Source organism: Patella vulgata, chromosome 3, assembly GCF_932274485.2.
Source record: "Patella vulgata chromosome 3, xgPatVulg1.2, whole genome shotgun sequence".
Taxonomy (NCBI): domain Eukaryota; kingdom Metazoa; phylum Mollusca; class Gastropoda; family Patellidae; genus Patella; species Patella vulgata.
This window is the reverse complement of record NC_065881.2, coordinates 59,324,046-59,377,625: the sequence shown is the minus strand read 5'-3', so window position 1 is coordinate 59,377,625 and position 53,580 is coordinate 59,324,046. Positions and strand designations below refer to the sequence as shown.

At 34.3% G+C, this 53,580-nt stretch overlaps 2 protein-coding genes across 7 annotated transcripts; one reads left to right on the top strand and one right to left on the bottom strand.

The window, feature by feature from the left end:
- The first annotated feature begins 3,954 nt into the window (after positions 1-3,954).
- Positions 3,955-26,794, top strand: LOC126816532 (zinc finger protein 208). Of its 2 annotated transcripts, XM_050543164.2 has the most exons (4): positions 3,955-4,097; positions 15,537-21,437; positions 22,384-22,410; positions 24,522-26,794. In XM_050543164.2, exons 2-4 carry the CDS (start codon positions 15,591-15,593, stop codon positions 24,642-24,644), a joined length of 5,997 nt encoding a protein of 1,998 aa, XP_050399121.2. In that variant the 5' UTR covers positions 3,955-4,097; positions 15,537-15,590; the 3' UTR covers positions 24,645-26,794. The 2 variants fall into 2 exon arrangements, with proteins under 2 accessions (XP_050399121.2, XP_050399122.2); XM_050543165.2 differs by lacking the exon at positions 22,384-22,410.
- Positions 26,795-28,719: 1,925 nt separating this feature from the next.
- Positions 28,720-50,313, bottom strand: LOC126816585 (ras-related protein Rab-35). 5 transcript variants are annotated; one of them, XM_050543272.2, is made up of 4 exons: positions 42,310-42,370; positions 40,994-41,174; positions 36,657-36,843; positions 28,720-31,742 (listed from the first exon to the last, which is right to left on the bottom strand). In XM_050543272.2, exons 3-4 carry the CDS (start codon positions 36,831-36,833, stop codon positions 31,299-31,301), a joined length of 621 nt encoding a protein of 206 aa, XP_050399229.1. In that variant the 5' UTR covers positions 36,834-36,843; positions 40,994-41,174; positions 42,310-42,370; the 3' UTR covers positions 28,720-31,298. The 5 variants fall into 5 exon arrangements, with proteins under 5 accessions (XP_050399229.1, XP_050399226.1, XP_050399228.1 ...); XM_050543269.2 differs by lacking the exons at positions 40,994-41,174; positions 42,310-42,370 and adding an exon at positions 49,689-50,313; XM_050543271.2 differs by lacking the exons at positions 40,994-41,174; positions 42,310-42,370 and adding an exon at positions 48,251-48,404.
- Positions 50,314-53,580: the final 3,267 nt, after the last annotated feature.

The following is a 53,580-nucleotide window of genomic DNA, read 5'->3' as shown; positions in this document are numbered from 1 at the left end:
AATTGACGTAATTTGTTGGTCCATAAACCTAATGTTTATCTAATTCGAGAGATTAAATTATGTTGTAGCCAAGTTTGTAACACTTCAACGAGATGTTTTTAATTATTAAATTATGACATTAATTAACTCCAAGCTATAGAGATGGGCTGTGGACAAACCTATCCAGATTAAAGTTATTTTAAACAAGCACCGCCACCACCACTGACGGTGTTGCTGATTTCAGCTTTATTGGGGTCGTTTATATATACTCTTCAAAAAAGTAAGGGATATTGACATTCAAATACCTATGCAGGTTGTGATATGATAAATAGTCATGGACACTTAACATGCTTTGAGAGTATGCTCACAGATGAAGAACTTATCGCACCAACAGAACCACCGAGCTGCATGTGCGACACGCAATAGCGCCATACACGTGGGAGAGGTTCATTGTCAAATTTGACACTTCAAGGAAGGGTTGATGAAAACTGCCGTTTGCTGGTTTATCCTATCCGTGTTTGCTTTCCTATCGGTTCTTGCATAAGATTTACTGTTTAGCGTATCTTTGCTTTAGTGTGTTACGTTTAATTTGATCGGGAGACGTGTTCGTCGACGTCAACATCAACCGACAACACTGCAAGAGGAGTGGGTCAGATTGCCCCAAATCGTGATTGGACGGTTGATTAGGAGCATGCCACGATGCATGGGCGCAGATCCCGGTGGGGACACTGGGACGCGTCCCCACCAATAATGTGTTATAATGTATGAACAATACGTTAAAATCCATTCCATTCTGTATAATTTTACCAAAATGGCGGGAAGTGAGAATATTGTAAACAGGCATAAAATATGTGCGCAAACCGTGAACTCACAGCTTAAATTTATACCTATCTATACATATCCATAATATATAGGGTTTGGCTAAATTGCAGATTTTCATATATTACGATTCCATTGATAATATAGGCTGTATACGGATACCGCATTATGGTACATTGATATATGTATCAATGTAAAGAAAATTGATATAGTGAAGTATACAGTCTTCACAATCTCGTTTCTATACACTTATCGTCTGCTATATTTCTGCTTATCGTCTGCTTTATTGTTAGTTTGATTTTTTCACCATCACGCAGTGTTAGATTTGTTCGATAGTGAAGTTGGTAGGTTAGCAGGCTTCGTTTTGTTTTGATATTAACCCGATTACCTCTTTCAAAATATTTATTATTTTCGAATTTAAAAAAAAGAATAATAATGTGAGATAATCAACGTTCTATGGCATTACAAGTCTGTTCGGAAATAGGAAATCCGCGTTAGTCATATTAAAAACCGTATATCTCTAATCTTTGGAACCTTAAAATATAGGCGAAAATGGGCCTAACAGTAATATGGGTGTATATAAATGGTTTAAATTCAATTTTTATTGTAACTTCTAATCAATTATGTTCAGTGAAATACACGAAGAATGCAAACTGAACGACAATTGGTTGAGTTTGTTTAGTACATTCTAGGATCACATATTTTACAGTAAGATAACAAGATCAATATTGATCAAAATGGACCAATATTTAATTCTAATTCATGTTTTTAATTTCGAATATTATGGATTATATCGAGCTAGTCCCGAAATGACCTCTTGTGAAGACGTGTTTCTCAGTTTTGCTGGAGTCTTTGGATTGTCGCCATTCCGCCGTCGTCAATATTCGTCATTCGATAATTTAAAAGTCAATTAAAGTGTTACCGCAATGTTAATGTGTGATAAAGTTTACAGCCTATTCATAGATCCTGGTTGTAGGCTAAATATGTATATAGACCTTATGCTACTTATCTGATTAGGCGTATTAAGTTGATAGAAAAGTAGTCCGTTAAAAACACCATTTCATTTATTAACCCTTGCGCATATACAAGGGGCATTTCTGGACCCCACGACCATATCCTTAACATTTGTGAGGAACTCGTTCATAATTGTCTAGTGAGAACGTTATAATATTGCAAATAGAACGGACGTGAGGCAGTGCCAACATTCACTGTTTGACAAGAAACTAAGAGTATTATCGGAAACAAGGGGGCTTGTGCCCCCACCCCCTCCTTTAAACATTTTGCTGGTTACAAGTGTGTAATCTGTTCTGCGCTTGGCGCTAGCTTTGTATTTGGAATCTTTCTTACTGATGATATTGTGTTCGTCATTCTAGTAATCTAGACCTGAAAGCAAATCTAGATACTCTGCCAACCCCATTAAGTTATTCGAATTATATATAGATTTGTATGGTTTCAAAAATATCTTATAATTCATGTCGTCACTGTTAAGGTCAGTTTAGAGGAGTAGAAAAAATATGATGATTAAAGTCTCTGAACTTCATTTGAGGGAAGGGGGTGGATGGCCGGATGGTTAGTGGGTGCGCGTTGTATCATAAGGCCTGTCATTGAGTCAACTGGCTTGGTTTCGATTCCCCGGTTGTACGTGACAAGGAGCAGGGTCGCCTGTCCAACCTTGTGCAGTGTTTTCTCCGAGTCCTTCGGTTTCCTCCCACTGCTAAAGATCCCTACGCACAAGCTAATTATTGAAATAAAATTGAACCATATGTTAGTCCCGAAATGACCTGGTTTGTGTCGAGTGGACGTTACCTCTCTCTCTCACTCTCTCTCTCTCTCTCATTTGGGAAGGGGGGGGGGGTGATACATCTCATCACAATGTTGCGAAATTGATCTCTGAAAGCACTACTAGTCAAAATAATGTTTAAATTCCGTTCAGTATTTACAAACATGATTCATGAATTAAAAATTTGTCAACATTCGGAAATAACAATAGGATACCCTAACGGTACCTAATCTTTGTCAAAATCTTTTGATGAGCCTCTTTTTAATCCGACTGAATCTAAGCATGGATTAATTAATCCGTGGCAATTGTAAGATTTTCTGAAAATGTTTTGATACAGATGATAGACAGCAGAGGTACCGCACAACACAATACAAACAAAAGAAATGATACCAAGCAGAACACGCCCAATATTATTTATGTTTAATATTCCACAGATCGAGATTTAATCTACCAGAGCAGGGCCTATGCCTACAAGGAACTCCGAAAAATTACCCATAAAATTGAACCATATGTTAGTCCCGAAATGACCTGGTTTGTGTCGAGTGGACGTTACCTCTCTCTCTCACTCTCTCTCTCTCTCTCTCATTTGGGAAGGGGGGGGGGGGGTGATACATCTCATCACAATGTTGCGAAATTGATCTCTGAAAGCATTACTAGTCAAAATAATGTTTAAATTCCGTTCAGTATTTACAAACATGATTCATGAATTAAAAATTTGTCAACATTCGGAAATAACAATAGGATACCCTAACGGTACCTAATCTTTGTCAAAATCTTTTGATGAGCCTCTTTTTAATCCGACTGAATCTAAGCGTGGATTAATTAATCCGTGGCAATTGTAAGATTTTCTGAAAATGTTTTGATACAGATGATAGACAGCAGAGGTACCGCACAACACAATACAAACAAAAGAAATGATACCATGCAGAACACGCCCAATATTATTTATGTTTAATATTCCACAGATCGAGATTTAATCTACCAGAGCAGGGCCTATGCCTACAAGGAACTCCGAAAAATTACCCATATAGGATTATTTTAAAAAAAAAAAAAAATTATTAATAGCCCGTAGGCCTAGACCTTAAATTTCATGTTCGAATTATAAAAAAAAAATTCTATCAATCAGAAATTTGTTAAAGGATATAATTTTAGTGAAAAAATATTAAAAAGAGAAATATTACATCCGTATAGTCGGTATAGCGGGTCTTATATGTACAATTAACTTCCGAAAGCTCAAAATGACATCAACCCTTTAAAAGAGAAGACGGCTTAGCTTTAAAAAAGGCCATCTGGCATTTGATCTTCAGTGATAAATCCATTCTAGTGTGTCACAGCTCACACGATACAGTGAAGGCCTCCTCGCTGATTGTTGGCTGCTCATGAATATGCAACGTTCAGCCGTAATGACCTCGTTATCTGCCAAGCGAAGAAAGACCTTGTCTGGAAGAGTGGTCGATGATGAAACCAGCCTAATTTCTCTCTTAATAGAGTATTTCAACTAATTTTAATGGAATGAGAGGTTAGTATGTAATCTCGTCTTTAAATCGGTGTACTTTAGGTAGATGTTAGAGCGTACCTTTCGAGACAAACAACAAGAAACTTGACGGTGGGCAACTGCGTGTTCTCGCCGACTGAGACAAATATGGCCACCATTGATGACTGAACAGCCAACTATTGCTTCCTCGTTCTTTGTCCCTGATGTGTATAGCAATCCCTACTTGTTTTTTCTTTATTAGTGGTGCCGATATATTGGCAGACATTTAGCGTGTTTAGGACATGAAAGCTATTTGTAGTGATTCATTGCACGAAGACGAAAGCAGTCGATACCTTGACAAAAACCAAGTCATCATACGACTTCAGCAAGGTGATCTATTAATAGTACAACCATTATCAATGACGGACGCCAAGTGGATAGTGGTTAAGAGTTAGGTATACATACAGCGTGTAGTTTATTTAGCTTATATGTGTAGCCTTGATATATATTGCACATTGTAGACAAACTGAAATTGATTAGATTGGATAGGATGCCAAATAGTTTTATATTATAGAATCTATGAACAGTTTGTCAGAAAAAAAATTAGGTTTGCCATTTACTCTATTCCTACTCTATGTAGGCTATGGAAAAAAAGTGTAAAGAGTTCCCTTTTCAGAAACTAGGACCAACTATAATTAAATTAAGTGACCAAAAACTAAAGATAATACCGTAGGCTATTATTCATTTTGATCAATGAAATTAAAGCAAATGAAATAGGGTTTAACGTCCTACTTTTCTACACCAACCAGGCTAATACAGACAGGTGTTGGCTATGCCATGCAGTGTGCTAGAAGTAGAAGTGACATTTTGCCTGGTCACCATCGTTACGGCCTACCGGATGGCTACTCGTATTTCAAATTCCAACTGTAGGCCTACATGAGACCTAAGTTTTTCATCCCATCCAAATAACTAAATGCTGTTTCTTGCTCCCACCATACGGCACAAAATGGGTATGCACGCTTGGTAATCCTGGGGAATTTTCTCTGTCAACCGTGAAGCATAACGGGAACATTGAAAACCCCAGACCATAGCCCTCACTCGCAATGATAATGTTTGTAAAAAAATGTGAATCTGGATCGTCGCAATATAAGAAAGTTTGGACTTTTTTAACAACTAGTTAGGCTACTGGTAGGGCCTACTGGTATTTGACCATTATGCCTCGACGTCTTCAGAATTCATTAAATTGAATGAAAATATAATAGGGCATATATGGGGTAAAATATTAAGACAATGGGGTGCTATATGATACAAATGTTTATCTCCAAGAAAAACCTGTGGTGAGTATTGGATCACTTAGAAAATCAATTTTTCTTCGTTTTTAGTTATTCTCATATCATTACAGAATGAATATTGCAGTATATTGACCTTAAGTAAAAATGATGCCTTTTGTCTAAAAAATATTCTTTGAAAACTACATCTGTCAAACTCAGAAAATACATATTTAGTGCATAAATATCTGTGATTAATAAACTCCATATCTTGTTAAACCCTTTTACTGTCAGACGTTCCATATGGCACGTTGCAGGAGGCTATTTTTCAGGTCATGAGCTATAAATGAAAATGACAAAAAATGTTAAATATTTTATACCAAATAGAGAAATTGAAGATCTTTCCAAAAACATATACATTTGTATGATTTATTCTTATATTTAAAGAGTTACAGGATATATTCTTAACTATGTGCTTTTCCTAGTGGAAACCCCAAAACAATCCGACGGATAAAGGATTGTTTAATATATTCTTTAATTAAAGTCACTGATCATCTATTAAGAGATCTTGAATCCCTTGCCGACTACAAGTAAAATCATTCCAAAAATTTTGGTAATTTGAAAGATATGATCAATTAAAGATTTAGTAACTACTAACATACTGCAGATAATATAAAAAAAAGATACAGGCACCTATAAGTGTTTGATGGACCTCTTTACTCCGATTGAAGCTGGGAGATTGTCTGCCACTGATATTTTGGTATTGAATTACTGTCATCAATTTGAGTACATTTCAACGTGGATGTTAGGTCAAGAAAAATTAGATATTGTTTGAAAAAAAATGCAAATGCAAACCCTCCTAAATTCTTTACTTCAGCGATTTTTTCATTCATGTACCAGGCATTCGTTTTCGTAATTAATTTTGTTTTATGTCAATCATGCCATGAGTTTTAATCATTTATCTGTTTATAGCTAAATATTTTACATTAGTGCAATTTTTATTCAGCATTTCGTTAAGAGTTGGAAATGGGAAAACAAGAATATTTTCTAACAACATATCAATAATAACCGCAAAGCTGGCTCTGAATATTAAAGTATTTACTGATAGATGATTCAGAGATAATACATGTATTGAGTATTGTCTGAGACTAACTGCGAGATCACTACATGTGTATATTGATTAATCAGGTTTTTTTGTGTCTGTACATGACAGAGTTATAAAATTCCATTGTAAAACTGTGTAAGTCCAGTATAAGTTACAATCTTCTATCTTCCATGAATTACCGGTATATAAAATCCCATTGTAAAAATAAGACGGTATAATTCCAAACGTGCTTCATAGAGTAAGCCGCAGGCTCACTAACCAAGAGATCTCTGGCAAAGCTCACTGTTTACGCCTACCTTTATTAGCCCGGTTTATGCAGAAAAGTAGTACTTTAAATCCCATTTCATTCCCATTCGCTCCTTAAACCCAAAAAGGATGCTTCAACAAATAGCTTGGGAAACGGTTTTAAAATCGCAAGTTATTGTTCATCTTGATCATAAAGAAAATACCTTTGTCTTCAATATTTCTTGTTTTTCTATATTAATAACATTGATATATCAAAGGTACATCAAAGTATTTGTAAGTCTAGCTCATTTTATCATCGATAGTACAACCACATGGATCTCTACTGTGCATGTCCAACATCACATATAATCAAATTTGGAAACAATGTAAAGTACATCTTTCACATATTAAACTTGAAAGAACTTTTGGGAAAAAAATGAAGATTAAACAAATTTTGTTCTATAAAAGCTATGAATGAAGCATTGACTTTAATATTGTTTTAACAAAAACTGTCAGTTTAACTGTTAATCAGTGAATAGTAAATAAAGTGTCTTGATTAGATGCGAGGTCTGTTGAATAAATTAGATGTAGAGTACACTAAACAGCCGTCTTGACACAGTTATCTAAAATATATTCTCACTTGATGGTAGAGCTATTTGTCTAATAACAGATATTAATCTGATACCGCAAGGCATAAGCATACAATGTCGAAGAATTATTCTTATTCTGGTTAAATTCACAAAAATTTCAGAAATCAGGGATTGAATACATCATGGCCCTGTTCAAATTAAAAGGACATATTAGATATTAGAATTGGCTAAACAGATATTCAGAATGTAATTTTGTCATAGAGATCTTCACTACATAGTTGATTCATACAATGTACAGATTCCGGAAGTGCCGCAAAAACATTAAGTCATTTGTTGTTACTGACTGAAGTAGAGAGCTGTAAGAGCTCCACAGGCGGTTTTCATTTGTCTGTAAATTCCTTAAAAATAAAGAGTTGTTATATGAGACTGTGTGACTTTTTTTGACAGTAACTTTATTACTACTATGCTACTACAGTCTCTGTAACATGGATTACAAATATAATGTACAAAACTGGACAGAAAAACAATATCGGGCCAAATACTTGTTCTGGAATAGTATGGCCTATTTAATTGATGTATTTTGATCAGCCATGAAGGCCATAGATCTATTATTATAATTGATTTACTTTTTCCACGAGACATGTATCAGCTTGTTCTTACTGATGTGTTATTATAAAGTCCTGTGAAATACAATGCTACAGTACAAACTGTAAGAATTCTACTCTAAAACTATTTAAGCCAGTCCCTGAAATAATGATTTTGATTGTGTCTGTCAGAATGTCAGGCACTACTGAATAAATTCCTGACATTTATATGTATTAAAAATATCAATAAAAAGACTGAAAAAAAGACAAATGTGGTCCAGACAAGATGACAGGCTCTTTGGGGATTGTGCCCGACAAAGCCATAATTTGTGCCTGACATTGTTTGTGACAAGTCGCTTATTACCAGGTTTGCTGTATAAGCACAACCTGTATTGATCAGATATGGTAGTTATATACATTTCCCATGTACTGAAATATTATTGCAAAGCTGGTAGTGTTCAGAGCAAAAGTTTCCTGATCTTAATCTCATTTGTCAAAGGGGTATTTCAAGGAAATTGTTGCTATGCCTGATGAGTATGTAGTAAATCTGGTTTCTGAAATTATTGTCTGGCTATTATAGTGATCTTTTTTTTTTTTTTTGATCTCCTAACATTCACTTTCAAAGCGATATTCTCATAGTCTTAACAACTCTGTCTTTAGATGAATGATCAGTCAGCTGAAAATGATCTGTGTAGTTTTTGCTGCTCTTGATTTCAGTCAGTAACAACAACTGATTTCACATTTATGAGTCACTTCCATTTAAAGTAGCTAAGTCTCTAACTCAATATCATCCAAAATCTTCAACATTGAAAACACGATTTATTTGTCAAATGAAATCAACATTCATATTGTGATCTTACCGGAAAAAGATGGGCTTTTGATATCCAATATTTAAGACAAAATAAACATTTTACCATTGGTACACGAATCGTGTACCATAATGCGCTTCAGCCCCAGTTGTATCAAGAGACTCGAGGGACGAGGCTAGACACATTGCACCAAATCAAAGGGCGTATGTAGACTGGAATAACCAGACGCTAGAAATTTGCACTCGCTTGAGACTGCTGGCTTATTTCGCCGAACATAACTGATTTTGAAATTGGAGTAAAAACGGAAACCATTGAATGTAAATCAGTTTATATACATTCATATAACAGTATTATACGCGTTGCGACCCCCTTTTGTCAATTTCTATGTCCCAAATGTTAGCGATTTAGCTCCTTTAAGAATAGAAGAAACTTTATTTGAAATGTTTACAGGAGCTAAATCTCTATTCTTTGTTGTTGCCTGTCCAACCTTGTGGGTTTTCTCCGGGTCCTCCGCTTTCCTCCCACTGCTAAAGACACCTATGCGCAAGCGAATTATTGAAATAAAATTAAACCATATGTTAGTCCCGAAATGACCTAGTTTGTGTCGAGTGGACTTAAACCCCATATCTCTCTCTCTCTCTCTCTCTCTCTCTCTCTTCTTTGTCAAGGGTAAGATAACAACATCATTGTTGATTTAAATTGACCAATAAGTCGTGTTCGAAATATTGAAGACAGTGATATTGAGTTAGCGATTTGTCTCCTTTAACCATGTCTATATGTAAAATCTGTGAACACTGATGTTGTCTGTTAACAAATGTGACCCCCCACAGCATACTGACTGAGTCACAATGAGGAAATTTTGAAAATTGAGTTATTGTTATTTTTTACATTCTCCAACTCATTACCTTCAATTTGATGTATAGTTTGTTTGAATTGGGCAAAAATTGACTGAGGTGTGTCCATTAGAAGCTACCCAACTCACAAAAGTAAGTTTTGAGAAAAAGCAAGTCAAAGATTTGGTATGTTCCAAAACAAAATCCCATAGCAACCAGGCCATTTATCTGCTGTTTTGTTGTTGAATTTATCTTTCCATGGGTTTTCAGGGGTGCTGAAGACGAAAATCCTAGTAAAAATTTGATCCGACTATTTCCGCAATTTATTTGCTATATTTTGTCGTTTAATATGTTTTTTATTTAGGATTTCAAGGGTGCTGACGACGAAAATCGTAATAATGCACTCCTTTCGTAACGAAACATCCACAACACATACGGCATAATATTCACATGATACTGTTATACTGAAGAACAATCTATACATTGGTAGTCTGTTGTGTATAATATAACTTTAGTGAGATTAACTCAGTTAATCTCATCAATTAATTAGCACCTTAGTGCCAGCTAGTGGTCAGGAGATTAAGATTGTTGATTGGATAATCATCAAAGAAGCCGCCACAGCTGTACGCGTGTTCATTGACATGTGATTGTGAATATAAATAAGATTTTGCGTGTATGATTGGTCTATTATTATTTTCAGGTACCGTGACGTTATCAAAATATGAGTCCCTATAGAAATGTCAATTTCATAGTCAAGAAATGCTTACGTTCATTTTCGTGCATTTTGGCTTTGATGTAAATATCAACATTATTCAGAGGATACTCAATGGCAGACTGGAGAATCGTCGCATTTCGGCTCGTTGGTCGTTCTCATTTTTTAGACGCATTGTGATAGAGAATTTTAAACAATAATATCCCAGATGCATTCCTTACTTTGCATGCCGTATGAAGAAGTGACGGTACACGGAATTCAGCTATCAAAAAAATTCTCTTCGAAAAGAAAATTATTGGCCATTTTGTTTATTTCCATTTAAGGCCTATAGATTATTTTTTTAAAGATGATATGAGTTATCAAATAATCACCACTTGGATTAATTATTCGGAGTAAATAATGAGTTGTTGACGGCTTTATCATTGACCCGTGACAGTTGATTAGTAATAGTATTACTCAATGACACACGCCCGCTTGTCGATTAATTTACATAATCAGCCACATGGTTTCGATTAACACTTATCAGAGTGAATCGCATGTAGGTACCCAAAAACATTATCGCCAAAACCAAATATTTATCGATAATGTCTTGCACGCGGTGTCTGGGCCAATCCGCAAAGGAGTTGTGTGGACAGCATGGCAACAGGCGAAGTTTATTTATATTTTTGGAGGGTTTTAAAACTAGATTGTATCCGTTCAAAATCAATTCATCGACAATATTTTGATCATATTTATAAACTAGAGATGCTCCGCTTTACAACGATGCCAATTGTTATGCAAGAGGAATGACCGGTCGTCCCGCTGCGAGCGAAGAAAAATAACTAATTTCGCAGAGATTTTTAAGAAATAGGACAGATTTAAGAATACGGTACTCGTACAAAACGTTCAAATACAGGTGTTTTAAAATGTTTTATTGCTATTTTGATCTTCTGTGTCGATAGATAGTATATTTATAGACTCATTTTTGTGAAAATCTCAATTTTGTTCAAAATCAATATTTTCACTTATTTTGTCTTTATCTCATTATTGATTCTCGCGCATTCCAACTCATTTAGCTGCGGCCGGTCACAAATTTTAATTTTGGGAAGGTATGCCTGGTATGCCTGGATGTACAGCCCATAATTTCATTCCATTTTGAACCATTCACCTTCAAACAGCAATATCGACCTATGTGTCCCTTGCCATTTGAAGAAAGCAATAAGCAATTTGATTGGTCGAGACCTTAGAGCTCGATGACTTTGATTCTAATTGTGGGAGAGTGGTGAGACTTTGTGTATAGTTTCATTACATCAATAACTTGACTAAGTTCGATGATGAGCATTTTCTGCTTAGGCTAAGTAGATACTTCAGTCTAATTGGTTGAGATTCTCAAACACAATAACTCTCCTAATTGAGGTATATTGTTCAAACTTGGTGTTGGTGTTTATTGGGTGAATGCCTTGACAATGTTCAATCATGGACATTTTCAACTAAGGCTAAGCAGAGAGATGAGCAATTTGATTGGTTGAGGCTTTGGAACACGACAACTTTGGGTCTACATGCAATACTCTGAATATATTCATTATATCATTGCCTTGACTAACTTCGATGATGAGAATTTTCTGCTTAGGCTAAGGAGCGATAAGCAATTTGATTGGTCAAGACTTTGGAACATAACAACTCTGCTTTTAATTAAGGTAGAATGTTTAAACTTGATGTAGATGTTCATTAGGTGAATGTCTTGACTGAGTTCAAGTGATTAACATTTTCTGCTAAGCAGAGCTAAGAAATTTCATTGGTCGATGCTTTGGGACAAGATAAATTTGATTCTATCTGATATAGAGTGATGAAATTTAGTGTATAGTTGATAATCAGTTTGATTGCTTGATACTTTTGAAAAAAGTAAATGTGCGATTAATTAATATGGGTCATCTATTTATTTTGGGATTTCGGCGGGGAAATCAGCCTCACTGTTGGCTTGTTTGAATCTGGTATATACATGTAGATTAGGTATTGCCTGTGTGCTGGCATTGAATGCTGATGAATTAATAAATTATACCTTCGTAAATGTATGTCAACAACAGCACTATAGATCAGTGGCGGACTTTTGTAACATTATTACGATATACACATTGATACTTATTCATCAACATAATTTGTAATAAATTTGTTTCACTGAAAGTTGATAAGTTAATATAAACTGAACAATAGGCCATCAACTTTGCATTAGGGCACAATTCCCAAAATTTTTATCAACATTTTTAGATATTCAACAGGGCACATCTTTATGATGTGGAGCCGTGGTGGCTCAGTGAGTAAGATGCTAGCTCACTAACCGACAGGTCCAACGGTCAATCCTGGTGTTGACTAAGAAAGTTCTGTAGGATTTCTGGGCATGGTTTCCCCCTTATCAGGACCTGACAAGGACAGCTGTCTAGACATTCGGATGAGATGAAATACTGAGGTCCCGTGTACACATTGGCGTGCACGTAAAAGATCCCTTGACAGTTGTAATTTGATATAAGAGTAGGCCGTAATGCCGCTGTCCGGGCAAAATTTCCCTCATAGCACACTGTATGGCGTATGCCCATCTTCATTAACCCAGTTCGGAGCAAAACAGTAGGACGTTAAACCCCATTTCATTTCATTTCATTACTACTTCATTTCATTCCCCTTCACAAAGCTGCTGGTAGACAGATGCTAAAGTTATCAACCGATTGATTTAATGACATGAAGAAACCTATTGATTTCATAAATTTTGATAATTAATGCCAGACTTATGGCCCTTGATCACTTTTTAGTAATTTTGTGGACAGTCTAAAGCAGGTGTGTCAAACATGCAGCCTAGCTTGTGAAACAAATTTCAACAAACTGACATGTTGATAATTCTTAGAAATAATTTATTATTGTTTTCCAGTTTCAGTAAAACTCTGATTTGTAGTACTGTATGTCATAGATATCCAGGTTGTATGTAATACAAGAGAACGTTGTGTTCAATATTATATTTTAGCAAATTGGAAACCAGTCTAAAAAATTACCGTGTCAAGGATGTTTAGCTTTGTTTTTAGAATTCAGTCAAGTTAAAGGACGTTTGGCTTTGTTTTTAGGATTTTTGTATATCTCCGGCCCACTTGATGTAAAATTTTATTTCATGTTGCCCTAGGGTGACCACCTTTGCTTGATCATATTGTGGGACATTTTTAGAAAAATGTAAATTATGCCGATTTTCTGCGGATCCGTGGGCAGCAAAACCACTCTCCCTGAGCACCAGAAACGTCATACCCAGCAATCTGAGACAAGAAATATGTTACTGAAATACTCTGATTTTGTATTGATAAACTTGTGATTTTCTCCTGAATTCATAACAACTCAAGATAGTTTAATGAGTTTATGATTTATGATGAAGCAAAGACAACAGACATTGAAAATTATGTAACTAAAACTGGCATGGAAAGAACAAAGTAAACTATAATTTGATTAAATTTGCTGGTATAGCGGACGACACATTAATTGAAGAATTAATCACTTCCATCATGGATTTAATATTATAAGGTACATATTTTCATCCATTTCTCGCCAACGTTTAAGAGACCAGAAGATATGTCATTCCTAAATCAAGTCTGTTTCTCTAACTACACGTAAGTCGTAAGTTTACATGTAAATATTTAAGAAGGAATTTTCCTTTACAGTAATATACACATAAAACTTAAAGTGTAAGAGTGCTATAACACACACATAAACTTACGAATCGTGTTGCATGTGCAGAATATGTTTGAGAAACAGAATTAGAAGTTGTAGATTAAGTTTATGTATAAAAATACTTGTATGAATCTTTGAAAAATGGTAATGTAATACTGAAATAGACTATCATCCACACATATTACTGTATAGAAATCTTGCATGTGAGCAATTGCAGGACATTTTAGCTGGTTTTCGGGACGCGGAACTTGGAAGCATTTTGCAGGACTGTTCCGCGAAATTCGGGATGAGTGGTCACCCTATGTGGTCCTTGAATCAATATGAATTTGACACCCCTGGTCTAGAGGCTAAAATTATCATCCAATTGACTTAAGATTAATACCACAGTGTTTATATGATGAAACCTATTAATTTTCAATGATATCCGATAACACAAACAGCTAAGTTTATCTTCGTTACCGGTACATGTTTTGTGTAATACATGTTTGCATCTTAATGAGCTAGAAGCCAATCAAATTTTAATTACTTCTGATAATTACTTAATCGGTTGTTACTCTTAATCAGCTTTTAGTGTCTTTACCTACAAAACAAAAAAATATGAGGCTACCCTTGTGGACTGCTCTGATGATTTAGCTGCTGTGAGCATATGTTTTGTTTTCTGGCAACCTAATTTCTTTTTTGAAATTTAAAATATTAAATAAAATATTGTTTATAAGACTTAAAGTAGCTAAGTCTCTAACTCAGAATCATCAGAAATCTTCGACATTGAAAACACAAATTATTTGTCAGTTCAAATCAACATTGGTCTTGTGATCTTACAGGGAAAAGATGGGCTTCTGATATACAATATTCAAGACAAAATAAACATTTTACCATTGGTTACGAATCGTGTACCATAATGCGTTTCAGCACCATTTGGAACAAGGGACTCAAAGAACGAGACTAGACATATTCCACAAGTCATGTCAAATGGTGACGCTATATTCTTATCTGGAGAGCATGCGCAATCAATACCATCGGTGTAGACTGGAATAACCAGACGCTAACACTAGGGACCGGGTATCATTCAGATTTGATGAAAAAAGGAAAGAAACTGAGCTTACCATCTATAATCTAATACACATATTCAGTTAATAGATTGCCATGCAGAAAGTATTAAATACATTTGTACCATCAAGATTCATCAAATAACGCCCAGTTTGTGCTACCCTTTAGTTTAAGAAACACCATTTAGTTTTGACATCGGTCATCTAGTTTATGACCATTTAGTTTAGTTTTGATATTGGTCATCCAGTTTATGACCATTTAGTTTCATAAACTAGACAACCGATGTCAAACTAAACGGTAAACGGTAGTGTAAAGATTGTCATTTAATTGATACTTTGGTGCATTTCGCCGAACATAACTGATTAGAAATTACAGTAAAAACAGAAATGATTGAATGTAACTCAGTTTATATACATTCATATTACATTATTATATGCGTTGCGACCCATTTGTGTCAATTTGTAGGTCCCAAATATTAACGATTTAGCTCCTTTAAGTGGCTGTTTATCAAGACCCTGAGGAGCTGAAAATTAAATTGGTGTGGTCTTCTATGTGAGATATTAATACTAACTTATCGTACAATAACAGTTTGGAAAAAATCTTACTGACTCTTCCTTATTTAATATTTTTCAGTTGATAAAGTTAATATATTGGTTTTGATGTCAGTACTTGGTGGATGTTATCAAAATGGGAAAGAAGCTTGTCAATACTATGAAAAAGTGCCCTTTATGTTTCTTTACAACTACCAACAAAAGAATTTTCAAATCTCATAGAGCTCAGTGTAAGGGTATGGCAACTGACACAAGCACCACACAAACCTTAGACAATGCTGCTACTTCATTAAAAGGTACTCCCACATCCTTAGATAGTACTCCAAAATCCCTAGACAGTACTGTTGATTCTGAATGGGAGTCTATTTGTGAAACAACTATAAATAATGACAATGTTGATAAAGAGGATATTGAAGAGGAAGAAAATGGGAGCACCAAAGACAGTAGCTCAACCTTTGATGCAGCATCAAATCAAGAGGATCTGCAAGAGACTTCTAGTTTACCTTCACCAAGAATCAGTCGAAATTATAACTGTTCAGAGTGCAAGTTCACAACCACTAAAGCCAGGGTGTTCTTGAATCATCGAAGAGACAATCATGATGAAAGTTTTACCATATATCCATGCAATCTGTGTGAATATGCCTCTCAATACAAACATAAGCTACAGCGCCATGAAGCCATGGCACACAAACCTGGGGTGGGAGGCTTTTCTGTGAAAGCAAATGATTCAAAACCATCTGTAAAAATCGTAAAGAAGACTAAAAAGTTGCCTGCTATACCAAAATTAAAAGTAAAACTTACCAATAATGGTAGTGCCTTTTCAAAAGTTATAACTACCAAGACAAAGGCCATTAAAGCAACAAAGAAAAGAGCTGCTCGCAACAAAGCTTATGAGAATGTTGTGCCCCTAGTACCACCAGAAGGTGTTCTGGCTTACCGATGTAAACTTTGTCTATATAAAGGAAAAAGCAGACCAAGAGTTCTTAATCATGTTCTAAGTATGCACTTGAATGCTAAACAGTTAAAATGCAAACTCTGTTCTTTTAAAACTAATAGAAAAATTGAACTTTACCTCCATAAAAAGGAACATGCTAGTGGAAAAGAAGTTTATCGTTGTCCAGAATGTGACTACATCAGTAACTACAAGCCGAATCTAGACCGTCACATGGAAAACCATGGCAGAGATTATGAATTTAAATGCAACTACTGTAATTTTTCTTCAACTAACTCGGGTGCTTTAGCTCGACATGTAACAAGCCATCATGCTCAAGGTATGGAGGAAGAGTCGATGGAAGTTGACGGAGAAGAGGTAAATGAACAATCATTGGAAGATGGTCTGTATACTTGTGACTGTGGATCAGCTCACAAAACAGCAGCTGATTTGAATCGACATATTACAATGAAACACCCAGAAAAGGGTCAGGATAAACCAACATTGATGGAGTCTGACGATGATTACGAAGAATATGTGACTGAAGATGAGGAAAACCCCACAGATTCAGAGCTTGGATCGAAATCCCTAAATTGTAAATATTGTTCATATAATGCAAAGAATCCAAGTGATATGAAAAAACACATGACAGCTCATTCTTTAGAAAAGAGATATAAGTGTCCTATTTGTTGGAAGAAATACAAATATACAGGAGATTTGAATGTTCATATTAAACGTGATCATAATGAAGAACCTGGAGGACTGGATATAGAAAAGGTATCCATAGTGCCTCTTAAGAAGAACTCTCCTACACTATATCGCTGTCCAGCATGTCCATACACAACAAATTGGAAGTCTGAAATGGAGCGCCATTCTCATGTTCATGGGTCTGAGGATAAAACTTATCAGTGCAACTACTGTATGTATCAGACATATTGGCGTGGAGATATCACTAGACACCTTTACAGAAAGCATGAAGACAAAATTTCAAAAGACGATGATATTCTCCATCATGTTATATTCCGCAATGAACTGGTGGTACCAAAAGGTAAATCTAGATATGGAAATGCACAAGATTCTCCTGTTGCTACGATGAATATCAAACAGGAAGTCACAGAACCAGAGGTCTTTTTCAAAGCAGACAGCCAGGCTGAAGTTGAAAAAGATTGGGAAACCCAAAGTGTAGCCTCTACAACTAACACTAAAGATACAACAGTTTTGGGTGCTACCAATAACAATGGTATATTTCATTGTGATCATTGTGAATTTACAGCCAATGCTCCATCTAAAATGAAAGCCCATGTTGCCACTCATCTTAACTTTAAACAGTTTATGTGTCCTGTTTGTGGCAAGAGAGCTAACTGGAAATGGGACATCCAGAAACATATGAAGAAAGATCACCCCACAACTACTATGCAAGTCGTTAAGCTGTCTGAAGAGGAAGCCAAAGAAACAATTGGTAATTATTTGGCCACCATGCCAGCTGTAAGACGATCACATCATTTACCTAGTCCTACAAAATCTCCACCAGTACCTGCACCTAGATTTACATTAAAGATTCCAACCATACGCTCTATAGCAAGAGTACCTGTGGTTGAGCCACCAAGCACCAAACCAGCTACTGCTATAACCAACAAAAGTCCTATAGCAGCTGGTCAGAAGCCTTATCAGTGCTCACTTTGTGGATTGAGGTCAAACTTTCGTTGGAGCATCAGTAAACATTTGAAGACCATCCATGAAGGATTAACTGGCAGTGTCATAGTTTATAAGATTAATGAAGTCATTCCTAGTGTCAGTACTGAATCTCCAGCTTCTGTACCACCAGAGAAAGTCATAAAAAAATCACTGAGTCCACATAAGACAACAACTGATGAAAGCATGAAACAGTTTATGTGTGTTGAATGCGGGAAGAGGTGTCTGTTGAAGGGTGATATCAAGAAACATTATAAATACATGCACCCAGGAAAAGATGTACTCATTAAATACATGGTCACTGGAAGTACATTTTTGTATGACACCAACTTTGTGGAAGATAAACAACAAGCCAATGTTAGTTTAGATTCTAGCTTAGACTCTAGTATGGATAAGAGTTTAAACACAAGTGATGTTACTTTAACTCCTGAACAGCTAACTACAAAGTCAGCACCAACGCAAGGAAATCAAACTAGCGTCCACAATGATCCAAAGAAGCATGGATATGTAAAACCTTTCAAATGCTCTATTTGTGGACATCGTTCAAACTGGAAATGGGACTCAAAGAGGCATCTTAGAGAAAAGCATATTGGGTCTAATGGATTTATTATTGTCATGTCAATTGAGAGTGCAACTGAAACCTATGCCACAGAATGTTTGAATCCGGCCAGCCCTGAAAAGAAGCCACCATTAATATTGGCTAATATACCAAGTGAGGACGGTGATAGACTGAAACGGTTGAAGTGTTCTATATGTGAATATAGATCTAACTGGAGAACTGATATAATGAGACATTCCAGAAAGAGACACCCTAATGAAAAGCCACAGGTGGTATTATTGGATATGGGTTTAGCCAAGGAAACACTTGAGTCATACAGCTACCATTATCAAAAGATACACGGACAAAGTGATGCTCCAGAGACTGCCCCTGCAGTGCCCACTAAACGTCCAGCTTCAGCAAAACCTCAACAAAGAATATGGAGATGCCCAAAATGTGCCTTTTGTGGTGTTGGTAACTCAGATATTATTAAACACATGCAAAAACACAACATGAAGCCTTTTAAATGCTGCATCTGTGAATTTGCAACAAATTTTAGAGGTGCCCTGTACCGCCATGTACGAAAACTTCATCAAATATCTGATTATGCAAGTTGTACAAAAGTTCTCATCAGATATGGCCAGAATAAGGAAGATGGGGATGAACAGGATTTAGGAGCAACACCTTCAGATACATACAGGGAAGCTTATGTAGACATATTCCTTTGCAAGATCTGTAACTTTCAAACTTCTTTCAAGTATCTTTGCTGTAGACATCTGAGAGAAAAGCATGGCAGTACTGATTATACAAATGTATTGAAAATCCGAAAGAGGCAGAAGGTGAAAGTGAAGTGTGTTCCAAAAGGTTCCACTAGTAATGATAACTCCTCTGATAAAGGCAAGCAATATATGTGCTCTATATGTCCTTATAAAGCATTCAAACGTGGATTATTAAACTTCCATATGACATATCATAAACCACAACCAGGAAACAAGTACAAGTGTAAATTCTGCCCTTACTATGTCTGTGCTCCCAGATTGCTTCATCAGCATATGAAGATTCATTCCAAAGATCAAGGATGGTATAAAGAACAAAAGACCCCCACTTCATCACCACAGAAAAACTTTCCTTCAACATCTGACCAGTTTGATGATGACTCTCTCCCAAGGAAACACATCTGTGAGAAATGTCCATACACAACTAATAGTAAGAATGATTTCATATATCACAAACAGTTTCATAGACCCAAGCCATCAGCTGAATTTAAGTGTGAGTTTTGTGACTACTGGGTTACCCACAAACGACTCTTGAAGCAACACATGAAGTTACACACTGATGCAATGAAGTTAAGTGGATATAGTTCTTTACAAAGTTCTCCGTGCAAGTCAGAGATGTCAGATGCTAGTGTCATCTTTGATACTGTGGAAATAGCATCTATAAAGCAGAAGATAATATCCTCTAAAATAACAGCCAGTTTGAGTTCAAGTCCAACTGTATCACCAATGAAGATAGCATCAAGATGTGGAGTTGGATCTCGACCAGGATACATTTTAAAAAGTGGTGTTTACAGAAAACTGCACAGGTGCAAGAAGTGTCCTTACTTCAATGTACGTACAAGGAACCTCCGCCTTCATGAAATGATGCATGGTTACAGATCAAGTGAACATCCATTGATAAAATGTCCACATTGTGATTACTATGTTGGGGCCAAAGGCCTCCTCTCTCACCATTTAAAGGTTCATCAACCCAATTACTGCCCTGATTATCAGGATAACACCATCTCTGAGCTAGAGAAACAGGAAGGCCTCAAATTTGATGATGAAGATGACAGGAGTTCAGATACAGCTGAAATAGAAAATGTCCATAAAGTAGATACATTACTTGAGATTGCCAGATTTAAGAAATTCTGCTGTGAAAAATGTCCTTATGCAACAGCTAAAAGATTGCAGTTTCAACGTCATTGTGAATTACATGGAAGTAAGCAAAGGCATACTTGTGAATTCTGTGATTACAGTGTTCCTTCTAACAACCTGCTCCTACAGCATAGGAAGATCCATATGATGCCAAATCAAAATCTTTTAGCAGCCCAATCACTGACAAACCTCCAACATTTAACAGAAGTACCAGCAGATGTGGCATTAGCATCTGCTTTACCACCAATTGACACCAGAGAACCAGTCACAATCAGTGTCATACATGATCATTTAGATCTATATGAAAATATGGAAGATCTTGAGCCTAAGAAACTTTACCGCTGTGATAGATGTCCTTATGCAAATGTCCGCAGGGATCATTTATTGACCCACTTGAAATTCCACATGATCCGCAGTGAACTAACTTGTCCCTACTGTGATTATAGTGTACCTAAACAGAACTTTCTGACACAACATATCAAGGTTCATTTCTGCCCACTACCAGAACTTTCTGATTGGCTCGTCCAAAATGGTCAAGCAAGACGAGCAAAGGAGATGAAGGATCAAGATATAAGTGAAGCTGTGGAATTGGCACACAAATGCCAAACTGGTCGACTAAACAATATAACAAAGAAAGACCAAGAAAAGACATTGATTACAGAAAAAATAGAAGATACCAAGGAAACACAGGATGACAAAATGGAAGTTGATGGAGAAAATAATGAGGTAAATGGCTCAACGATTCCTAAAGAAATTATGGGACCTCCTCCACCACCCAAACCTAAGACAGGAAATGGTACTACCAACTCCTCCAATACCTATATCTGTCAATACTGTGATAGAGAGTTTGCTGCCTCAGATAAACTTCTACGACATGAAATGCAACATCTGATTGGTAACCATTTTGAGGTGAGAACATAAAATTATTTCTCTTTGTAGAGTACTGTTCACTTGTCATTTAGATGATGGTAGTAAATTATAGGTAAGGTTTATTTATTAAAATTAGTCTTCATTTCATTCTTTGCTCATTTGGTAAAGAGAGAATAAGCCAGACGAAAAGTCAAATATAATTTTTAAAGATGCATTCCTGCATACAATCCGTGTGGCATACCTGCATACAATACAATATAGACTAAAAACATATTCAAACTATTTTATTTATCAAAGAATTGCTTCATATCTGTCATAAAACATTTTAATCCTAAGATAAAACTACCTCATGCCTCAAGAATCTATTTTAAGAGCCTTGTTTGTCACGTGACTTGATTGAGGGAAAATCCAGTTAAAGCTTGTATTTATCATTATTCACTGTCCATTTACAATAAATATTGAAACCTAAGTAAATTCTGGTAATATCCTCTGCCAACTTCTTTTTCAACTGGGCATTAAAGTATCTCAATGTTCTTACAACCGTTAGCCTTGCGTTACTTAAGGAGACATGTACTGCCAGTTAGTGACACTCTCTTAATTTTGTCCTGTGGAACCCTATGGGTGTTTTTCAGGGAATCCAGTATTTTTCAAGTTAGATTGAGCGTCTTTTCTTTCCATAAATACCAAATATGCCATACTTTTATTTGAAATAACTACCCTATAAATACTTTCATGGGAATGCATCTTTAAGACCATGTTATATCAATTGCTCTTGCCAAAACATACTGGTTCAAAAATTAATCAGATGAATTAATTCCACCTCCGGTCATGGACATTATATTTGAATATGTCTGATGTAAATAAGGTAATCATATGGCTTTTTGCCTCTTTAAGTAGCTTTTTATTCCTATCAATTATAAACTGAACTAGTAAACTTTTGAATATCTAAAAAGTGTTTAAAATTGATCTTCTATCATTTCTGCAGGCATTTCTTAAGACTTTCAATAGGAAGGTAAGGGTATACTGTGCATGTTAGGTGTTGTTAAAATTTTCAATCTATGTTGATTTTCTTACCAGATGCATGAAGTATGAGTGTTATATCTATTTGTATCATCACTGATATTTAGTTTTTAAAAACATACATTGATAATTGTTTATTCTCCCACAAGTTCGCTAATAGTTTTGTTTACTAATTTCACAGATTGTCTCCCTTACACCATGAGTAAATATTTATATACATGTATTAGTGTAGTTTAATTCCTTGAGTGGGTGTGAAATCACAAGGTCTGTCATTGTGTGAAGTGGCGTGATTTCGATTCCCCACGAACTTGACAAGGAGTAGGGTCGCCTGTCCAACCGAATAGGTTTTCTGTGAGTGGGTCCTCAGGTTTCCTTCCACTGCTAAAGACCCCAATGTGCAATGGAATTACAATTGAACCATATGTTATTCCCGAAATGATATAGTTTGTGTTGAGTGGAGTTGAACCACATCTCTCTCTCTCTTTTCCCCACATTCAGCAATGAGTAAAGAGGGTACTATCTGTTAGTGTTCTACAGTGTTCAAGTCCTTGCCTTATTTCTTGTGAAGACTATTTCATATGCCAATATCTATGTAAGGCTTTAATTTTGTGACCAGTGGGATTATTTTAAAAAATCTAATTATGTTGTGATCTGTTCGAAATGTATTGAATAGCTCTCTAATCATTGAAAGCCAGATCAGGTCAGTGTTGTGGTTGTTGTGACTAAATCCTTCCTTAACAAAATTGATCAAAACATAATTTTTCAAGTTGCTGGGTACTACTCACCTAAAAATGTTTCAGGAAACTATATCCTGGGGTGATCAATTAATTTTATATATTTTAAATTAATTCACACTTTTACATTTTTGTCCCCCGCCTTTCGAAGAAAGCAGGGGACTATTAAAATGGGTTCGTCCGTCTGTCTGTCTGTCTGTCTGTCTGTCTGTCCGTCTGTCGGTCCGTCTGTCTGTCCGTCCGTCTGTCTGTCCGTCACACTTTTTGGGACACAATAACTCTCTTCCTAATTGAGCTAGAATGTTCAAACTTGGTGTATGTGTTTATTAGGTCAATGCCTTGATGGAGTTCGAAGATGAGCATTTTCCGCTTAGGGTAAGCAGAGATAAGCAATTTGATTGGTTGATGCTTTGGGACACGATAACTCTCTTCCTAATTGGGCTAGAATGTTCAAACTTGGTGTATGTGTTGATTAGGTCAATGCCTTGATGGAGTTCGAAGATGAGCATTTTCCGCTTAGGGTAAGCAGAGATAAGCAATTTGATTGGTTGATGCTTTGGGACACGATAACTTTTAATTGAGCTAGAATGTTCAAACTTGGTGTATGTGTTTATTAGGTCAATGCCTTGATGGAGTTCGAAGATGAGCATTTTCCGCTTAGGGTAAGCAGAGATAAGCAATTTGATTGGTTGATACTTTGGGGCACGATAACTCTCTTCCTAATTGAGCTAGAATGTTCAAACTTGGTGTATGTGTTGATTAGGTCAATGCCTTGATGGAGTTCGAAGATGAGCATTTTCCGCTTTGGGTAAGCAGAGATAAGCAATTTGATTGGTTGATGCTTTGGGACACGATAACTTTAGTTCTAATTAAGTGAGATTGATGAAACTTGGTGTATAGATTTATTATATGAATACCTTAACTAAGTTCGATAATGAACATTTTTTGCTGAGGGTAAGCAGAGTGATAAGCAATTTGATTGGTAGAAACTTTGGAACACAATAACTCTCCCTCTAATTGAGGTAGAATGTTCAAACTTGGCATAGGTGTCTATTAGGTGAATGTTTAAACTTGATGTATATGTAGATGTTCATTAGGTGAATGTCTTGACTGAGTTCAATAATTAACATTTCGAGCTGAAGCTAAGCAGAGCTAATCGATTTCATTTGTCGATGGTTTGGGACAAGATAATCTTGATTCTATCTGATAGAGAGTGATGAAACTTAGTGAAAAAAATAAATGTGCGATTAATTAATATGTGTCATCTATTTATTTTGCAATTTCGGCGGGGGACATCAGCCTCACTGTTGGCTTGTCATTATTGTTTACTAGTGTAGGTATACTATAATATCAATCTTTTTGGCTTTAGAATGGGGAAGATGTTATAGAAGAGCAGCCTTGTGAAACTGTTGTTTTTGAAGATAAATTCAGTGGTAGCAAGACAACAGAAGAAAAGATGGAGGAAGCAGAAACAAGCCAAGCCATTCCATAATATTAAAAACAGTTTTCACTTCAAACCATGACAGAAGTCGATTAGTCTTACTTGTTAGCAATTTTTTTTCCATCTATTGTTTTTAAATTCCATCAGCTCTCATTCATAATGAAATTTACTTGTGATTAGAAGTAATTTTAATCTACACACGTAAAAAAACTTCTGCCATAGTTTGTGTCAATCATATTTAAGAACTTACAAGTTGTAAGTTACAATCTCTGTGATCAATTGATTGTGATTTGTTAATATCTCCATTTCGATTTAGAGAAAATATTTTTGATTGGAGATTGCTGGACATATTTAATAATTATTTTTAGAGTGCCATTTTGTAAATAATTAGTGCTTTAATTTGGGTTTTGGTTACAAAGGTAGCAGTTTTCAAAATCTTCATTAGCTACCTATTCATGTCCATGGATTGTCTATTGCAATGAAAATACCTGGTTTTGTACATTTTGCCAAGATTGTAGAAAATTGGAGAATATAGCATGTAAATATGTATATTAAAAAAAAGTGGTTTTAGTGTGTAACCTGTTGACAGGCAGACTGTTAAAAAGTTTAGTATGTGAAAAAATTTAAAAAATGCAAATAGATGAGGACTTTGTTTTAGCCTGGACAATCAGGCTTTGTACACTTCCTTTAGTCACACCTGTCTCAGACAATATTATTTATTTTTTTCAAATCTATATACTCGTAGAATTCATTTTTAGATGTGAAATCACAGATATTCAATATTCCATTAAGATACTCGGTATTCTGAAGGTACTGAAACTCTTCAAGACAAGCTGTTTGGGTTATCTCTGCTCATTTTGGCTTTCAATTTGTACGCAAGAATACAATACATACCCGTAAATTAAATGGACATTTTATATAAATTATCTGTTTTAGCCAAGTATATTCCACACATATGTTGTATTGTCTCAGATATTAACATGTGTTCTTTTTCAACCTACATTCCATTTTTGCTGTCAAATCTAGATCTGTCAAGACTAATTTTTCAAACATGATCTTTCAATAAAAATGAAAGTAATTCACGAATTCAAAAGGTAATCTTGACCTAAAGAATTATTGCCTTCATTATAGACATTTATTGAATTTGTGAACCAATATGAGTTGATTTTTGCCTGTTTATGTATCAGTTGTACTATGTTTTGAAACATATTCAAATTTGATCCAAGCGTAATACCATGGACCTTATAATATAATAATTATGTATTATAAGATCTAGGGTAATACTATAAATAATTTTTAGAATATTTTGTTTTTCTCTTAATGCGAGAACCATTCATATATTATTAGCATAAAATTCTTTATCCAGTCTATGCATTTACTTGCCACATGCACGATATGTATGCAAGCATTTACATTATGACATTTATTTAAAGATGAATGCATATAATTCTAGCAAATAAATTTAGTACATTATTATACTTATAGCTTATCCAAAAACTTGTGGGCACTGTTTGGACTTGATTTAATCAATTACATTATTATTTATGTTAATAGACATTTGTAATCTTTGATTTCTTATATTTTTCTACATAATGCATTTAGCAGTTGCACATGCAATTAAATTTTAATATTTTGCCTCACTGAATATTAATGAGATTAGAAAGGGTCATGGTATGGCAAGACTAAAATAAATTACACATCTGACACACATTATTAATTTATGTTAGCTCCTCGACTAGTCTCTGTATCACAAAACTTTGTCTAAATTATTCATGTTAAAAAAAAGTTTTATCATTTATTGAGAAAGGGTCATGATATGGCAAGACTAAAATAAATTACACATCTGACACAAATTATTAATTTACTTTAGCTCCTCTAATTTATTCATGTTAAAAAAAGTTTTATCATTTATTTAGCCATTATTTTTGCATGTTGCAATTAAATTTCACAAGTATTATTACATTTGTATTGTAATTATTATTTTGGGATCTGATTTCAGTAGATGAATCTTAAAGCTGAAGTGGGAGTATTTATGTTGACCTAAAATTTTATTATTCCCTATGCAGATTTGTGCATTATGTGATACAATATATACCACTATATGTAGTGCCTTCTGAAGTATAATTCCACTAGTTGTCACTCACTTGTAATATTATGTAACCATTTTAAATTTCACAAGCAATAAACTGTTTTCCCTTTAATTGTGATGTTTATTTTGGATTTCGGAGCCACAGTGGCTCAGTGGGTGAATGGCTAACTTGGAGGTCTCGGGTTCGCTCCTGCTGTTGGCAGACAAACTTCCTCAGGGTTTCCCTGCATGATTTCCCCTTGTCAAAAGTGCAGGACTGAGGGCCTGACAAGGAAAGCTGTCTAGTAATATGGATTGTTAAAAAAACCAAGGTTCCGTGTACACACGTAAAGGAACCCCTAACAGTTGGAATTTGCTAAAAGAATAGGCCATAGCACCAATGTCAAGGCAAAATTTCCTTCATAGCACACTACATGGTGTATATCTGTCTTCATTAGCCTAGTCGTTGCAGAAAAGTAGGTTGCTAAACTCCATTTTTATACGCCCACATGGAAATGTGGTCGTATATTGCCGTCGCCCCGTCCATCGTCCACAATTTCATGTGAACACTCTACTTTGTTGAATCTTGTGAACGCTCTAATGACAAAAGTTATCAACCGATCTGTATGAAATTGATATGCATCATTTAAATTAGTGAAACGAAGAAGCCTATTGAATTTTAGCAATTTCTATTAATTACGCCATGAGTTATGGCCCTTGTTTCACGTTGTTGTACCATGTAAATGCTCTAACGACAAAAGTTATTATCCGATCTGTATAAAAGTTATATGTATCATTTCAATTAGTAAAATAGACAAGCCTATTGAGTTTCAGCAAATTTCCATTAATTACATCTAGAGTTATGGCCCTTCTTTAACTTTGTTGAATTTTGTGAAGGCTTGAACGACAAAAGTTATAACCTAATCTGTATGAAATTCATATGCATCATTTAAATTAGTGAAATGAAGAAGCCTATTGGATGTCAGCAATATCCGTCAATTACATCTAGAGTTATGGCCCTTGATTTACTTTGTTGAACTTTGTGAACGGTCGAACGACAAAAGTTATCAATAGAAATTGTCTATTAAATTCCCCTAATTACCCACAAAAGAATAAATATGTGACAACCCTTGTTGACTGCTCGGACGATTTAGCTGCTGTGGGCGTATGTTTTGTTGCCTGGCAACCTATCTTATTTTATATTTTGGATTTGAGATAGTACCAAATGTTATTTTCGAAGTACCGGTAGCTTGATATGAAATAATTAAATAAGTTACCTAGATTTTCTTAAAAGATGAATCTAGAAAAGAATATTCCTTATTGAAGTTGATGGCCAAAATAATCTTAAGTCCAGCAGTCTTCTGATTTGATCTTTGTTTCAAATTACACAAGCTAATGTGGCGAAAGGAACTCAAAAGGATTGATGTCTAATTCAAATCTATTGACTATCTCTACCATCAGTATCGATTTGCAGATGCTTAATAAAGTCCAGAAACTTTTAAACAATTTGAAGTACATTTTTTAGGAAAGCATTTTTCATTGACTGGGATTTCCAAAAGAATGAGCCTATGATATTTTAACCGTTATCTTCAAGTCACATGTCCATGTATAACTTAAAAAAAATAATTATTAAAACATGCTTGTGTGAAACATTTAATCAGAAATGCATGAGAAATAATTATGATTTTAAATTCCTCTTCAATGTACATTATTGAAATTGAAGATGTGCAATGTCAATCTAGGGCAGAAGTGAGAATCAACTGTTTTAACTTTTTTTTTAGTTTGTATTTTTTTTAGTTTGTATAAGTATAGCCATATGTGCCATATTCTGTACTACAACAAAATGACAATTTGTTGGTGTAACATTCTTCAAAGACCAATTTCATACAACTGTAACATATATTAGTCCCATAATGACCAAGGCTGTGTCGTGTGGATGTTAAATCCCATTTCTCTCTCTCCAGAATAATTTACGAAAAAGCCTTCTATAAGCTAAGTGGTAATCAGGGTTTTTACTGCCTTTTCTGCTTCATTCCCAGATATAAATATAGTAAGATATAAATTGAATTATTTTAATAACATAAGGTCAATGTACATAATGATATACAACATTATGATTGGGTATGTTATTAGCAGGGATCCCAAACAAAGTTTGCAGTTTTGAGTGCAGTTTTTACACATAGATTTAACCATTCAGAGTTTACAGTCACATTTTTTGATACATCTTATACATGTACATCTATATATTGAATGACAGATAAATTATCCAGCCAGTCAATTTTATTTCCAGTCAATACTGGCAGTATGATAGAAATGCGAACCCTGGTCTTTACAATAGAGATAATGTGATATATCATGCATATCATATAATACTTATCATAAAATACTATCAACAAACTGATATTGCACTTATATCCAGCCTATATAAACCAGATGTCATATTGATTTAGTCTGAATTTAAGCTTTTGAACTAAAAAGTATACTTTTCCCATCAAAATTTATTTGCAGTATGAAGAATATATATAGTTTGACCTTCGTAACAGTAGTTTTCTTTTTTTCACAATGATTACACTGTTGTAATGGTATTAACATAGAAAAATCTATAAAAGTTTAGTTTAGTTTTTATAATATTATGTCCCTTTTAATTAAGTTTTTATGATATTATGTTCCTTTAAATGAAATTATAGGTCACTTAAAGATGACAAAAGATAATACACTGTACTCTGTTTTCAATCAATTCAATCAATTTGATTAAATTTTAGAAAAAATATCAATTGTAAAAGTACTAAATATTTACAAAATTAAAACAACTAATTCATATACTACTAAATATATACATCTTCTATATGCTAACAATATAATAAACATCATAAGAAGATCACTATAACAATATTGCATATTTTGGCACCAAACAGACAGAAGGCAGCAAGCAAATTATAACCTTTGACAACAAATAATAAACAATTTGTCTTTACTCAATTACATATAATCAGTATACATGTAGCCTGCTTATAATACCACCTACTGCGAGAAATTCAGCCTGCTTCCTTCAATCATCATCCATACATCTAAATCCATACACCACTGTTAAGATTATTCATGGAAGGTGGCAATTTGTTTGACTTCATATTTATTTCATCAGCTATCTTTAGAATTTAGAATTTTAATGCTGTTTATCTGTTTTGCCCCAGTCAACAAGCCCACCAAAATAAAGGAAATAAAAAATCCAATAGAGAATTTTATCCTGCATTATGTTCACAAACCTTAAAAGTCGAAACGGTAATGGGACAATATGGTTGTGATTTTTGTGGGAACATTCCCACAGAGTTTTAAAAATGCCTTTCTTATGTTCCACTGAACAATCCAGCAAAGTCTTAAAAGTGACCAGAAAAATAATCTGCAAAATACATTCAATATGTGTATGCCATTCACAAGTTTGCATTAGTTTGAAGGTAAACAGTTTGTGGATGGCAAATTTTGATTTTCGATAGAGGTGTTATTTATTTTGATCAAATGAACATTATATCCTGGGTAGAGTGTTCACAACTCCGGGGAAACCTCTGATGGTAGACAGCTTTAATAATAAAATACATACACAGTGAAAAGGAAAAGTATTTCTCCATTCATGTATAGGAGTGTGTATTTTCTATAGCTAATCTGAATATATGCAATTATCAAATTTACATGGGTAGGTCTAATATAGGTCAAGTTCATGTAGTGTTACAATTGCGTAGATAAATTAACATATATAGGCACTCCTTCACATAAAATATATAGAATTTTGCATTTTTTTCTAAGGTTGAAAATATTGGTGATTACTATACATGTATCTATAGCTATTGTATTAAAATATAATATTAGAACATAATATATAAAAATGTCATCTGGCATGCACTACAGCCTATATAGATCTATATATCAATGCACATGCCTTTAATGAATGAACTTACTCATGTAGCTCTATTTAGTTATTTTTATTGCATCTGAACAAAAAACATACTTAAGAGATCTTGAGGAGAAAGAGTACTTGTCCTAAAAGACTGTAAATTGTAAATTCATGAATAATCAAAAAACATAACCATAATGACTGATATTTTAAATAATTTGATGTTAATTTACAGAGGTTTGTATCTCTTGTGTGTTAATATTTATATTAAGAAGGTGATTAAAACGAATACTTTAATTAAGGGAGAAGTCTTTTTGGGAGAATATTTTGGCTTTCATAGATATTATACAGTGTTTATTGGTTGAAGAATTATGATCATGTGATGTTTAGATGTTGATACCCTGACAACTAATTAAATTTAACATGGCAAATTTTCACAGATTACCAACTGAAAGGTTGGAAATGTAGCCAAATGAATTTGACCTCTTATGATTGCCTCAAATTCTAATAATCCTTTTAAAAAAATAAATGTACATTCTTAAAAATATAGAGTATATTATGACAGGTATATTGTAATATATAATTCATTCAAATATTCATATAATATTGGTCCATTATGACAATAACAACATAAATTATATATGAAATAATTCATTTATTTTGGTACAAGCTTATCAGTATATAAATATCACATTTAATATTCAGGGACCGTCATATTAATGTTGTCTTCAAAATTTTTTTTTTAAAAAGTTCAACAACAACGTTTTTTGGAACCACTATGTGCTTCTGGCGTTTCTCCTGGTCGAATAATCATGTCACGGCGTAATGTCAATTTATTAACATTCATTTCATGAAGCTTATGGGTAATATCTTTAAACATTTCATTTATTCCCCGATTTTCTTTGCACGACACACTGTACACACCCGATAAAACATTTTCACATTCTTCTGTGAATTTATCCACATCTGCTTCCGTCACACATTCTTTGTCATCACCACAATCAGCCATGTTCCCACATAAAAATATTTTGGCCCCTTCAGCATTCATGACAATATCTAGAATGTACTGTGATAAAATGTTGAATGTTTCTTTATTGTTGACACTATAACATAATAAAGCGGCTTGAGCACCACGATAATAACTAGATCCTATAAAACTCATTCTCTCCATGCCACCAGTATCCCATAATAATAGCTGAAAAAGCAGAAATAAAATGATTACAATTTAAGAAAATTTATTAACTAGCTTTCATTTAATATTTTAAGAAGCTGGTAAAAGTTAATTTGTGTTCACACTGAATGCATGTGATGGTGCCAAGAAAATTACAGGTGCATTACAGCACAATTAGACACATATTCTCAGAGAAGGTATGCAATTTTAACAGAAAAATACAAAATATTAACAAATACATCTGTGGTTTAAGTCTCAAGTGTCCAGCTAAAATTCAAGAAAAAGAAAGGCTTACATTGCTTGTAAAGTATGAACGGCCCTGAATGGGGTTTTCAGTAATATAAACTCTTTCAGATATTGTATTCTGATTAAGAGCAGCTTGCTAGCCAAAGGGGTCTTGGGTTCACTCCCAGTGTTGGCTACAAAAGTTCCTCAGGATTTTTCAATGCGGTTTTCCTTTGTCAGTTGTGCAGGACGAAAGGTCTGGCAAGGAACAGAATTTAAGTTGTTCGGATCGGACAAAAAAAAGATATCATGTATACAAGTTGGTGTGCACATAAAAGATCCTTTGACATTTGGAATTAAAAACCAGCGGCTGCCAGGCAGGATACGCCCGCATTTTGCTAGAGATGGATAGAGAACAAGCTAAAAACAAAAACGATTTTTTGTACATTCAGGGGCCATAATCCAGAAAGTTATGGTCTAAAATGCGCAAATATCAAAAGGGACTGAGATGTTTGGAATATAAAGATATGTTTTAAGTTTCATCAAAATCGGATAAAAATTGTGACCTCTAGAGGGTCCATAACCTTTGTATTACATACTTATACACAATTTGCGTACAAAGAGCGGCCATTTTGTTGGGCAGTTTCATTTTGGTTTTCCGATTTCCTGAAATTCGAATTCAACCTTCATTATGGTGGAATGGTGATATATCTAAACGGATTTTAAAATCAAAAAAAAAATTGTGACCTCCAGCTAGAGAATCGACAAGCTAAAAGTGTGATTTTTCGCCCAATCTGGGGCCATAATCCAGGAAGTTACGTTTGGATATGTGTGATTATCAAAAGGAACCATGATCTTTATAATAGAAACATATATTTAAAGTTTCATCCAAATCGGAGAAAAACTGTGGCCTCTAGAGGGTTCAACAACCTTGATATACCATATTTTTACACTATTTGCGTACAAGGGGCGGCCATTATGTCTGTCAGTTTTTGTCCGATTTTCACGAAATTCCAAATCAAACCCTCATTTGTGTATAACTGTGATATATTCAAGCACAAAAATGTGATTTTCCGTACAATCAAGAGCCATAATTCAGGAAGTTACGATTTGATATGCGCGAATATCGAAAGGATCCGATAAACAACCTTGATATACCAGATGTTTACACTATTTGCATACAAGAGGCAGCCATTTTGTCCGACAGTTTTGGTCAGATTTTCAAGAAATTCGAACTCAACCATCATTAATTCGTAACGGTGATATACTAAAATGTTTTCTTAAATCGGATAAAAATTGTGACCTCTACAGGGACCACAAGCTAAAAGCGTGATTTTTCGTACAATCAGGGGCCATAATTCAGGAAGTTACGATCCAATATGCGCGAATATCGAAGAAACCAAAATCTTTGGGATATAAACATGCATTCCAAGTTTCATCAAAATCGGATGAAAATTGTGACCTCTAGAGTTTCCAGAACCTTGATATACCATATTTTTACACTATTTGCGTACAATGGGCGGGCATATTGTCCGGCAGTTTTGGTCCGATTTTCATGAAATTCGAACTCAACCATCATTATGGTGTAACAGTGATATATTCAAACGTTTTTTTAAATCAGATAATGATTGTGACCTCTAGATGAACCACAAGCTAAAAAAAGCGATTTTTCGTACAATCAGGGGCCATAATTCAGGAAGTTATGCTTCGATATGCGCAAATATCGAAAGGAACCAACCTCTTTGGGTTATAAACATGCATTTCAAGTTTCATCAAAAAAAAAAATGAAAATTGTGACCTCTAGAGTGTCCACAAGCTAAAAACAAGATTTTTCGTACAAACAGGGGCCATAACCCATGAAGTTATGGTCCGATACATGCCAATATCGAAAGGAACCAAGATCTTTGGGAGATAGTGGATGGACAGATGGACAAACAGGGGCGACAGCATAATACGTCCACATGAAAATGTGTGCATATAAAAAAATAGGTCATAACACCGCTGTCCAGACAAATTTCCAGCACAAAAGTAGGACGTTAAACCCACTTCATTTCATTTTCTGATTATACCACAGTCTTTCATATACATCTGACTACTATACTGGTAATCAAAATATTGCACAAGTAACCGATCATCAGGTGACTTATTGTCTTCTTGTTTGAAATCTTTATTCAACTAAATATGTAAGTACAGTTTGTTTCCAACAAATTTATCTGTTACATAGCCTATATCCTTACATTAAGTTTTGTTTTATTTGAGCTCTCCCGTAGTGGAAATAAAGGATTTCCGCTTTTTTGATGTCTTAAACACAATGTATTTATTATTCATAAACTAGGAATAAATAAATATTTTCCTTGTCAAAGTCTTTTGGCATTTTGATATAAGTGTTCACCTTTAAAAAGATAAACTGGAATGTATAAGCATCTGATGAGGGCATCTAGGTTTAAGTAAAGAGGAAAGAAATGTTCTATTCTGGGTTCCCTGGTGCTATAACATAGATAACAAGGAACTTTCACTCCATGTATAAGTTTGTCTTATCAACATTTTATCATTTCCTCCCTGGTTTAAAGCAACAGACTCACATAATTAAAACTGAAAGGAGCAGATCCTAACTGAAATGGGTCAAAATAAAGTCTTGCCTTGCGCTGAAATAGTTTGAATTAGTGATTGACTGTTGACTGTCAACAAAACATTGGTTAAATCTCAAAACTGATTGATCATTCTAGGTACCTAAATATTTCATTCAGAAAGACTCAGCTCTCAAAACAAACAAACCTATGAAAATTCAACTAAATGAACAGTAGAGGTTGCATGTCCCTTTAGGTTTAATAGTAAATTTTGGATCTTACATATTTTGTATAAGACATTGCTTATAGTAATGGCTCAAGTAAATCTTAAAAACAATATTTTCTTTGATTCACATATCAACATTTACATGAAAAACTATGTGACTATCACTTTAACCCAAAATTACCCAATTTATATTTTGCATGAACTTTCATCACCAGTCTTGCTACATAAATAAATAAGAAGATACCTTAAAATGAAAAATATGTAAATATTGATATGTCTACCATACCTAACACATGAAATTTAACATATGTTATGGAATAAATATACTGGTATTTTGAGAGGTATTGAAAATAAGAATGTTCATGTTTAATGAAGTGTACTTAAGTCACAGCATGGGTATCTAATAGTATATACTTGATTTATAACTCTACTACAGTTAAGAGCACCAAAATCTGACATTAATTACAAATAAATAAGCAATATAGATGGGTTATTTGAAGGAAAGGAATCATATTTTCAACGAGATATGTATCAGAATCAATTCAAAGGCATGGCACAAATTTTATTTTTAGTGATTCTTAAAGATATATTTCTGTGACTGTCAAAGTTTTTACTAATCAGGTTTTACCATATTGTCAGATTATTTTTTTGTATTAATACTATGATTTTTAAAATTATTTTTGAAATAAGTAGTTAAATTTTCTTATAACATAAACCAGCAAGTAAAACAGGACTGCTTATCAAAAACTATAACATAAACCAGCAAGCAAAACAAGCTTGCTTATCAAAAACTATTTCATTCTGTCAGTTTTTCATAACATTTTAAATAATTTTCAAAATAGCAAAACACATTGCAGACATTTTGTAATTTGCATCTTTTTTTTCTAGCTCATCCACATGTTTCTATTAACATTTGAGATCTATTACCAGATTTAAAGACTGATGTCAGACTTGCTTTCATGTTGATGGTATTATCATTTTACAAATGACTTTACAACATGGAAAAGTGAACTGTGCATAATGTATACATAAATCTAATTATCGCTAGAAAAAGAGTTATCACTATTAGATAATTATAGCTTACTATATATGTTTGTGATCTTTTATCTTGATGCAATTATATATGCATCCACATTATCTAGAAAAATGTACTTTTATTTATGAAACATCAACATGGACATTCAACTTCAAGAGCTAGTGAAGCTGGATGGTTTAAAATACTCCACATATGCCCTCATACCCTCTGGGTCTTATATTTAAAGACTTGGTGAGCTGATTCTTAACACTGGAACTTAATTAGTTAACACAGTATGGGGGGCATGCAGAGAGCTTTGTGTGTCATTTTGCACCAGACCCAGTGTTGAATATCCTCATGTGTGTAGCATTGGTGATCACAGGGGCTTATGAATGGCCTGCCACTGTAAGTCAACTATGCTTAGTGATGACATCCCAATTTCATGTACATGTAAAACTCTGTAAATGTATTTCAAACACCTTAAAGCGCATGGACCAATGGAAAACCAAAGGTTAGAATAATGGCATGACCGATGGGTGAGAGTAACATTACATGTCCCTGGTACAGGTATACACAGAGATATTCTTTGACATTTTTTTGGACAGGTATAAATAATTAAGAGAGAGAGAGAGAGAGAGAGAGAAGAGAGGGGTTGAACAGGCGACCCTCCTACTCCTTGTCACGTACAACCGGGGATTAGAAACCATGCCAGTTGACTTAATGACAGACCTTATGATACAATGCGCACATGCTAACCATTCTGTCATCCAACCTTAACAGGTATAACTGCGTGGCACTGTCAGCTGCTGTGAGTTCTGCATCTGGGTAGCTTTGGCTCATGAAATTATCTTTGAAAGTAAATCAAATTTCAAAAATATATTATCTTTAAAAATATATACATGTACCTTAACATCTGTTCCATTAACATTGACTATTCTAGATGCTTGATCTAATCCTACTGTCGACTTTTTATCATTCTCTAGGGTAAATGAGTTGTTCATAAATCTTCGAAATATAGAACTTTTACCTACACCATATTCACCACACAGTATAACTTTATAGGTAGGTACTCCAGTGGCCATCTTAATAGATCTGAAAAACAAATTAGAGATGTATTAAGATAAAAGGCTTTGTTGTTTTCTTAATTTTATGCTTTCTGATTTTAACAAAACATAACCTGCTTTTGACCTTCTGATAGAGGACTAAGAATCCACTTGATTATAGGTTTGATGTGTTTTCTACATAACGGACAGAAATTAACTTCACCAAAAATATCTGCTGTCCCAATGGCAGACCAATGGAAAAGTTTTAGAAAGATTACTCAAACTTAATATAGGAACTAAATAAGCAACTGTCAGATAATATTTCTCTGAAAGACCCAATATAGCAGAATAACAGATAATTATATAGATTTTAATACCATACACAATCAAAAGTACTTTTATGAAAAACACATTTTGGTACAAAAATTACCGGTACTCAAATCAATCAATTCTAACTTATGTTGCGGTCATTTAAAGCTTACATTGGGTTTCTACTGATTTTACAATGCCATCTCCATATGTATTAGATACATATATAAGTAATAGTAATTTTATTGTTTTAGTAAAAGCCAGCTCATTTTTCTATATTTGGATGTACATGTACTTAATTACATAATATCAACAACATTTACATAAAAATACTACATATTTTTTACTCTTGCCATATATCTAAATACGAACCAGTACATCCAAGAGAATTTGAAAACAAACCTCGCATATTATATAATCGATAAATCATTTAAGATTTCTCCACAGCAAATCCTAATGTAATATAGTATAACTGAAAATTACAATATTAGAAATGCATGAACCATAAACATGGAAATCTTTTAAGAATACATAAATACTTTAAAACATACCTGTTATTACACAACTGTGTTGGTATAAAAATCAGAAACACAGTAATACATTTTACAATCCACTCATGGAATATGTATCTCGATTATCAAATTGTTAAGCAACAACATTTTATACCTGTAGGAGTTACACTTGACTGTAGCAAGATTTAAAACCTGTTTTGTTTGGGGGGTTTTATCAATGACAGGCTACTATGCATGAAAAAGTTATTTCAAAAGATGCTGACCTAAAACAGTTATAAAATAGGGCATATTTTTTCAGAAGTTCATTTTCTAGTTTATAGAGGTTATCTAACTTTTGAAGTTTTCATAGATCGCAACAATAATCTGCTTATATTAGAACCAGAACCACCATTGCAGATCCTTTTACCTGGGTTAATTTTTGGACAGTATTTCCCTAGCTTCATGTAGTTTGACGGTAACTTTTGTGCTTCATGGAAACGTTACTAGTACTAATGTTTCACAAGAAAGATGGTATTGTCATGCATTGCTGAATTCTGGTTTGGGTTGGGGTTTTTTTTTTAATATTAAATGGTTTTTTTGTTAAACATGACATGAAAGTGATGTAGCTTGCATATTTTCACATCTGTAGTGCAGGAAGATTAAGTAGTATATATGTTTTATATACAATGATTAATGCAAGTAGAAAAAAAACCACCTATAAACACATATGTATATTTCCCACTTGGTTATATTATTACAAGTGTGCAAAAATTCACTTTGTTTTTAGCTATTGATTTGGCATGTATCAAAAGCATATTGTAACAATATGTCAGACAAAAAACAATATTCCCTGAAACATGGTTTTTTTTTCTGCCTACAATGGCTTTAACGTGTACAGATTATTCATGATATGTCCACATCAGCAGATAAAACATGTACAATGTGTCAGGTATTGTGAGGGCTTTATTGTTACCAGTATATCACATCTTCCATATTCTCTTTTATTTATATAGCTGTTTTGTTTCGCCTGTGATTTTTTCTGTCAAACAGTTTTAACCAAACAGGGATAACATGATGGCTTTAAGCTGACACTAATTGACTGAATGGAAGCCAGCAAAATTATGGTAATTTTTATGGGGAATTCTAGTCAATGTTCTATCTCACTGTTCTAAAATATAAACATAATTATGCAATAACGAATCTCTATATAACTCAATTATTACAACATATTGTAATGTGAATTAAGGTCCATAACTCTAGACATAATAAAGGGAAATTGCTGAAATTCAATAGGATTCTTCATTTCAATAATTTAAAGGCTCAGGTGAGTCAATACCACTCTTGTTGTAACTGAATAATATGTCCCAATCTTTATTCTGGTCAACAAATTGTACTATTTCACAATATTCCAATTAATTGATGATACAAATTTCATCTTAACACACCTAATTTACAAAATTGGAAAAATTCAACTATATGATTTGAAAAGCCTGATGTAAAGCTTTTCAAATGTGACTATGATTTAAAAATATTTTTGAACCCTTTGGACAAGTAAAATAGGATTTAATGGATAATTTATACAACAGGTAGGACACTAACACATCTAGTACTTAGAATAAGGCTATTTTTTATTTTCTTGAGCTGTCAAGCCAGCAAGAGTGTTATTGTCCCTTTATATAATGCATATAAATTTCACAAAGATCAGATGATAACTTTTGGTGTTAGAAAGTTCACAAGGTTCAACAAATATAACTTTTGTCGTTAGAACGTTCACAAGGTGCAACAAAGTGAAACAAGGGCCATAACTCCAGAAAAAAATTAACGGAAATTGCTGAAACGCAATAGGATTCTTCATTTCACTAATTTGATTTAAAATGCATATAAACTTCACAAAGATCGGATGATAACTTTTGGCGTTCACTTCAAAAGGTTCAATAAAGTGAAACAAGGCCCATGACTCTGGACATAATAAACGGAAATTGCTGAATTTCAGTAGGCTTCTTCATTTCATTAATCTAAATAATTCATATAAATTTCACAAAGATCGGATGACAACTTTTCGCCTATAAAAACGTTACATTGCATAAAAATATTGATTAGTTTTTATCAGATCAGTTTGTGTAAAAACATGACATGGTTCAATTTGTGTGCCACATAGTAGGTTTTTTAGTTGTTTATCTGGATGGGAATTCGGGTGGAGGGCTAAAATCATATATATTTTTTTTTTTCAAAGAAAGGTGATCAAAACACTGAAAATATTATAAACAACTGAACCCGTTGACTTGTTCAAAAGAACAAATAGTTTTGATGCACACATTATCATTATTCATAAAGTGTATTTAATGCCTGTAAACTATATCTACACCTTTGATGGACTAGCATCAATTAATATTGGACACACAAGTTATAAATCCTGGGGAAGCTGCATTGACAGATTGAGTAGATGAGGTGTTAAATAAATACATCTGCTTATTGCTTATCAACTGCCATGCTGATCTAAATCCCAGAGGCAGTATTTTATAATCAACTTTTATTACCTCTTCCATGTGAGGTCTGTTTGCTTTAAAATGTGTCCCAGAAGGAACAGTCGGATATCAGTTTTAGTGTGTACTAATAAACAAAGTGAAAGACTGTTTCTACTCTAAACAATACACATTCATTGTTGAAACTTAAGACTATAAACTCTCTTTCTTGGTGGTTGTAGATAAGAGATCCAGGTCATTTCATTTGTGGGTTGTGGTTATTTACAACAACTGATTGGTGCTATACATACTGGTCTTTATGCTTCATTAGACATGGAGATATTCTAGATATCTTAGCAAACTTGCTTAGCATACATGTATTTATTCTCAATTGGTCATGGTATTTAGGAATATACCAGGATGAAATATTGGTCCAATGCTTCATGTAATCACCACCACCATGGCTTTAGAATATTAGTAATATAATACAATGGTTAATAAATTAACCATGTCCAACTACAGATCAAAGGTCAACTTTAAAAGGTGTGTCCAACATCCTTTATCAACATGTAAATGCTGACAAGTATAAATGATAATACACCAGTTAGTTTTTCACTCTTAGCACTAGTTTGACTGAGGTACCAGTTTGGTTTGTTTGGTCCTTTCATGCAGGAGACTTGTAACAGCTGAAAACTGATTTGATTCTGTGGTTTCCTTTCAGTCTGTCAGTCAGGCTTACCCCCCACTTCCACCTAGGGTGATATCACAGACAAAGTGTTACTTCCTTTTAGTTCAATGTATTTATATCACTCTCAACTAGAGAACTATACAACCCAATTGTTTATTATTAGTATAAACCTTCTCAATGGTGTTTTTTTTACTCATTATCACTGAAGACCTTAGAGCTGGATTGTACATGTATGTAATGTAGACCTACCATTTTACTTTTAGTCAACGACCAGGCACCAGCATGTTATTATTACTCTACCACTTCTAGATTTGAGTAGTTTAATTATCTTCATCCTAATCATACTGGTAGTAATTAGTTATTAATCAAGTACATGTACATGTATGTTGAAGAGAGCTGCTGGTTAATATACATGTAGGATACAGGCTACCTAGAAAAATGTAGACAGCTGTAATCACTAATGGCAATCAAATAAACTAACAGTAACATGAGTAACAATGATTTATTTAACGTACAAAAGAAAAAGTAAGACACATGTACCTTTCCCATTCTAATGAAATTAGTCAAGTTTTCTTCCGAAATCAATCAGATTTTTAATTTGTGTTTCGTATTCATATTTGTCTCTTCTCAATTTCACATTTAAAGTAGCTAAGTCTCTAACTCAATATGATCCAAAATCTTCAACATTGAAAACACGATTTATTTGTCAAATTAAATCAACATTCATGTTGTGATCTTACCGGAAAAAGATGGGCTTTTGATATCCAATATTTAAGACAAAATAAACATTTTACCATTGGTACACGAATCGTGTACCATACCTGTAATGCACTTCAGCCCCAGTTGTATCAAGAGACTCGAGGGACGAGGCTAGACACATTGCACCAAATCAAACGGCGTATGTAGACTGGAATAACCAGACGCTAGAAATTTGCACTCGCTTGAGACTGCTGGCTTATTTCGACGAACATAACTGATTTGAAATTGGAGTAAAAATGGAAACCATTGAATGTAAATCATTGAATGTAAATTCATATTACAGTATTATATGCGTTGCGACCCACTTTTGTCAATTTCTAGGTCCCAAATGTTAGCGATTTAGCTCCTTTAAATTATAACGTAAAGTTTTATCATTGCCGAGTTGTTATTATACAAAGTAGATCACACCTAGTTCTAGTCCACTGAATTCTGAAAATCAATAGATTTTGTCTTGTATGACAAGAAAACTTTACACCAAATTTGAAAAAATCTGTAGCCTGTATTGCATTCACAAGGTTTTTGACAAAGGGGCATAACTGAGACCTAAAGGGCTTCTCTCAACCCAAATACTACCACATTTAAATAAAATCTGTCAAGTACTCTTTATCGCCTTCACGAGAAATTGCGAGAATGACACGTGCACTGAGTCCAAAACAGAAAATCATAGAAAGTGGAAAATCGATAGGGATCATCTCCTCAGGGTGCCTGTACTTCATACCACGTTTAAAAAAATCCTTTAATAACTCTGGCCTCTATCGTGTTAACAAGAAATTTTCCTAAAAACAGAAATCTAGTTAACTACTTACTTGACAGTTTATGTTTTGACAAATGTCAAAGAATCATTAACAAATTAAACTGCTACTGCAAAGTCAAAATAACTTCAAAACTAGAATGCCCTGACATAACATTAACCTTTAAACGAATAAATGTAAAAAGAGTTTGACAATCGAAATTATGTGTAAGATTATGTACAAATTACATAAATGGCACATACAGTAGACTGCATACATGTATTTCACAATTGTTCATTGTTAAAATCATTGTTTCATTACACTTGTGCGTATAATAACACTGGTATTTAATCATAAATGTATTATCAAATCTAATAACAACGAATATTATCAATCAAAACTCCATTAATATTCTACTGAATAAAATTAGCAACTTGATGACTTCCTGACATTTAACAGTACCCCAGACTCCACTAGAAATATTGTTCCAAAGACCTGGTTCTTCATGGGCATTAGCTGATATTCCACCTAGCCAGATGGTATTTTAAGTGTAATAAAATGTTCTACAGTTTTAATAAATGTGCAGGAGCCATAAGAAATCAAATGTCCTCTCAAATTTAGTATGTTATTAAATTACTAATTGACAGAAAATAACTGCAATAAACTGAGTCATCTATATGATGAACCCAGTACATAAACACAAAATACAGTGTCATCACATGAAGTATTAGTTGACTCAACAGACAATCAAAAGCAACTGGATATTATTGTGATACATCTTTGAGTTAATTTGTATAAAATAAAGTCTTACTTGGGTTCAATATGGTGTATTATTCAGTTAATTAACAAAGTATCTATAGTGGATCTCAAGTCGTTTAGATGGAATGAAAAACTGAGGTACTGTGTACAGTACACGTTAACATGCATGTAAAAGAACCCTTAATATTTGGAATTCAATTGCTGTCCAAGCAAAGTTTCCATCATAGCATACTGTATGGCGTTTGCCCGTCTCTATTAGCCTGGTTGGTACAGAAAAGAAGGACGCTAAACCTAATTTCATTCATTCACCAGGGTCTTTTCTCAAAGTCTTTTTTTAAAACAAATCCCACTAGTATTTAATAAATTACTTCCTGCATAGTTACATGTAGATTTGTTCATTACTGAACTACATAGGCGACTGAAGGGCTATTTTGAAAATGATATAACATAAAATTGTTTAAAATGTATTTACTGGTTGAAGATTCTAATGGTTTTTTTAATAATAATGATTATTATTGGTGGCTATGTTAAACTTTTTCTTAACCTACATATGCATAATATATTATGTAAGTAGTTATCAGGAAGGATATACTTATGAAATAATATACTAGCTAGTAGGTTATTGGTGAAATACCTACACCCATTATAGTAAGAGGTTTAAAGTAGACATCAAGATAAGTCGACCTCCATTATTATAACAGAACATAATTATCTATTTCAGTATGTCTGTCAGTTACCAATTAACAAATGCTTGGATCTAGACAAAACATATAATAAATTCCCCAATCACTAATGAATTTAGATACCCCATTAATGTTCATGGTTACTGGTATCAGCTGTATACAAAAGAAAAGAGGGCATGTGCACAAATAAATATACATTGACAGATAGTTGCAAGTTTCCAGGCGGACAATGACTACAAGCAGTAATTTTGACAGGCAACCCTTCAATTCTTATTTTCAGGCTCGCTTGCACCTACGCATACATGTACATCTATTAATCATCTAGAAACATAAAAACTGTAAAATTATCTCTAAAAGTCCTGGAAGACCAGATAAACTTACTTTTAATGCATTCTTTCTAGCCTGATTACAATACCAGATAAACTGTAAACAGGTTCAGACCACTGATTTCCACATATTTTATATATTAGTATGTATGCTTCATATACTGTCAATACATATACCACAAAGACAAAGCTGGTATACATAAATAATGTAGACATTATTCTCAATACTACCATATCCGACCTCTTGACCCTTTGTTTAAGTAGTTAAGTTATGCCCAATGACAAATAAACATACTTATGTTATTATTATACCAATCAGGTCTTCCTTATTATATTATTAAACCTCTGAATAACATCACTAACCATGTGATTAAAAGGAAGTATTTTCTATAGGGGGGTGGATGTCCGATTGGTGGCGCGTGCGCGTTGTATCATAAGGTCTGTCATTGAGTCAACTAGCATGGTTCTGATTCCCGTGTTGTACGTGACAAGGAGTAGAGTCGCCTGTCCAACCTCGTGGGTTTTCTCCGGGTCCTCTCACTGCTAAAGACCCTTACGTGCAAGTGAATTATTGAAATAAAATTGAACCATATGTTAGTCACAAAATTAAATGACCTAGTTTTTGTCAAGTGGACGTTAAACTCCATTTCTCTCTCAAACCATAGGCATAAAGGCTCGATAAATGTTAGGGGAGGGGCAGAATCTGAAATACCCTAGAAAATTTCAGGTTACAGACGACGACGGCGGTCATCTGCAGTCCAGCTAGTTACTTTACTAACAAAGTCTTAGAGCCCTGCTCTTCTATGACTTTGTTACTAAAGTAACTACAGTCCGCCTGTGAATACAGCAACTTCAACGTGGTCCTATAATGTCTACCTTAGGTGGCTGACCAGAATCCCAAACAACCAATCAATCGTCGATGGTTATGAGGGCCTCACCCTCCCCAAGAAAATTTTGAAAATTTAACTGCCATGTTTTTCTGCTTTTCTAGCCCGTGAGTTAAGCAACTTCAAAGTCCCACAAAGTAGGGTGGCTCCAGACAAAATCCACAAATTTGTGGTATTCAATTAAAAGAAAAGTAAAATTAGTGTTTTATTACACTTCTGGCACTTTGTTTTGCCAACTAGATGAATAATAATTTTTGTTTTCACTTTACCCGTCTGCTTGAAAATTAAGAGTTAAATCTGCCAGTCTTTTGCAGGTCTTTTTTCTGGCTTCAAATGTTATATATTATCATATAAACATTTATTAACATGACAAGCCCATAATCAACTTCCTAGACCAATGGGTGACTCTGATTTTAGGCAAATTATAACACGTTGACCATTTAAAACAGATAATAAGGACTTACTATCAATTGTCAAGTACCGTAACTACATGTACGTCAATAGACAATCTACGCTACATTTTGTCAAAATTTTAAAATATTTGACTGAAATTTTCAATTTATTCATTATCCATTTTGAACTATTATATCAAGAACAGCCAGCCCTTTATCTATTTGTTACATAAAGCAGCTTTAATCCCTCCAAATTCAAAGGTATAAGAAAATATCTAGGAAGGTAGAAAATTCTCTTGACAAAAATACAAATTTGTGTAAAAGTATCTGGACAATTAAGATTACCAAATCAACTGACCTAGTCATAGAGTTTGTATATTCTGCTACATGCACATCTGCTACACAAACTATATGCTAGTGTTAGTCAAAGACACACAATTTATACTACCAATAATGTTCTGAATAAAATATCACAGCATGTCCATGTGCTTCTGGTTTCCCATATTAACACTTTCATCAGCTGATAATAATAACTATGGCAACATTGACAACAACTACTCTAGATCTAAAAGGAAAATTTAATTCTAAACATGGTATTAACCAGATCTTTTATATATATTTATAAATAAGATGAAATGAAGTTTAAGTCTGATTTTTCTGCACCGACTAGGCTAATGAAGACAAACATATGGCATGCTCTGTGTTATGAGGGAAATTTTGCCTGGACACATCACTACAGCCTACTCTTATATCGTATCAAATTCCAACTGTGAAGGGTTCTTTATACGTGCACACCAATGTGTACACAGGACCTCAGTTTTTTTGTCCCATCCAAAGGACTAGACAGCTGTCCTTCTCAGGCACTGTCCTGCACAAATGACAAGGGGAAACCACGAAGAAAATCCTAAGAAATTATGTCAGCCAACACAGGGAGCAAACACAAGAACTCTAGGCTAGCTAGTCAACATTTTGCTCAGTAAGCCAACATGGCTCCTATTTCAAAAATAAATAGATATACACTAATTATATATAATTCAATGTAAAGAGAGAGAGAGAAATGGGGTTCAACGTCCACTCGACACAAACTAGGTCATTTCGGCCTAACATATGGTTTAATTTTATTTCAATAATTCGCTTGCGCGTAGGGGCCTTTAGCAGTGGGAGGAAACCGGAGGACCCGGAGAAAACCCACGAGGTTGGACAGGCGACCCTTCTCCTTGTCACGTACATCCGGGGATTCGAAACCACGGCAGTCGACTCAATGACAGACTTATGATACAGCGCGCGCACGCTAACCATTCAGCCATCACCCCCCCCCCTCAGACTGTTGTTATTAAATACTTAAGCATACTTGAGTATAATAAGACTGTCCTGACAAAACAGTTGTCTTGTACGAAACCGGTAGTACAATTATTAGTAATATAATGTATTAAAGAAACTTTGATTGGGTATGGTCTTAAAGTCCATATTTAATATTCATTTCTGTAGCCTAAGATGTATTTTTTATTCATTAAAATACTCAAAAATTATATAAAGTAGAATTGAAATTTTTTCAGACTGTTCTTCATTACATAAAAATGAGTATAATTTATAGGAATCCCTAAATACTGACCTTCAATGTTCATTTACTTTTTGATTAAGATAATGCAGACAGTCGTGAATACAGAGTTTCTAGATATGTTGAAACTAATTGAAGCTCATTTCCATGCTACAATTTTTTTTATTTTATTGTCTATAGTGCAGTTTTTGTCTGTGCTATAACATATTATAGCTCATGATCAGCAGCACATTGTTGTTGAAATTCATGTGCTTTATTTCAAGGCATTATTAGATTAGAAATTGATATAAGGAAGGTTTTGAATTAAAAATAAAATATCTCAGAAACTATTTAGCATTTCTGTCATGAAGGATCTGTTTAGAACAGAACAGTATTGATGGTCAGTATCACACCCCTGGGCCCTGTTTCTCAAAATCTTATTAACTAAAGATAAAATCTAAATTTTAGCAGATACTTCAATTTTGATTGGCTAAGCACTAACATCAATCTGATTATCCAATCAAATTACTAAAATTTGGATTTTATCTTAGATAGAATTTTGTGAAACAGGCCCCTGGATTACAGAAACATTTTCATGGCATACATGTACCTTTATTCAGTCAGCCTCACAGAGGTAAGTACATATACCTGTATGACCTGTGCTGGGAAGGCATTAATTTCTTGTATCATGTCAGTTCAACCTAGGTCATTTGTAACACCTGACACTATTTTGCTGGGGGAACATCTGTGGACTTGACATGTTCCAGTGGTGCCATTGGTACATTTACACACATTACAATGATTTGTCATTTTGTATTTTGATTGACTTGATGTTGAATGTTATTGTTCTTTAGTACTGGTGGTGCTATCTTTTATCTATAATATTATTATGATGGTGTATGCTAATAATATAATGTATGACACATGATTATATTGATTGATCTTTATCACATGATTGTTATCTCTGGTGTTATATAGGTCTAAAGTGTAGCCCTAATGTAGCTACAACACAGTGCAATCAAAAATTTAAATAGCCCTCCTTCCCACCACATAAAGTTTTTAATCTATTGGCCGTTATATTGGTAATCTGGAGTCCTTATAGACCCTAACAGGAGATTGGGTGAAAACACTAAGGGATTAATCCACCCACTTAAAAAAATAATAATCCACCCATCATTACAATTCTAAATAGTATTTATGACCCTTTTCTCATGCCCAAATCACAAAGCGATAACATAATACATTCAAACAAAGGACTGTGCACCCATTTGGATAGTCAGTATAACCTTACTTAATAATTAAGTAAAGTAACGTAATGTAATGTCCTTTAATACATCTCCACGTGAACAAAATACACATACTTAATTCTCTAGTATAAAACTCAAATAAGGATGCTCAATCAATGAATCTGGTGAATAAAATAGATACTTACTATAACATTAACATGGTACTTAAAATATGACAATTAATCTTTCAACACTGTATATATGTAATACATCATTACACTACAACAACATATAATTACAAAACAAAGTTGCAGACAGGAAATCCCTTCCGTCATTAATCACGTGACCGGGGATTTCCTTACTACACATCGACACAATAAACACTCAAAAATCGATGAATAAATTTAGTAAGTCAAGTAGTAAGTATATTGTGTCGGTACAATCAACTGGATACAGTAAGATTCCATTTCAAAATGCCCTATTATTATTATTATTAGCCTATTTACAATCGCAGACATTACAGATAACCCAAATTAGCCAGGGCAGTGTCACATCAGCTTAAACGGGTACACAATTATAACTAGAAAAGCATGACGTTAAACCCCATTTCATTCATTCAATGAACTTTCGTTGTCTCAGACCGGAAGAATGTTGTATTTAATAATAATCCGTCAGTTTTACGCGAAAAATGAAAAGTTACAATATCACAGCAATGGGCCTAGACTGCACTGGCAATCACCACATCAACCCCTTAAAGTCCCAACCCATTTGCAAATAGAAAATCTTACCCGAACGCATTGCTGTTGGTTTTTTTTGGGGGGAGGGGGGGCAGTTTTAAAGTGCGATAGGGACGGTCATTGGGTGTGTCAAGCTGAGGGTTATTACCAAAAGCTGTTCTAAGCGAGATATCATATAGCTGGCAATGATTTATTTCCACTCAATTTAATTAATTATGGGGGAATAAGTACAATAATTTAGTTCAGTTTACTTAACGCTACCTGCTGATATACCTGCAAGCCAAAGGTTTGGGCCATTTTAAAAGATAGATATTTTATTACATAAAACACCATTTCTGGGCAACATGTAAATTATACATTATGCCATTACATTACAGATAAAACATTGAGATGCTTGATACCAACTTGCACATATTAAGTGCTCAATGGTTTAATAATACTTATAATGTAAATATATCAAAATAATATATGGTCAAGAGCAAAATCCCAAGGCAGAGATACAAAGCTTTGTGGATATAAGTTTCAAAGAAAAAGGGTAATGGTCTGGTAATATTGATTTAATCTTTCTTGTTTCTCTTTATTTATTTTTTTTTTTTTTTTGTTTCTTTTGTGTGCTTATTTGCATTGACTGTGTGCTCTATCCAGAGACTGATTCTTTTATGTTTTGTTGAGCAGTTTGACTAAATATTCTACAAAATCAACACAAAAGGTCGACCTGCTTAATATCTGTTTCAATAGATTTTAGAATTGTGTTAAATGGGAATTAAAAAGTCAGAAAACAGAAAAAAGATCAATCTTTATACGTACTTGTTCACAAAAAAAACAGTCCTGAAAATGTAAACCATAAAACAAATATATAAATACAAGGAAGTGTACAACTATATAAATACACTTCAATTTAACTTACTTGCTTATATAGTTACATGTCATATTCTGATGAAGGTCATGTATTAGAAAATTCGTCTTTCCAACTTCATTCATCTTTAGATGTGATCCCAATTGAGGCACACTAGAAACCACAATAATCCCTTTTAGGAGAATACACCACAGTTTCAAATCCAATCGCCGTAAAACAGGATAAAAATTAATTTGAAAACGTTAATTATTATTCGGAATAACAGCTTTTTTTAAAAAGGAAATCCAACACACAAAACGTAATTACCAAATAAAGCGAATGAAAAACCGACTGCGCTAAAACTCAGAATTCAAATTGTTGGTTCAACCCCACACTGCACTGAACTCGTAACGGCTAGAACAGTAGCCTACAAAAATCACATGTGACTGTTAGTAAACAGAAAAGTCAAGTACATATATGTATACTCAATTCAAGTGCGATCACCAATGAAAACCTTTAATAACCAAATCTGAACTCCATCCAATCTGGACATCATAAAGCGATATTTAAGAGCGTCGTTCCATGGCATGAAATGTCAGGTTCGTGAAAACTGAATCGACTGTAATATAGTTAGGAACTTAGGATGGAGAGTGAGAATAACTCGAATGCTTTAAGCTCTACATGTGGTTTTCACAAAGACACTACGACCTCATTCCCAAGCAAAACTTTTCTCATCACACATGAGTCAGTCCGTCATGCAGCTTGTTTTAACTTGTTGGTAGTATAAACTGAGACTGTTTGGATATGGGTCTGAATATGGTCGTCTGCTAGGTCGTTCTGACTGCCAGCACGTGCAATTGATTGACAGAGGTCAATTTCTGCCAAATATAGACAGCGAAGACATAATAGGCAGCTGGTTATATCATTTATTAAAGCTATTATCAGTTTGTCTTCATTCTCTTATCTGACCTCTTCTGTTCAGAACAGTTTACATAAATCATTGAAATTTACAGGCACGTACGTCTGGCTTCCTGAAAACTTTGGTGATCTCTTTAGTCCTTTGGAACAAACGAGTGTTGACATAACTGCTGGAAAGATATTAAATGTCAAAATTGTAGTTAGTTACATGCTGAACTCTCGGAAAGGTTAGAAATATGACTCTCGCAAGTTTGGCTGTTATCTTGAGAATTTGCTACTGTTACGTCCTTTACATGAATGGAACTTAAAGCAACATTATTACTTCCATCCCCCAAAAAATAAATGTCATTCATAATATCGAAAATTTCATCCCTTGCCCACTCGGCAAATGAAAGATTCATAAAATGAATCATGTAACTTATGTATCTCAGGAATAGACTTGCAGATTTGTCTGAATATTTGAATAAAATCAGACATGCTGAACACTAAAATCACGTGAACATTAGTTTTATACCTACCGTCGAAGATCTCCAAAGTGTCAGCCCTTGAAGTTTCCTTTTAACATTTAAAAAAGAGTCGTTTTTAATCTGTATGTATTAAATCCACACCACCTGTCATTCTAATGTAACGTTTGATATACCAATTGCAATGATACTTGTAATGTTCCAAAATATAAAACACCGAAACGTTAAGTTTTTTTGTCATTAGAAAATAGTGTTCAAGGGGAGAACTATTTTAAAGTCGCTTGATGACATTTTTATAAGCCCACATTTCACTGTGGGCATTCACTGTGGGCATATTATGTTGTCACCTATGTCCGTCCAACTAAACATACTTTATTATATATAATATATGCTCGCGGAAAAGGCTAGCAGATTACATAAAAGTAAATGAACTTTCTAGAATAAGCTAAAAACGTGGTACAAGGATGTGTCGATCAATCCATTAATTGAAGAGTGAACATACAAGTTTCTTAGCAACGCTTATTTCGATATTATATAACTATCCGTTTCCACATATTATATATTGTTGAGAATGTGATACGAACAAACAATATGAAAGTCAATTAAAAGCTGCCCTTCCTTTTTTAGAATTAGACTTTAGAGTTAAAGAGTTAATTTCCAAGAGAGTTTAATTGATCGTCATCGTCATGTGTGTTCTTAACACACCAAGGGTTATCTCCCATCAAATACGAGGGTTTTTTTTGGATATATTGATCAATTCGGGGAACTGATTAACAGAAGGAAAGGGATTGGAAGTTCAAACAAAACGACTATCCTATTTCTGGACATAATGCCGGTAAAATTCGCAGTGGGGTGCGGGAGTGAGTGGGGGGGGGGTTAAAACCAGGACAACTCACAAGGATCTACAGACGACCCTTCTCGTTGTCATTGGGTCGAAAACACAACAGAACTATTAATCTTTAAGAGGCATTTAGTAACTGATAGACCCGCAACCCATGGTGGAGCAGTTTTAGAAAATCGCGTTCACATAGTTTTCCCTCCCCAACGATAACACCAATACCATAAATTAGACAAAGCCCACATTGGTTAACAAATGGTTGAGAACTGATTGTAATGTAGAATGGGTGTGTGTTTCAGTTTGAACGAATATAATATAATTTATTATTTTGAGAATATGTACAATTTTATAATTGTTTTCATTTGTATATTACAAAATACAGTCAATAACAATATTATAAACAAGCTTTGGATGGGACCCTTTTTAATCTGAGTGAATCGGCGCTAGTAGCGGATCCAGAAGCTGTGAATAGGGTGAAATGGAAATTGCGTTCACATAGTTTTCCCTCCTCAACAATAACACCCTTGGCATTAAATTAGACAAAGCCCACATTGTTAACAAATGGTTGAGAACTGATTGTAATGTAGTTTGTGTTTCGGTTTGAACGAATATAATAAAATTTATTATTTTGAGAATATGTACAATTTTATAATCTGACTGAATCGGGTCTAGTAGCGGATCTCGAAGCTGTGAATAGGGTGGAGTGGGGTCCAAACCTAGGGCGCCACCCACAATTCCACCCCGCAATGAATGTCAACAACATAATGGCTATAACACTGAGCATCCCAGAAGAACATAGATCGTATTGCCTATATACATGTAGTTGTTCGTCGATCGTTATCTTACCGAAAAGTAGTTTTATTGTCCCCCGCCTTTCGAAGAAAGCAGGGGACTATTAGAATGGGTTCATCCGTCCGTCCGTCACACTTTTTGGGACACAATAACTCTTCTACTAATTGAGCTAGAATGCCAAAACTTGGTGTAGGTGTTTATTAGGTCGATGCCTTGATGGAGTTCGAAGATGAGCATTTTCTGTGTAGGGTAAGCAGAGATAAGCAATTTGATTGGCTGATGCTTTGGGACGCAATAACTTTAGTTCAGATTAAGTGAGAGTGATCAAACTTGGTGTATAGTTTCATTACATCAATACCTTGTCTAAGTTCGACAATGGACATTTTCTGCTCAGGGTACAGTTTGAATGGATGGGACTTTGGAACACAATAACCCTCCTAATTGAGCAACACTGTTCACACTTGGTGTAGCTATTTATTAGGTGAATGCCTTGATGGAGTTCGAAGATGAGCATTTTCTGCTAACGGTAAGCAGAGTTAAGCAATTTGATTGGTTGATGCTTTGGGACACGATAATCATAGTTCTAAATAAGTGAGAGTGGTAAAACTTGGTGCATAGTTTCATCACATCAGTACCTTGACTAAGTTTGATAATGAAAATTTTCTGCAGAGGGTAAACAGGGCGATAAGCAATTTGATTGGTCGAGACTTTGAAACACAATAACTCTACTTCTAATTGAGGCAGAATGTTCAAACTTGGTGTAGGCGTCCATTAGGCGAATGCAATGAAATGAAATGAAATATAGTTTAACGTCCTACTGTTCTGCTCCTAACCTGGGCTAATGAAGACGGACATACGCCATACAGTGTGCTATGAGGGAAATTTTGCCCGGACAGCGGCACTACGGCATACTCTTATATCGAATTCCAACTGCCAAGGGATCTTTTACGTG

Excerpts from the sequence above, each read along its gene's own strand:
- LOC126816532 (XM_050543164.2), top strand. The coding sequence starts at position 15,591 with ATGGGAAAGAAGCTTGTCAATACTATGAAAAAGTGCCCTTTATGTTTC. Across the intron at positions 21,438-22,383 it reads TGATTGGTAACCATTTTGAG|GCATTTCTTAAGACTTTCAA; the intron begins GTGAGAACATAA and ends TCATTTCTGCAG. Across the intron at positions 22,411-24,521 it reads TTAAGACTTTCAATAGGAAG|AATGGGGAAGATGTTATAGA; the intron begins GTAAGGGTATAC and ends TTTTGGCTTTAG.
- LOC126816585 (XM_050543269.2), bottom strand. The coding sequence starts at position 49,762 with ATGAATGAAGTTGGAAAGACGAATTTTCTAATACATGACCTTCATCAG. Across the intron at positions 36,844-49,688 it reads ACATGTAACTATATAAGCAA|ATCTATTAAGATGGCCACTG; the intron begins GTAAGTTAAATT and ends TTTGTTTTTCAG. Across the intron at positions 31,743-36,656 it reads TTAATGGAACAGATGTTAAG|CTATTATTATGGGATACTGG; the intron begins GTACATGTATAT and ends CTGCTTTTTCAG.